Genomic DNA, 70028 nt, shown 5'->3' with positions numbered 1-70028 from the left:
GCTAAACATAAACAGGAGCGCATCCTCAGTGTCACCCATGTGGGGGTCACTGTGCCCTGACCCGCCTCACACATGCAGGGCAGTACGTACGTGCATCCAAACCACTCGCATGTTTGTGTTTGTGGGCCAAATCTCGATCAATCGCGCTATATCAGTTGTTTATACAGACACTTAGCAATCATTGGAGGGTGTGGAGCAGACTGTTTATCAATGAGGATGCGTGTGTGTGTGTGTGTGTGCGTTCCTGTTGGTGATGGGTAATCCGGGGACACCAATAAAAGGGTGCGACCCGACATGCAAGGCAGCCGCATCCGCAACAACCAACAATTAAATATGTTTTCTTTTTCCCTTTTCTTTTCACCATAGCTGTGTAAACCATAATTACATGTGGTTTAAACAGGAAAAAAATTACGTCAAGAGGAGCCCATAATTCACAGGGACAGAGATATGTGACAATAAAGAAACTGTTTCCAAGAAGCATGGCCTGGCCACAACTGAAGCAGAAGCGGGACTCATTTGCCTAAGAATGCTACAGGCAGTTTATCAAACGCAATATGATGAGTATCCCTTTGAAAAGGATTCATTGATATAAAACATTTTCATGTGTGACTTTTTGTGTTTACACTTAGGGGGTCATTTATCAAGGCAGGTGCTAAATAGTGTGTGCACGCTGAAAGATACAGTATGCTATTTTTTTGGCATGTTGCTCTTAATTTAATGTTGCCTATATTACAGTATTAGGGCCCCAAAAATAAGGCAATGCTGCATGCAATGTAAATAATGGACAAATGACTCTGCTGCTGCTGTCCCCCCAGAACAGCTGGTGGAAGTGTGTGTGGATCGGGAAGTTTGGGCATCTCTGCTGAGACTGCTGCCCCCGCGACCCGGCCCCGGATAAAGCGGAAGAAAATGGATGGATGGACTCTGCTGCTGATCCACATTTGCACTCGCTACTTTGCACATGAGCAACCGCTTGGTAAATGACCCCCTAAGTAATATATTGTATATTGCAGTGTTTTTCAACCAATGTGCCGTGGCACACTAGTGTGCCGTGAGATGTTGTCTGGTGTGCCTTGGGAAATTATGCAATTTCACCTAGTTTTTTTTTTTTTTTTTTAAGAAATTCATTATTTTCTGCAAATATTGTAGAGTTTCGAATGTCTGTGCCCTCCAGTGATCGGCAGAGTAACCATGTAATACTCTTCCATATCAGTAAGTGGTCGCAGGTTGCTCATTTGTGATGATCAATGGCATTGTGGCTAGCGAGACTATACGGTGTTCCTACTGAATATACAGTAGGAATTGCATTTTTTTACATGTTCTGCTGGTGGTGTGCCTCGTGATTTGTTTAATGAAAAATATGTGCCTTGGCTCAAAAAAGGTTGAAAAACACTGGTATATTGTATGTATGTGTGGGCTTTATATGCAGTACAACAACTTTTAATGCACACACCAGAAACGTCTTATTCTACATTATATGGCAATGTATAGGTTGCGATCACTTGACATCACAACATTCTAAAGAGCCTAAAGAGAGATAGTTTAAAATTGAGGTGGAGGGCAACTGAATTTTCTATGGCGGTAACTATATGGTAACTGGCGAACTACAGATTTTTTTGTCTTAGTTTTTGTTTAATATCTCAATAACTACTGAAAGAATCCACATGAAACAAAAACTGTATCAAAGTTCACTGTCTCCTCTGTCGGCACATATAAACCAATGTACAATTATTTTCTCTGAAAGGCGTCCTAAAGTGGAGGCAATATTCGGAAACATGAACGTGACCTATTGGCCCATATTGGCGCTCTAGTCACCGTACTGGGGCTCCTTGAGACAAGTAGGCCTTCCTGTGACAGTGACATCCGTCCAATGATCCAAAGGATATCGGTTTATATCCCGCTCGCACTGGTGCATAATGCCGTTGTGTCCTTGGGCAAGACACTTCATCCATGTAGACTGGAGTATGAATGGAGTGTGTTTGTAAATGCAGGACAAACTAGTCCAAGGCTAGTGTGGTGTAGTACAGTAGTATTGGTTATAGAGCTGAACTAAGCTTCTCTCACTGAACTGTGTAAGACTTGGATTTTGGCTCAACAACAATGATCTGGACAGGGCCCATTTGTCTGTTATTTTCTGTGCAGAGCATGCGTTATAATCAAGAAGACAAAAAAGACAAAAAAAATCACAGAATTCTGTTTGCGCTTTGTTGCGTTTAGTGTTAGTCACATTTCTGTAGTCTTCAATAACTGAAGTGAAAGTCACATGCTTTGAGCTCTGTGCACAATGCAGAGCAGTATTTTCTGAGCGTTTAGGAGATGAGGCCAGTGAATTAGTGCAGACGTACTGTTATAATCCATTTTAAGAGTCCCCTTCTCTGCTCTCCTCCTGCTCTTCAGCTGCATATCAGGGACAGATTAGGCCAGATCACTGAGGATTACCCCCACTCCCGACACAGCCGCTACACACTGACCAAAGGCACCCCCAGACCCCAGGAGAGAAGAAGATTTAAAACGGGGCTGTTACAAGGAGTGATGGAGCACATATGCTTCTCAAGATACAATTTTATGCATGAACTCTAGCCTATATTCAACATTCAGTATTTGCTCATAAACAAACACGATGATCATTAGATTTAATGGAGGGCCAGCTTATAAAAAATTGTTCACGCTATTCTTTTTGTTCCTTTATCTCAAAAGTCATTAATATCTTACTGGGGGCGCGTGATACTCTGATACAGTATACCTGATGGTCCATGGGGCTTTCTTCTGAATTCATTGAGAATGTAGGTCAAACCCTACTTTTGCTGTTGTTGTTGTTGTTTCTTGCATTCGATTAATAGATAAAAAGACATGAGGAGTAGAGGTGACTTGTTCATAATCACATTTACAAAATACCCGCAAACATACCTTCACCCCACCTGTCTAGTCCAGAGCATCTAAATGTTACTTGCACTGAAGCCTCATCCAGTGGTGGGACGGCAGTACTACCACATGGAAGCACAAAACAGGCAGGGTGAATAATGAGGCCAAGAGTCTTCCACTTATAAATGTGCACAACTTTCTGCACAACTTTTTGGTGCGTTGTCTTGTCTTTTTCTCCTCACTATTTTTGCCCAGAGAGAATATTTGGCCCTTTTCATTAGAGGAGAGCTTACATAAACAACATCCCTTCTCCTTTGCCGTGACAGCAGTGATCTTGTTTATGATGAATTATATATTAATATTTAATTCATATGCATGTATTTACAGACAAAGTGTTTTTTATTAACTTTTATTAACGCAGTATTATTCATAAAGAGCCCCTTTTGCATGGTCAAAGTCCGTCCACGTCATCAGATTAAAGCCGGCGCTTCCAATGGAGCACAACTTGAGAGTCACTTTTATGGGATTCAAATGAAAGATTGAAACTGTTTAATTGGATTGTTCTTATAAGTCAAAAGGATTTGCTTATGGAAGTGTTTCCAACTTGTAGCTCAGAAGCCATCATCACCAGCTCTTTCCAATCAGTCTTTTGGGACATGTGATTAGCGGAGGCTGCTGGAGGTTGCCATAGTGATGCAAAGGGGCAACTATCAACCGTACAGTGATTGATATAGTGGTATTAGTACGGTGTCGCCCAGGAAGTGACGTAGACGGATTAGAGGGATTTCTTTAACCTCTTACCTCCCGCATTAACTGAGCACATCTTGTCCAGTTCAGCTTTACCCAAATCGAAAGATTTCTCGACGGGAGCTTAGAGCCCATAGGCCAGAGTAACGCCACATTTGAAAGCTACAAAATGTATCTTTTTCCTTGCCTTGCCACATTTTTGTGACATTTTTGTCACTTTTTTAATCCGTTTTTATTGCATTTTCAAAACTTTTTTGTTGCTTTTTTGTCGCTCTATTATTGCTTTTGTCTCACGTTTTTGTCTTTCTTTTTTCTTTCTATTTTGTCCCTTTGTTGTTGCTCTTTTGTGGCATTATGGTCACTTTTGCCATCACTTTTTTGTCACATTTGGATTGCTTTTTTGCTGCTTTTTGTCACATTTGAATCGCTTTTTTGTTCCTTTTTTGTTCCTTTTTTGTCACATTTGAATCACTTTTTTGTTGCTTTTTTGTCACATTTGAATCGCTTTTTTGTTGCTTTTTGTCACATTTGAATCACTTTTTTGTTGCTTTTTTGTCACATTTGAATCACTTTTTTGTTGCTTTTTTGTCACATTTGAATCACTTTTTTGTTGCTTTTTGGTCACATTTGAATCGCTTTTTTGTTGCCTTTTTGTCACATTTGAATCACTTTTTTGTTGCTTTTTGTCACATTTTAATTGCTTGTTTGTTTCTCTTTTGTTTCGTTTTTGTGACTGTTTTTTACGCTTTTCTTCAAGAAGCTTTTAGATTAAGCCACAATGGAACAAATAGTCGGTTCAGGTGGGGGTTAAGAGGTTAAACGTAACAAGTGACTCATACAGTATTCAAAATTGCAAAGTGAGTATTATGTCACCGAATATGGCTAAACCAAAGTGAAAATCTGGCGAGAGATGTTGTGCAGCCCTAGATAATCCAAGAGCGCAGGGAAAGGGAGGAGCGTGCGTGTAGAGCCGCGCAATCACCCCACCTGTTCCAGAGGCTCTTCAGAAAACGCACACTACAAAAGGGCCGGCGGGGCGAGGTGCACGGACGCCAAAACAAAACCCCAAAGTCCCATTGTTCTAGCCGTGTTTCATCTCTCCTCCTTCTCTCCAAATATTTAAAGGAACACTCTGAATAACACGCTGGTGCTGAGAATATTGCCGTGTGTATATTGTTGAAAGGAACTCGGGCAGTCTGAGTTTTTCGCTCTTCAAAGGCGCTCTCTTTGTTTTGTTTGGGTTCTGTTTGCTCCTGTATTTGAATGGTGTGCGCCGTGATTTCGTGGATATCTCATTGTTCTAGGATTTGGGATTGTCGGACAGAGAAACACCCACTGGCTCATTTATTTTCATTGCGTCATGTGACTCATTGTTGAGCGGCGCACACGGGGAGCACAAAGACTAAAATGATGCGGGAAAAATAACAAAGTGGAGCTCCTGTTTCCCACTCCGCTGCCGGGGAGCTGTTTGTCAGAGAAGTTTGGGCCTATTTCATGATTGTGCTTTGAATACGGCTGCTCCTACACAGACAGCATGGCGCACATTTCCATGGCGCAGTCAATACGAAGCCGGTGATTAAAAATACAAGGCGGCAGCTTTTGCATCAGAGTTCAAAAACGCTGGCCTCAAACTGCAGAGCTGCGCTATTAATCATGTGATCAATGGGAGATGAGGGAAGCTTTGCCGACGAAGAGTTACAGCATCGTCTTCCAGGGGCCGTTTGATGGCCCTTTCCTGGGGACCGGGGCCACTGATTGGGCCCTGAGGGTGCCCCGCGGCGTTACCCCGTCTCCAGGGCCTGACTGACAGCTCTAATGAAGGCTGCCACCGTTGGGGTGAGGGAGTGCTCCAGAGCAGGCTCCCAACTTCAATGGGCCTCTGTGACGTCCAGAGAGCTGTGATTCCTCCGCAGTGGTGAGGGGTAAAGGGAGAGCCCGTGGGAGACAGGCAGCCTTTGAATATCACTCCATTTACTGCGTCAGTGATGCCGATGCACAGAAAAGATGCATACAAGGGGTGGCTGCGGTGAATCTTTCATAAGTTACAGACCCTGCTGAGAGTATAGCTTTACATTAACTCATTGTAAAAGCAGGGTGTGAAATCATTATGTTTTAATTTGATCATTTCTGGTACCGTGATATTCCTTTTTGGCAATAGGCTAGACACATTAAATATAGGAATAACAAGAAAAAAAATCTAAAATGGTGAGAATAATAACTTAGGTATGGCCCCACTCTCTCCCACAAAAATTAATCCTGTCGGGTTTGGTGGTTTTGACTGGAAAGTGTTTTTTGGTCATCAAGAAGAAAAGAGAAGAAAAGAGATGATTGTTCCTTTCATAAAATGTCACGAAAACAAAGAAATGTGTCGCTAAAGTGACCCAACAAAAGTTATTCCTCTCAGCATGCAGCCAAAGACTGTTCAAATCCAACAACAAGCAAACTTTTAACAACTAGACCTACCACCATCGACACTGTGGCCAATCGACCGGGAGTGCCACAGGGAACGTCACTCGCACCTCTACTCTTTGCCCTGACATCATAGACTTTACTAATAAATAAAGGCTTCCCTTTTACTAGGGCTGAACCAGATCTACGTCAGTGATGGCAAGTAAGGTGCTTTTATGTTGTGTATGTCCATAAGTCAAAGCGTTACATCATCAGCCAACACATTTGTTTACAATAGTGGGGCAAAAACTGGGACAAGGCTTTCGAAAACCATAGCAGTTACAGTTGTCTATGTATAGCCCTCTGACCATACAGAAATGTAAAATGATAAATAAAGCACTTTCATACTTGTACTATTATCATTTCATCAAACAACAACATCCCATTAACATTTTATACATATATATATATAAAAAGGTTTAGTTTAGAGTACAATTTAATTTAGTGATGCTGAATAGAGAAGTTGTGTGCATATCCTCTTCTAGCTGCAATGGAGGGAAGTTGAAGAGCAGGGGAACCTCTGAAGACCGGTCCACACTTTGTTCTATAATTCACATCTCGGGCTTCAGAACTCACCAGGATCTCCATGGGGCAACACACACTCTCTCTCTCTCCTGATGGAAAGACTAGTGTGCCACTGACTTTCTGTTTACACCACTGGTCCACTGGAGTATACAAGCGGTCCCCTCACTCCCTTGCTCACATCAGAGCCATGAAAAATAAATCAAAAACACACTGGTGCAGGCCATTTGTTAATCTCATGTTCGTCCAACCACTCAAATAAAAAAGCACAGTTTGGCAGAAGATTGGCACCATCCCCGAAATGAACAACTACAACAACAAAAAAGCATTTCAATCTTGCACGCATATTCTTTCCATTTGTCATAAATCTGTACAGTTGTAATACGACTCTTGGAATGATCATTTGTTTAAGCATAAATAGTTACTTAAAAGATAAAAGCAAACATGTTGGTGTTTTTGTTTGGGTTATTTCTTCTTCTTGTCAACTCCCTGAAGGCGTTTATGAGAGCTTTGGTAATAAGGACAAGAGACGGGTTTAGCTCGCATGAAGAAAGCTTTGATGTGCTCTTAGATTAAGTTGAGTCTTCAGCGATGTCTACAAAAATACATGCAGCTCAAGTAGATGGGCTCCTCTCTGCTGGCCCTTCCTCTCCGGTCCCAAACCGACGGTGCATGAAAGACAAAATGTACTCTCCACGGTAGCAGGAGACTTGTACAGGCCTTGTCAAAGCTTCAGATCAACCATTCCCCTAAGAGATGCAAACTGGGGAGAACTGTGTTTCCCAAACTTGTTTTTCCCCCAAAAAATTCTCTTAACACAAAATCCAAAGTTTTCAACAGAGCAAGTTCAGAGTGGCTTTGATTTTTTTCCATAAGTTTTGCCGCTTAAAAGAGATTTAGCAACTGCTTAGAAGACAAGCACGTCATCACCGGCGTACAGAAGAAAGAAAGATGGAGATTGATTCTTTTTTTTGGTTATTTGACAGTCCAGAGTGAGGGGGTGAAGACAGGGGAGTGACATTCAGCAATTGTTGGAGTTGGGACTCAAACCCACGATGCTGGGATGGGATCAGTGCTGTGTGTACAACTTGACGGCAGCCCCAACTGCTGACTGCACCTTGAAATTGTGCTTTGAACTTAAGACCAGTTGGATGCACTTTATATATTACAAGCACCAAGTAAAATGAATAACTGATAGAGGCTGTAGAATAATAACTAAAATAAGTCTTTAGACAGTATTGTGCCTGGTGTGGTTTGTGTTTGCTTTCAGTGTTAATGAAAGGGTGAATGAATTATTGAACACAAACAAAGCAGCTGATTTCAAATGAAGCGCACAACACTCTTCCGATCCGTTCAATGACAGTAATCTGCTGATGTGAGGCTGACCTCTAGTGGACACATTTGGAAGTTATCTCTATATGTTTATGCGTTCATTTCCCCCACCAAGCTTCTGGCAAGCGATACAAAAGGTAAGGATGGAAAAATAGATATATACATAGATATATATATATATATTTTAATCCCCATTTAACGACCTCTGCTTTTTGTAAGGCATCACAAATCAACCATTCAGATTGTGGTAGGAAATATGTATGCCTGATGGTCTTACTGTCACAATCAGCACATTTCTGTGACTGGAGTGGGCAAAATAAACATATCTCCTATCATCTACAGACTTTTCTCCCTCTTTTTTTTAACCTTTGCTTAGCCAAGAAAGTCCCATTGACATTTCAAATCTCTTTTACAAATGACTCCTGGCCCCAGTAGGGACCACATACTGTATGTATTTCTAAAGGGGAAGCTGTGAGCACTAACCTGCACCGTATGATGCCCATGTAAACAATAAAAGTCGTGGACGTCATTCTGACAAAACAACTCATGTGATACAGATCACAAGCTTGAATAAGATTGCTCAGTCCACAGTAGTTAAACACATAGAGGGTCATTTACAGAGCGTTTGCTCATGAGCAAAGCAAGTAGCAAAAGTGGATCAGCTGCAGACATTTATGCATTTTTTACTTACACACCATTGTCAGATTTGGGGGCATGATGCTGTTATACAGGCAACATCAAAAGGTAAATTAAGTGCAGCATGCCCACAGAAAAGCAGATTTTATTTTTCAGCTTACACCTGCCTTGATAAAAATCTGTAAGTTCAAAAAGTTTAAAGTTTTAGAAATGTAATAGATTGCATATAATTGCAGGCCTGGAACTGCAATTTGATGTGATGGAAGTCATCTTAAATTCCCTGTATCTGATTGCTTTGCTTACAACAATGAAAGCAGGAGCGAGTAAATTAAATTGTTGTGTCCAGCACTTTATTCACTTTCTTACACATTCCTGGCTTCAAACGTCTTCACAGTGAGTTTATAAGGACAGAGATATGTATATGGACCTAGAGTCTGATGAATGATGATGATGAATAATTTATCAATTTGCAGGGTCACTTCTCAGGGTCACTGTCACACAAATGCAAACTAGCCTGTAAGTTCACAACACAGACAAGAATGCTTTATGCAGAGTATTTTTTGTACAAATTACTGAGTTCACAATATACTGACGAAGGACGAAACTAATTTTGTTCCACTAATATTGAAAAATTAATCAAGTAGGCCAAAAATCAATAATCTAGGCCCTTTAACTGATTATATTTGTGTCTATTTTTTCTTTCCTTTGCTGATCTCAGCTAATCTTCAGAACCTGCTGCCATCACTTTGACCAGTCAATCACCTTGTCAGAGGGGAGGAAGCTTGAGTGTGTACTTTTAGTTTTCTCTCCTCTCTCTCTTTCTGTCTCTCTCTCTCTTGCAGTCTTACAGACCATCACTTTAATTATTTAGTACCAAATTATCATTATATTAATAACTTATAGCAATGTGGCCCAGTGGAGACGAGGCCTGGTCAATTACAGGAGAAGGAGAAGTAAGTGAGCAGCAGGGGGTCGGAGGCAGGGCAGGAGCTGATCCAATGTGCTCCTCATCATCATTATCACTTGCTGTCAGACACAATTACCTTAGCTACAGACTCTGAGCACTTCAAACGGCTACTCACATGCATGAGCATATTCTTTTATTCAGATTATGACATCCAATGTAAACCAACAAACACAAAAGAAAGTCAAACAGATACAGAACCAACAGGCTCATGGAGCTCTGTTTGTTTTGCCCTGCATATATATGCCATGCATGCATACACATTTTTCTATGGAATAAACATTGAATAATATCTATAATAATCAATGTTTAATAAAAGTGATTCATTTAAACATTTCACATTATAAATCCACATTGAGAATTAAATCCTCCCCATTAATAATCCTAGGTCACACTTCACACCGATTAGTTAAATAGATGCATGATAGAGGCTGACAAGGAGTTGATGAGGAAAGGTAGGTCCGCTTTCATCACTGCAAAATTCCTCAGAAGTAATAATTGCTAAGCTTTGAAAGCTTTAGCGATTTATGGTTTCTCAAACCAAGTGTTTCAATAATCTAGCCCCTGAGCTGCTTGGGTCATTTATCCAGAGACAAAACAGCAACAGAGTAACCAGAGGCTCCATCAATAAAACTGCACAATTCCTCACTGCAAGGCGGCATTTGGTCAGTCTGCCTTTACTACAAAAGTGCAAGTGTTGTGGAGCTTCTCACAGAACTTAAAACCATATCTGAGTTTAAAATGTTCACTTCTTGAGTTAAGTCTTGGCCGAAATTGAAACAGAACTGTACCCATCTGTAAATAGTGTTCAGAGGTACGTTTTGAGAATGAAATTGAAAATGTACTTCACATGTAATCTTGATGTAGTGTGGAAAGTCCTGACCAGAGACTGGGGTTGAAAATTAGCACTGTATACTCTTTATGCATTGCATCAGCTACAAACTTGTAATTATGTTGAACTGCAATGTCCCTGTAAATAAATAATAAATAATAGATGGTCTGTTGACCTTTGAACAGCATTAAAAAAAATGGCGCTGAATCACAAAATGCAGATCCCAATACAGACAAATCATCACAATATCATATCAAACTCCAGTTTTGTTGTAACACATATGCTACAATCAGTTCACATGCATCTAAGTATTTTTCAGGTACTGTATGTACAACTTGTCTTTTGAGATTGTGCAAAGCTGTTACATGTACACAAGATGGCAGCCTTGTTCCAGATGCAGAAAATGCACGTTGTACATGTTACAGCTATTTTTAATCAGGAGCACCCAGTATAATGGCTAGAGAGTAATAATTTAACATTTTAAATATAATGTTAAATGATCTAGATTCTAAAGTCAATCAAAAACATGCATATGAGATTTCCACAACACTATTAACAGCTTTAAATATTTGTAATTTTAATAACATATTTTTCATTAGACAGTATAAGGTGAAAGGGCGTGAGGAGCAGGGGGAGACATTCAGCAAATTGTCAGTTTCGGTACTTGAACCCATGACGCTGTGGATATTTTACAGCATCCCTAACCAGTCCAGCACCGGCTGTTCCAGACACTCTATTTTCTAAATTAAATTTAGACAAATGTCTCCCTGAGTTGAGACCATTAACTTGACAGCTTTTCTTTAGAACCAGGAGAATATACGCATCAGAGAGGAAAATCTGCAACTTTTGGCCGACAAAACAGCAAGAATGTACAATCTTACCCTCTTGTCCAAAAGTGTATTGATTTTTGCAGCTTTGCTTTGATCCCCTTCCCTCTTCTCTTGGGGAGTATTCATGACTTTCACCATTTTGGCAAAATCCAGTGAAGAGGGAGCTGCGAAATGAGAGACACATTAAACAAATTACCACTTGCATATATAGTAATCTATACAGTTGGTTCATGCTTCCCTTTCTGCATTCTGAGATATTATACTTTTTTTAAATTATGTATATAAAAAAGTCATTTGTATGTTCCAAAATAAAAGCATCATTTTTTCAATGCTATGTTGTTTAAAGAGCTTGCATGGAATGAAAGTGCTTACATCCTGTTAACAGACCTCGGCTTGCCAAGAGAAGCTCATCAAGTGCCTCCTTTAAATATTAATGGAGCGATACACTCAGAATCAGTTGCAAGTTCACTGATATTAATCTCATTTTCATTCTACCCGCTTGGTTCTTAGTCAGCGATGCGTGTTACAAGCAAATACTTAACTCAGCCTATATTGAGAGTTGAATTTGGATTAGAGGAAACGCATGTCACCAATCAATAACAATTAAGTGTGCTCATGCAGCAAATTACATGTTGCATTGTTCACACAGCATGAGCACAATGGCATGCAGGTGCTGTACATATTCATTATATATTGTTTGATAATGACTGCGGACTGCAGACTCACGTCCACATTAGTGCAGGGTACATGGTTGTATGGGAAGGAATGGTGGTGGATATACCACAGTTCCGGTTGTGCAGTCACCGCCGTATGTGGTGCACCATGCAGGGTGCTGGATTAGGTCTACTGTGGTGATGAGAGAGAGGGCCAATTTCCTTCATAGTAAGTAAGACTAAGGGCTGAAACCTGCCAATTTTAGCCCAAAGTAAAGCACCACTTTCTACAAATGCAGTAGAAAGACATTTTGCCATGCTATGGACCATAAACATAAATATATTTAAGTGAAATTTTGTGTGAAAGACACACCATTCCCGGATGGTGTATTTAACTGTACTTTAAAAGATGTTCAAATCAATTATCCTGGACTTTTCTGGTGTGTTCTTGGACTTCATTATGCTGTCTGCTCCCAATAGTCTCAGATGTCTGAGACCATCACAGAGCAGCTGTATTTGAAGTGACATTAGATTACACACAGGTAGACTCTATTTAGTCATTGGGTCAACATGTGATCATTCTGAAATCATCAGTCAACTCCTGAAGGCAACTGGTTTCACTGAAAAGAAAGGGGGGCTGGTACTTAGTGTATGCATGTCACACTTTTCAGTTTTTATTTATAAAAAAAAATCTAAATCATGTACAAATTTCATTTCACTTCATGATTGTGTGTTACTTAGCATGTGTCCTTCACATAAAATTTATATTAAATATATTTATGTTTATGGTCCATAGTATGGCAAAATGTCGAAAAGTTAAAGGGGGGCCCATACTTTTGCATACCACTGTATATATGGCCTAATTGGGTGTTCTGTTTGGAAAGTTTGAAGCAACTGACTTTCTCACATTTAGTACTTAAACTCTAAAAATGTTTTCAATTGTAATATTTCCCAAAATCATCTTGAGGGCCAGAGGTTCTGTTCTGGAGGGCCGGTTTTGGCCCCCTGGCCTGTCTGATCAATAGCTTTGTTAAAGGGGCTAGATGCAAGTTCGTCATTTTATTCTCACTGCTGCCACGTCAGGTCTTATGCGTAACTGCAGCTTCTATATTAAGCTGTGTAGGATTTTAGGCATTTGAGGCAGTTGTGGTGAACAGGTCTGACCTCATTCTACACATTAGTACATGGCTGGAACATGTAGGGGGAGGAAAATACATAATTTTTGACATTTTTAAACTCTGTATAGTCCCTTTAAGGTGAGTTCACGATGACCTGAATTGTCTCATTAGATTTTGAACCTAGGGCCACAAATGGTTCCCTTTAAGTGTAGTCTATGGGTAGTGTTGGGGAAAATACTTTGAAATTGTATTTAGTTACTGAATACTTAAAATATATTTTGTAACATATTCCGTTACTTTGTCTAATCAGAGTACTGTATTCTGAATACTTTGAATACATTTTGAATATTTTCACATTGATTGTCATATATGTGATTGGCGTATAGTTACAAAAATGAAGACTACGAACACTAGTTATAAACTCACTTAGCATTAATGACATTAACTCTTTAACTCTCTTGGCAAATGGAGCAGCAGATACAGCGTCACGTGACACATGTGCAGTGTTTGTATGAACTGTGGCATAACGCGTTTTACATTAAAAGTTCTTTCTTAATAATAATATGCAATATGGAGCTAAAATGTAATGATTGATACTGGAATGCATTCCCTTGATATTTGGAAAGTAACTGTACTCTAAATACTCTCAAAGGAAAGTGTAACTTTACCAGAACACAGTTACTCAAAATGAGTATTCTAAATACATGTATTTAGTTACTCCCCAACATAAGTGCATAAGCCTGCCACTACAATAGTGACAAAGGATTCATGTTCAAAATAAATGTAACTGTTGGCTATTAATTGAATGTTTCTTCTAACTACCAACGTAAATCCCATAAAGGGGCCAAATCTGACCCCAAATTAGAGACACGCGCTCGCAGCAGTAATCTATAAACACGCGTCAAAATAGTAAACTCTGAAACATTGTCAGTCTAATTGTTAGTCCAATGTGCAAAACACCTGACTCTCTGTACAGAATAGTTCTGCATGTCTGGAGTTCTCACCTGACTGGACCCTCACAGATCAGGGAGGAAATTAAAAGCAAACTTTTGCTGCAGAAGCTGCATTTTTACTTCCACTGTACCATAGCACTGTGCACATATCCACTTGCATTGTGTGTGTGTGAGGGCAGTGCTTCGGCCCCTGCTGGAAGGTTTGTGTAGTACATCAACACAGAGGGGAGTTATTAGACAAAAGGCAGCAGCCTGAGCTTAGTCAGTCAGGAGGAAATGGTATGCAGCCCTGCTCCCTGCACCGCCCTCTCTCTGCCCCGGAGCGCATATGTCTCTTCTCCTATTTACAGCCTTCCGCCAGCACTGACTGAACACGGAGCACAGGAGCACATCCCTCCTACAAACCTGCTGTAAAGTAATGCCGCTAACGCCACAGTGATCGGAAAACAGGCAGGACATGGCTTCGTCGCGGATGGTTGGTAAAGTTGCCACGGGACTTCTGGGCGCGCTTCAGTCTTCTCACTCCGTTCTCAAAACTGCCCGTCCGCTCACATTTTTACACAACCAGGTAACTATCTGTCTTTAACTACATATACTGGGTAGACTCTTTCCAAAGTATTTCCTACAGGTTTTGCAAAATGCAGTGATATGTTCGTTGTGTAACTTTTGGCTTGATGCTACGCGCTGCATTGGTATTGTGACATCAGAGATTGAAAGTAGCTTCGCTAAAGCTGACGCCAGGTTATTTAGATCAGCCCATCCCTTTTTTAACAAAAAAGAAAAGAGGGGGGAAACTACTTCACTGTGCTCGGCATGTCGTTGCTTTAGGAATTTTGACTCAAGGAGTATTAGGCCTCTTAAACTTACTCCAACTTATTACTGTGCACCGATGGCAACAGCTTTTCAGAGCAACATAGACTTTGTCTTTACATTCTTGTTTGATCTTTATTACTCAGCAACACTCTGTCCTGACTTAACTTCATTAAAACTATGCGTGAACATCGTTTCCCCCTCTCCATTTTATAGCAGCCTGAGATGCATACCAGCACTATAAGACCAAAGGGGCTGTCTCTGCTGATAGGTCTAAAATGTGCTTGCACAGTGTTTGCTGTTTCTTTGAGCTGTTTTGACAGAGTGCACATGTGGCAGAATAGATGTGCTTTGGACTTACACAGAGAAAAATTCAAATAAATAAACAAGCACATTGATAGCCTACATAAAGCCTCCTGACAAAAATGATTCCTAATTGCAGTGATTATGATACAAAGCTGGCATCAAGCCTTCAGCTTCCTGTTAATTCACATTGTTTGGAAAACATGCATGCTACCGCTTTCACAGTGTAAAATGGTTCCGAGGAAGACGCTAAAGGATTTCAGGAGTTGAACATTGCCCTCTGTGCTCAGCCATGCAGCTCTGGACTGTCCACCACATCCTGCTGCTATCACGTCTTCTTTTATAAGTAGGCCGATATGCTTCTTTTATTGTTATTTCGGTCAAGTGGACAGACATGGCTTGCTGAGCTGGGCTCTATCGGTGCAAAAATATTGTTGAATTCAACCCTTCATAGATTTCCATCTTCAGAGTGATGAAAGAGTAACAGTCTCTACTGTCTGAGCTTGTCTGTGACTCATGACGCTCTCCGGCCGGCGGCATGTACAGTGACTAAGAGAGCGACTTTAAGAATGTGTGTAAAATGGGAACTATAGTGTTGCTATTTTACATCAGTTTCTTACCTTCAAAATATGCAATGTAATGAAGTTTCCTTCATTACATTGCATACAGAATAATATTTTTGCAGATCCCTTGGTTGGGAACCCCCCCCCAAAAAAAAAAAAAACTCATTCATGTGTCTCTGTCTATACATGATGGTCACAACAGCTTTCAGTTCACTGTCGTCATCAAACTGGGCCATCAAACGGCCAGTGTTTCATGGCATGGCAGACATATGTAACAAAAGTATATTTATTGAAATATAATGAGAAATTTAGACTCAATTTACTCAGTCTGTGTGAAACCGGCACTTGTTTTATGAAACATAAAGCTGATTATCTTGTAGGAATGGAATAAAGACAGGTGAAAGACCAGGTGACCAGGTGAAAATGGATCATTTTCCGAGGCACAACTTAATGAACTCTCATGTGGCGGCACACTGTTTGGGCAGGAGTGGGTTAAGTCAACGCTTAAATTGGGTGTTGTAAGACTTAACACACTTGGCAGATGATTCGGGTCAAGTGCATTTGGATAACTGCTTTTGTAAACATACCACTTTGAGTTGTTGCTTTGAAAGTTGAAGTTTTGCTCTTTGTTTTTGCTCTCTGTTGTCGAGTGAAGTAAAACAAGCTTGTATTTCTTTTAGAAAATGAAAAATCAATGCACCTGCTTGAGCTTTACACCCTTACAAACGTGTGCTCACTCAACGTGGTTTTGGGCGAGCTGGACGCTGCACACAGGCTCTCAAATCACATGATGACAGTGGTTCGTCAACTGGTGTCAGGGTCAGGGAACCTTTTTCACTTGGTCGCCTTTCCTGGGGGACATTTCTTTCAATATGTATGATGTAGAAAAGTAAAAAGAACATTCCTAAGTCCATTGAGTGGTTCATGATTTCAGCTTCATAGGATTATTTAATTTTAATTCAACAGTGATTTGTGGAAAAACAGCTGTTTCAGATATAATTAATGTAATGCTTGGATCAGGGCTTGTCATTGTAGGGGGAAGGCGGGCCCCGACGCTATACCACTTGAGAACCACTGCTTTTGGACACACTGGAGTGTCGCCTAAATTCAAGCCAATGCCGTGTGAGTGGGTGTTGGATTACTTTGGTAGCATGCGTTGACTGAGACATTTACTTCAGAGCAAATACATTTATTGCACTACTTGAAACCTGCTCACCCTGTTGTTTAGGCCTATACGAGTATGTTCTGAAATGCATCATTAGTTTTTACTCAAATATGAATGCTCCTGGAAGTGTGTAGAAGGTGCACGGCAAACTGAATCCTGAGTTTAAAACATTAATCGCACATCTATACATAATGACGATATTTGTCAGTTTTTCCAACATGGTGCGGCACATTAAAGACATATAATGAAAGCAGGGCATGGCAAGGTCGTGCTCAATTTTGAGAAAATAAAATATGTTCACTATACAGATAAAAACATGGGTTAGACAATGCTGTTCGAACGTGGAGCGATAAGAGAGACGAATGCTATGGAGAATACTACCCACTGTGCGAGTGTGCGGAATGCAAAATTAGATTTCCCCCCCGAAAAAAAAGTATCTTGTATCTAATTCTCGTGTGGCTCTTTAGAACTCACTGGTCTGATGGTTTCTAATACGATGTGAGGAGATTTGAAATGACTACTGAGCTCTGCCCGTCTGACAGCATAAGCTCCTTATCCATAACCATGAGACAAATGTTTTATTGTAATTTTGCAGTCTTATTATGGTGCTTGTTCACGGCTGTAAATTGAGGAGCCATTCACCGCGGCGATGGAGCTGTCTAACGTGGGATGTTAGCCTTGAGTGCCACTGCAGACACGACCGGGGAGATAAGTTCTGTTGCAGAGACATTTCCGACTTTGGGAGAAAAGGAAAGCTTTTCCTCACAGCTGCATTGGTTTTATATTGTTTTTCGCCAGTTCTCAAAAATAATTCAGCTTCACAACTGTCACATATGGACCGAAACTGGCGTAAACCACGAGCTAAGGACTGCAATGGCAAAGAACATAGATTTTTTTTTTTTTGCCATTAGGATGAGATTTGTGACGTTCAAGATCAAGATTCAGGGAACGGCACATGTTTAAGAAACTTTCAGGAGGATTTGAGAGAAGACTATAAATGCAGAATTAAAATTCCACGCATTTCCAAACATGTTTTCGAGGTAAAAAAAAGAAGCACGGAGACAAGATATTTGTTTGTTTGTAAAGGGTAGGAGCATTGGCAAAATATTGCAATTTGAATTCGATTGCGATTAGCTGTGCAGCAATCTTCTATCATCAAGTCAGTGGTCGTCTTCATGCAGGAAGAATTCTTAATCAGGAGCTGCAAATCGCTGCCCTCTGTTAATTATGAAGTAATTTGTATGCTTTCTCACGCTGTCCATTTATTTTTCTTCACTCAATAATTCAATTAAATCTTATTTTTCTTATGGTTTACTATTTGTTACCATCCCACTGTCTGTGAAAACATTGGAAACTCTCCACATCAATCGTAACGGCACTGTTGAGCAAAATTCCCACCAGCAGATTCTGGTTACTGCCTCTTGCGCTGTTAAAACCTGTGATGCCATCTGCTTTGTGTTGAAATACAGTTTTATTAATAGAACAAAAGCCACATCTACGTATTTGTTTTTGGAATATGTGAACGAAAAACTGCCATTAGCCACGAGAGCCCTGACATTTGTGTGTTGCACTTGGCTGCATTTGCCGTCTGTCACCGGTACTGACATGCCTGACAAGAAGCTTCACTGCTGCCAGTCAACGTGTTTTCTGAATGTCCAGCATTCACAGAACTGCATGGTGTGCCATTTATTGTGCAAATGCTTCCAATTAATGACCCAATGGTAACTGAAAGAACTGATGGAACGGAACGTCCTGACAAAAAAAAAAAATCAAACAACTACTGGCCATAAATGAGCCAAAACTGCAAAATGCTTTAGTAACTGCTTTGATAACTTTTCGGTTTATAAAGTTTGGGATAATTTTTTTTCATTCCATGAATATTAATCACAATTACAATTTAAAAAGTAATTTATTTATGCTGGCTGCACTGAAACGGAGATATTATTATTTCTTTTTCTTTTGTGCCTCAAAACTGATCTTACCTGGCCTTGTAATAGTTTGGTACGTGTTTTTTTTTTTTGCTGTTGTCCAATAAATCTTTGAATGACATGCTGATATGTTGGTGCTGTGTCGATAAAACCATAGTATTTTAGGAAGTACGTTTCATACTGTTGCAGTCTCTTACAGTCAATACAAGAGTGGTTCTGTAAGTGTTCTGTTTTGTGTACTGGTGAGGAACTGATGTCTCCCTTGGTGCCCCAGCACAGGGTAATAAAAGAAATATAGAATTCAATTTCAGAGCCCTTGGCACTATGCCTCGCCACAGTGACCTGACCCATAACGCTCAGAGGAATAAAGGCTAATAACATTGATAACTGTCTATGATGGGATTAAGTAACACGCACGGCTCCCATGAGGCGACTGAGGCCACTGGTAATCATTTTATCCAGCTACGTTTATAATTGTGACGGGGTTCCTTAGATGATGCCAGACCAAATTTACTACCAGTATCCGGAGGGGAAAAATTGTTTTGCTCGACGTTGTATGTAGTTTTAATTTTGTTGATGGTTAATGTAGCATAAATAATTTTGTGTCTGGCAGCGTGGGTGAGTGAGAATAGACCCAAATGCAATATTGTTATGCAGACTTTAATGTGCAGATCCAAAAGGGTAAGAAAACCAAATCACAAGGTCTGGAAATGTACAAAACCGCAGAAACAAAACAAGACCCGAGGAGTCGCTGGCAAAAAGTTACAGAACACTCAAATGAATGTGGACATAGACAATGGATCAACAAGGACAAAGAACAACGCAGGGCTCTAAATGCACTAGGGCTGGATCTGAATCCCTACAGTAATGGCTCCTATGTCCTGATCCTAGCTCCTATCCCCTTGTCACGTGTCAAGGTCAATTGTCAGGTCCCTATGCAGTTATTAACTAGAGCTTCAGCTGCGCTTGAACAATCTGACCGTCCTCACCCAGCAGTTGAAACAACAGGGGAAGTGACATCACCAACAGCTGTTTCACCGTATAGTATTGGACTGCAATAAAATGTACTGCTGGTCACTGACTTTAATTACTCAAACATGAACCACATTAATGATATGAAGCCACACAGAAAACAGCCACAGATGTAAAGCTGTTTCAGACTTGCCTTCCACAGCTACACTCATCACAGAAATAAAAACGCTCTGCTCAAATATTCCACTAAATGCTGTCTTTTGGTTCATGCTCAGAGAAAGATGCCGCATTAACACAGTGAGGGCTGCTCCTTCATGTATGCAAATTAGCCATGTGGCTCTGGCTCCCTCTAAATGAAAGTAAAAGCACAAACTGCCTTCATTTAGGCCATTCACTGAGGCGGCTCTTTAAAACAGTGAGATGTGACTGTGGTGTGGTTACTCTAACATTTATTTAGTCACTTTTATGACATTTTGGCTTGTGCAGTACTTTTTTTTTTATTAAATGTGTGCCTGTCAATCAACAGCATGATTCACTCAAGGGTGGGGTGGGGGGGTTATGCGGCATGGTGGCTTATGGGATGGCACATAGCTCCTAACCACTGGTGAGGAACCTCCAGAGGTCCCTATGCTAAAGGAGATATGATAGGAAGCACATACTCCTTTCCCTCCCTCCTTCCTCACTGACAGCACTATTCGGACACTTCTTATCATGGTGGACGCTGATGGACATCCGATTTTGGCTTAGACCTCTTACCAATTTGCTTGATTCGAATCAAGTGTCAAGTTCATGGCCTCAAGTTACTAGTCCTTAGTAAAAAAGTCCAGTCACTATCACCTAAAAGTGAGTCCAAGTTTGAGTCACAAGTACAGCCCATTTTAAGAAAAGTATTCTTACTATTTTCCAAACGGTGTCCAATCAATCTTATATCTGTAATTTAAAGTCTTGTTCAAAAGTGTATTCAGAGGTTGGTGGTACCATGGGGAAGAGCTAAATCGGTCAAGTAGTCCTGGCCCTGAAGGATCCCCTCTGGAGCCAGGACTACCCTGGAAATGAGATTGTTAATCTCAGATCTTTCGCGATTAAATACAGATACAGAAATAAATGAAAGTTTGGTCCACACGTGTGCATCCTCTAGCCTGAACCTCAAGTCAGAGTCCCAGACTTAGAAAACGAGTTATGAGTCTAGGACTGGAGTACTATATCGTGGCTGCTTGCAGCTTGAATACCAATACCAATTAAGCTGAAATTGTGATGGAAAGATTCACAATTTGTCTGAGTTCTCTCAAATATTTCCCAAAAACAATTAGCTCATATAATCCAGGTTGCGCTTCTGATCAAATTCAGGTTGTTATTCTGTCTTGGATCATTTCCTTGTATATTTGTCCCCCACCTTTAGCTACACTGCATATTAAAATCCAGTCAAAAGCCAAACAACATCCCACTTGATAATGGACTCTCAGTATCAGACAAGTCCATGCTATTGATGAATGGGTTGCTGTGGCTGGATATTTTCTAAATGAATTCGGTACCTGTTGTCACAAGGGTAATGTCCAAAACAGCATGTGCTCCCTCCAGCAAAACAACAATCTATAAAGCCGCATCTATTAGACTGAGAATTGATTGCCGCGAAGGGAAATTAAGCTGGAATGGCCTAGTCAATCCCCGAAAGACGAACATTGCATTTGACAAGATGCCCTCTAGATCCATTCACAAAGGTAGTGTGTTAAAAGTATTGCATGTCTTATCTTGGTGTAGCGCACGACCACACAACCACTCCTCCTTTTGTCCGATCCCACGACATGCTCATTTTTATTTAGACTTAATCGACCTCATTAGTCCACATTTGTGCAGGGTAGTAGACGGCAGTGAGGGGAAATGTGCTGATGGAAGCCCAAAATGTTTAGAGTGAGTCTGTAATAAATAAATGATCCAATTAGTTAGAGAGGGTTTTTTGTGACTCTGCATGGGTGCGGAAAAGTGGAAGGTTGCACAGAACCTTTATTCTTTGACTTAATCAAAAGAAGCAATAGTTAAGTAGCAAGTGTATGAATTCAAAATCATGCTATGTTATTGTGGAATATGTTAACCATAAATTATACTTCTTTTGCCCCCTTCTCTGCCAAGCCCAAGCATATTTTGCTCAGCTCAACCATCTGAAAGAGATAAAAGATGAATTGGCTTTAAGCATTGTAGTTTTGTGAGTTCTGTTTCTCAATAATAAGATCCAGTTCTCACTCCTAGCAACAAAACATTGGCAGAGGTTTTGGGCTAATAGCTGCTATGGGTTCCAAAAAACACAAAAACGGCATCAGCCATGTTAGAATGCGACGTAAAGCATTTACCCCACAATGTATATATCCAGTTTTGTCAGGGCATGATCCTCTAGGCGAGAGAATTGCTTGTTTTCTCGCTTCTGTTATAAGACGTGTGTGGGACAGTTCTGATGGATGTGGTCCCTCTTCACTGCTCTTCCAACAGATGTGCTGCTGTGGAAGTGTACCTCAGGGCTTAGTGCCAGTGTTGGGACAGAGCCATACTGAACTGGGAGCCATCTTGGTGTTGTCATGGGGACGCCTGGGAGGAATTTCAATTGATTTAGAAAAAAAAAAAAGCTCTGTGTGTAAGAATACTGTACACTTTTGCAGCTGCACTTGTAAGGCCTGCTTGAATGAAGCTTCAAATGGACTTATATTTAAGAAATCAATCGGGAGTCACACTCATGTAGCTCAGTGAGAATAAATGTAAACAATACTATATTTTTTTTTGCTACAGGTTGTCCAAAAAGGCAGACCAGGTGTATAAACCTAACATTTGTCTATACAGTATTTGTAAACCACTAGTTGCAGAGGCACTTTGGGACTGGTGCTGATTGCCGGAGAAAGCAGGGAAAAAATACTTCTGAAAGAGGGTGAATTGGACAAGTGACTGGGACGAATTGGACAAAGTGACATCCCCGTAAGGAGACTAGCTGGTGATGTCCTACACCCATGCTATTCTTGGGGTGAAATGTTACATAATGTGGCTTTAATTATCTCAGAACGTGGACTGTCTTCCTTTACTCTACCTTACATTGCAGAAAAATGTGGCTTTAAAAACGCATGGCCTGCAATATTTCTTTTCTTTTTATGCGACTGGTCTTTGCCGTTTATTGCAAGGTAACGTGATTACATATTCCTGCACAGTGAGCCATCAGCTCAAACTGTTTTTGGGTCCATTGAGATCGGTGTGAAACACAAGTGCTGCTCAGTTTCGTGAGTGTAATTGTAGCAATTTACCCAAAAGTCCGACATGGTCCTTGAAATTGAGAATAACTAGAGTCCTGCTCAGCGTAGCAGGCGGCTAGATGGATGATGGCAATCTATTCTCTGTGACGGTGGTTGCCATTTTCTTATGCTGTGTGTTTTAAAAGGGTAGTCTATCCCTAATGGTGTGTTTTAACAAGCAGTTGGTTGTTGCAAAGACGGCGTGACTGGCGCTTTATGCAAACTTAAAGAGTCATTTTCCAGTGTAGTGCGGTAAGATGACAAATGTGATACAAATTATTCAAACCAAAATGATACACATTACAATTGCACGGTTTGGCTTTCTTGAATATTGCAATACGTTTTGTTAAATTTAACCCCCTTTTTTTTTTTTTTTTATTGTGTCAAAACAAGACTCAAAAACGCTTTATTAGCACCAAAACGAGTCCATAATTTAACTAAACTAACTGAAAAAAATGACTAAATGACTAAAAGTGAACTTTTGCTGTAGTAATAAGTAATCACACATTTCTTTATGCTGTATTTAAAGCAGAGCAGGGATTTTGAAACATATTGCATCTCTCAGTTTATATTACAGTGACAGTAATTGGCGATATATTGTGCAGTTTTTTTCATTTTTGTAGCAACACCTACAATTTACAATCCCAACAATACTTCTTACTGCTGCAACTGCTATAAATTTTACAGTTCAAGGTTTTAACACATTTTGCTTCTTGCCTGCAGCAAGAAAAAGTTCAGTTCCCTTCAGTGTAGTCTAGTCGTCACTAATTCACAACAATGTTTTTGCAACAATTGGATCAGGAAGTTGTAAAAGCCTGTCCGTAACATGATATAGTACATTACTTTAGGGTTGCATAGTTAATCTCAATTGAATTAAAAGCCCATTTTCAATGGCTGCAATTAGCAAATCACAACGACTGCAATTATTAAAGATTACAATTACTTGGGGGAAAATATGTCCGCAGGGTCTTTAAACCTGCCAACCCTGTGGATAAGAGCTCTACAAACAAGTTCTGAAATGGATGTAACTTTAATCACAAGCATTTGACTATGTGGTTTGTCCACACTGATATCTGCTGCTATCACTTAATGCACCTGTACATCTGTACACTTTGTGGATGCCCTTTTAGTCTATTGTTTTAAAATTTGTATAGTTTATTATTTATCCAACTTATGTGTTATATGTTATATGTTTCATGTTGCGCGATTGAACTGAAAACAATTCCTAGTTAGAGAACTGGTTCACTAACAATGGCTATAGAAACAATTCTGATTCTTATCTATCGAGAACTCTCTCCTTCATCCACAATCCCTGCACCTGCCCCCAATACAGATAAGATGAGATCTGACTTTATTGATCTCGAAGTGGAGAAGTTCAAGTCTTAATTAATGCTAGTGCAGGCCTCCAAGCCCGGAGACCAAACTCAGTGGATCTGAACTGGTGGGTCAGGACCCAAAGGTGGGTCATGGAACCACTTTTAATGGGTCGTGAACCTGCCCCAGGTGTCCTGTTCAGCTTTTTTCCCTCTTTTTTTTCTTTTTTAAACCACTACAACTACAAACCGTAGCATGTCCTGTGGCGACAGATGAACAATCCTTATGTTGTCTTCCTTCGTTCTTCATCACAGCTTATGGACTTATTGATCACACACCTCTTTGCCTCTCTGCTGCTTGATATGCCACGTGCCTGCAACATGCAAGTCATCTTGGCCTTAATCTCCTGTGCCGTCAGACATGTCATCCCTGATTCAAATCATGACCCTTTTCCACAGCAATAAAGAGGGGGACGCCTATAGGAAGGAGAGTGAGAGGGCGAGCTTTCACTGGGACATAGCTCAACTCTGACAGGGGTCTGTAATGAGTGACCCGCTGGGAGAGGGAGAGAGAGAGAGGGGCTAACCCTGATATTCAGCGCAGAGGAAAAGTAGAGGGAGGAGGACCGTTTGTCACCAGCTTTCACTATCTGTCTTCTCTCCCCCCATTGGCGTAAATAACCAACGAAGAGCTAAAGGGGTAAATACGAGCTCAGATGTTTGCGCTGAGACGACGGCAATGATTCGATGATGAGGAGCAGATGGAGCTGAATTTCCCAGTTGATCCAAGTGTGTGAAGGGCGATGCATAACGGTGACTGCCTGGCTCTGGAATATGGATTAGATGTGAGAATGTATAGGAGAAGAAGGGAACACACTTGCAAATGGTTTAAAAATACGGATAACGCAGTATTTTTTTAACCTTGAGTAGTGGTTTCTTTTCTAGTTTGTTCAGGCTCTTCACGTTGTTTAAAGCAGTACTAAGTAACTTGTTTGCCTTTAATAAATCCTTTCCGTAGTCCCTCTGGGGGCAATACAAGTGTTAATGGGATGAATGGGGGGTCTTTCATCTCCCCCTGGTGTCTCTGGTCAGAAAAACACACTTCCAGCTTTCCCTGCGTCGGGTCAGAGGCCCCAATTCACACAAATAGAATCATGAAGAAGAAGCCAACGGGCAAGGCTAACTGCGGGCAAGCGCCACTTAAACAGTATTTACTGCCAAGTTTGAGTGAAAAAAATTATTTCCATTGTGTAATTTAATGTACAATATCCCTCTCTCCCTTTGTCTTTTCTAGCAGCGTAGTATTTACTCTCACGGACATTTAATGAGTATAAAAACGCAACATGCTACGACACCTGCAGTGGTGCTTATGGTCTCTAGAATTGGGCATGAGTTACTTAGTTCTGCTTTAAACATTAGTAAACAGTGGATCAGTTAAATGAAGCACAGGGTGATTATGAATATCAGTGGATGTAAGTTTATACTAGAGGTCAACCGATATATCAGCCGGACGATATATCGGGCCCATTTGGGGATTTTCCTAAATCGGCCATCGGCCCATCTAGCACCGATTAAAGCCGATATCTCTGGGATGAAAACTGATAGAGATGTGTTTTTGCATTTGAAAGAGCGAAGTCAAGACTTTAAAAAGTGTTCAGGGGTTCAGGGGTAGGCAACGTCAGGCCCGGGGGCCAAGTTCGGCCCTCCAGCACAGAACCTCTGGCCCCCAAGATGATTTAGAGAAATATTATTGTGCAAATAAGAGATCAAATACCTGTTAAAGTAGTCTAAAAATGCGAGAAATTGTGTCAGTATTTTAAAAATGTCAGAACATCCCACTTGGTCATATAATTATAAACAGTGATTCTCTGCTGATGGGTCGGGACCCCAAAAGTGGGTCACGGAACCATTTTCAGTGGGTCTATAGGGAACTTTTATTCAGTATTTCCCATTTGAAACATGAAAACACTAACTGTGTCTGTTGAAATGAATGTTATTGGGTTGTTTTGAACATCATTTCAGTCTTAAAGGGAAATCTACTGCTTGTTCAACAAAAACTTGTGTGGAAAATACAATATTTTATACGATATATGACAAATGACAGTTGGTTCCTCAGGCTTGTCATCTGAGGGTAATGGTGGGTCCCAAAGCCCTGCCACTTGGGAACCACTGATGTAAAACCTCAGTGGCATTTGCAGAAAATCGTTCTTTACTTTAGGCTTCGATGTTGAGGTTCAGCCCAGGTGTTTTGGGAATGATGCAAATCGTCCCTCCACGACGCAAACTTGCCCACCCCTGCTCTAGTTCATACATTTCAATGCTATGCAGTCACTGTGCGGTAATTCAATCAACACTTCCCTCCAAGCTTCTCATTTGCTAGATTTTTTCCATCCACGATTATTATTTAATTTCTGATTTAGGCGAGTGGAGTTATATTTTAGCACAGTGGGTTCATGTTACTGGCCCTGGTTTTGTGAGTATAAAAGACTTGACAATGGACAGTTCTATTCTAGTGAAGGAGGCTCCTCCTCAGCGGGTCGTGTCATGGATGTCTCCAAACACGTGCACGGGTGTGGTTGGCTCTCATTTTCCTGTCTGCCTGGGCATGTTTCAGGTCCCGGCTCACTGTGTCGTAAAAATGTTTTGCCAAGTTCCATATCATACTATAAGTTCCTTGTTTGTTTGTACTTTCAATTGTTTGAGAGTTTAGATACTTTTTTTCTTTTTTTCTTTTTTTTTACCAGGAAGTGGTTGTTTTAAGAGATGAAACATTTCTTAAACAGCCAATACTTTTGAAAACCTTTGAGTAAAATGCCAAAAAAATCCGAATAGGAAGGATTAATAATTTATATGAATTTCTGAAAATGAAGCCCTTATGTTTTCCACAGAACAGGGCATTTTGCGGAGAGTTTGCAGTACAGTAAATCTCATTTGTAAACAAAGCGGTTTCAGTTTTCAGTTTCAGTGCAAGAAATATGACTCCTGTATATTATAGAAAAGCGAATGTTGTCATTTAGAAGTTGGTGTTCGGGGGTTTCAAGTAATGACACTGTTGTTGTGTTTGATGCAGCTTGTTAGGGTCAAGCAGTGAATAACATACCATGAAAGACTGGCCTGCAATGTCCAGATAAATTCACCGCTTTATGGGAATGGATACACTTTGCTGCTAAAAACGGAGACTTCACCTTTTCTAGAATGACCATGTATCATGTATAAATCACTGCAAAAAGCTGACTGTTGCAGTTTTTAATGGGGTCATTTATATGTCCTGCCCCATTGCCCTCAGTCAGTTTTTTTTTTTACTACATGCTTGCTTCCTACGAATTAGCAATCCTTTGTATTTCTGTTTAAACGCGTGTCATAAGCTTTATTTTGTTTTATTTTATTTGCCTTTTTAAAAGAGGGCCTTCTTCACTCTCATTTGGGGGGTATCTGTTGGGGTTGAAAACATGGTAAGCTTGTTCTGTGCAAAACAAATAAATGAGCAGAATGTGGACAGCTGTCTCAGCGCAGAATTGCCATATTTTACCAAACTGTAACCCTACTGTGCCTGCAACGGTTTCCTTATTTTATTCCTTTGAGAAGAAAGCTGGGTCTCACTGATAAAATGTATTGTACGTGTGGTGGCAGAAAACACATAGCTGGCGGATAATCACAAACAACACACTTAACATAGGATGTAAGATACTTCACCGGGGGAGACATATGTGTTTGTGAATTTGAACAATTTTACCGTTATCAGTCCCTTTTAGTGTTTTCCCCGCTGACTTTAAAACTGGCACTATTTCATTTTTATTTTTAATTCGTTTGTTTTTTTTGCTAGCCTGGCACGCCAGACTATTCTCCCCTGTTTATTCTAAACCTTTTTTTTGCTTCACCAGTGCTGCATACGAGGCTGCTGTTTACGGTAGAATATTAATACACATTGTGCCGTGGACTGTAGAGACATGGGGTTATGAATTTGGCTGGAATTACTGCAATTTATCAGAGCTGTTTCTCCGCCACAGTGGCCACGTCGTGTTGATTTAGTGCCTGGGCCAGCGGTGAGCACACAGCATATGAAGTGCCTGCAGTCACTCAGCTGTTAGAGTGGTCACTGATTCTACTACTACTACTACTACTACACACACACACACACACACACTCACACACTTTGATTCATTCAAAGAGACAAACAGCTGATGCCTGTTTTCACATTAGCTTGGTTCCATTGGTCTGAATGTAAAATGTGGCCCAGGTACTGGCTGTAAAGTGCATTTAATGGCATTGTAAATGGGATGTCTTCTTACCTATGCATTGGTTTTGTGTCGCAGTCAGCGTTCAGCAGCCACACCATTTTATATTAATGAAGAACAAAAGTTGGACAGTGTGTAGGGACCTGTGCTGTCAGTATATGCAGCAAGATTATTATTTATTGATTGATTTATTGATTGATAAGTTTCCCAATAGAATTAACTGTTTTCATTTTTAGTAGGTAACGATAAGTATAGCAGATAAACAATGCAGATGTGCAAAGAAAGTTTAACAAAATATAAATTCTTCTTTTGGCTTTGTACATTTTATGCACACTTTTGTGCGAGGGGCCCAAACTATAACTTTATTAAGGGGTGACTGAGAGTTAAGGACATTCTAAAAGTGTTGTCCTATTATTATGCTCTTCTACTGGGAATACTGTGAGACTAGTCAGCTTTGATGAGATCAAAAGCAGCCCACAAAGCGTCATGGTTTGCATAGAAAATTGGGTCAAAAATCATATGAGCATAGGGCTGAGCAATTTTTGCTTGCCTGGCATGGTAGACCATTCTCTTGTTTATGCTAAACTGTTTTATTCTAAACTGGAGATTCTTTCGAATATACAGTATATTGTAAATATAAAGTGAAAGAAGTGAGTATTGCTTCACCGGGCGCGGCACTGCTGTCGCCCACTGCTACTTACGTGTTTCCCAGCGGTATCAAAGGATGGGTCAAATGCAGAGGATGAATTTCCCTATGGGGAAAATAAAATATACAAACAAACAAACAAGAAATTGCATCCCCTACTTTGGTCAATCTCAATTATCGTCATGGGACTTTATAATCGTCAGCTGTACAGCCATTCCTTTGGCAGAAACAGTAGCTTAGAGTTTGGAGGAGACAATGAAAGATTTTTGTTTGTTACGGGAGGAAAGCATTTGTTATTGTGTAACATCGACCTGTCCAGGGACTGTGGGTGGAAATTAGCATTTTTGCTCTAACCTGGCACATGACATCTCTTCTTTTTTAGACTAATGTGCATTGTCCTGATCAAATTAAATTTAAAAAAAATTCTATATAAATTGTTTGAGGTGAGGTTTGTTTAAAAGATGTTTCTATGTTGACGTTCATGAATCAGCTGCAAGTATTCATTTCTATTAGGAAAAAATGAAATAGATCAATATGACTTAAAATTATATATATGTAGTATGTTGTTTGCATATGTGACTAGTTTCTCAATACAGGAGGGGACTTGAAACTTTCAGGATCAACACTGTAATTACATGTTCAACATGTTGTTTTTATAGTTTAACACTATCTGTTATTTGTGTGTATATGGTCTGATGTGTCATGTCAGCCCCTATAGAAACATAGGTCTATTTCCAGAGAATAATGCATGTGTTCAATAGCTCATGACGTGGCTCTAGTGCCACACAAAATTAAATGAAATGTGTAATCAGCATCATGTATTCGAGCAAACCACAGCATGATTTAGTCACAATTAAAAGAGCAGCAGCTGTATGAAATAAATTCATTCATTTGTGAAAGAGCACTTGGCAAGTCCACAGCCCACAGTACTGCACTCAGCTGCAGAAACCTTCTCAAGTGTTTACGCAAATGCCTATTCATAGTTTACCAAGGGAGGGTGTACTTTAACAGCATGGGGACACTGCACCATTATTTGTTTTACTTCTATCCCTTAACTCTCCTTTCAGATTCAGCACAGAAGGACTTTCCCTGGACGGCAACAGGCTTTCTTCTGCAGTACAGCATCTCCCTCTAGTGGTAATGTATTCTTATTGCGTTCAAATTGGACAACTTTGAGACAAGCCCACAGTAACAGGATCCTTCAAAGTGATATTTAGATGTTAGTTTTAATTGATTCTTCGTGTTTTGAGCCTTGTAAAAACCCCAAATTAAAAATATTTTTTAAGCCATAATCATCAAAATTAAAACAAACAAAGGCTTGACATATGTCACTTTGCATGTAATGAGTCTCATACATTAGTTTTATAAGTAAATGCACATTTTCATGATATTGTAATTATATGATGAGCACCTGTATGTAGGCAAGTTCATTGTTGAGGATATTGTTTAGAATCAAAGGTGCTTTGCAGAACAAGAAGGATGCAAAAAGTACATAATAATAATAACCATAATAAATGGTAGATAATTATGTAATGATTTAAAATCAGATTAAAAGTGAAGTGATATTGCAGACAAATATACATTATCCTGCAAGTGTCTTGCATCTATTATACTACTTATTTATACTGTACTAGTTTCTACTCCAGTAAAAGGGAGTTCTTGTTTATGAAAATGAGTTTTTATACAATTCATCCATAAAGCAATTTGCATGGCTACAGATAGAGATATATTAAATGGCACACGTTTCTGCGCCAACCTTATTAGCAAGCAATATTAATCTTAAAATGATCGCATACACAGTAAAAACAGGAATACTGTTGTCTGTAAACGTTTGGTGTAGCTTCACTCATTATCCTTCCCTTTGTTGCAGATGTGACCCTGAAATATAAATATAATCGTCTGGTTCTAGAGGTGCCGCTGCCCTCCAGAAATGAGAAGTGTGTGTTCTTCCTTCGGCCCATGCTGATGAATGTGGGCGACCTGATCACAGATCTGCAAAAGGAGGATCCTGGAGTCATAGCCTCTGTGCTGTCAAAGAGTAGGACACGCACAATCGTATAGCTCCCAAACGCAACCACATCACTCGCATGCTCAGGCTTTACTTTGTCCACGCTTCCAGTTTTACAAGTTGAGCATAATGGGGAAGCTCGAAGCACAGCCTTAAGTATACTAAAACTGGCTCCGTGCCAGCAGAATATGTTACATCATTTCACAAACCATTGACCAGTCGTGGACTTAGTAAATTTATGATGAATACTTTTTACTTCAGTACATTTTATAGCCTGTACTTTCTACATTTTTAAATTAGGTTAAAAGTATTTTATTTTCAAAGTGACCTCTACGTTGAACTGGTTTCGTCCCAGTTTAGACTTGGTTTAGTGGTTTACTCCTTATACATTCTGGTTGCATATTTCATTTATTTGTATTCTTGTTTGCAGGTGGAGAGCGTGTTGCAAACAGCACACTCATAGAAACTTTGCTCGACAAGGGCTTCAAGCTCGTCATCAGTGACACTGTGCATGATGTCTGTTCCCCTGAAAAGGGTACACAATTTCAAGATATTGGAATATTATAAAATTCTACTTTTCATAAACAGCTTTAAGTTGAGGTGTTGCACATGGCCTTTCTTTTGCAGTGGCCATCTCCAGCGAGCATGCTATAGAGGTGGACGACATGAAGCATATGGTTCACCTGCTGCACACTGCCCTGAACCTTCCAGAACATCACCAGCTGAAAGAACGGCATCTGCTGGAGAAACTGGATTCACTCAGACAAGAGCTTTCCCCTCTAGAGAAGGTTAAAACTCTTATTTAGTTACGTGCATCATTAACCTTAGCCAAGAGGAAAAAGGGATATTTAGATTTAGATAAGCTGAGATATTATTGTAAAATAACACATTTTTCAGTAACCCCTCTACTGGTTCTGCTGTAATATTACAGATAACAATATAGACAGTCACTCAGTTTCTTTGTTTCAGATGAAGGCTGAACTGTCCCGTAAAGCAGAGTTCCACTCCTCCAAGGTTCTATGGGGTGGGATGGCCTTTTTGTCCCTTCAGGGTGGGGCTCTGGCCTGGCTTACCTGGTGGGTCTATGCCTGGGACGTCATGGAGCCCATCACATATTTCATCACTTACGCCACCAGTATGGGGGCTTTCGCATACTACGTCCTCACCAAGCAGGCAAGTCTTTGTGCACTCCATATCCATAACTCAACAAAACAATGCAGGTAGACATAGTTCACTTGATTTTTATCTATGCTGATGATGTTTGACACACATCTTCAACCAGTAGCTTGTGAGAAACCAGCAATGTGCCAGCCCTTTCCAACTGGCTCTCCGAAGGGTCACTGACCTGCCGGGGGACTTGTGACTTTCTTTTCATTACAGAAACGTTCTCAATTTGTGTCTTTTTTGTTGTTGTTCAGGATTACATGTATGCAGATGCCAAGGACAGACAGTTCCTGCGCTACTTTTACAAGGGAGCTTCTAAGGCACAATTCAACGTGAGGCAGTATAACCGACTAAAAGAAGAACTGACACAGGTCTGCTAACCTCTTTTTTCCAAGTTGTTCAGCAAGTTTAGTAAGAAATGCTTCATGTGAGATGTGTTTCAACACATCGCTTATATTGTGCAAATAATAAGCAGTGGCTGTGTTTTTTTTTTTAGGTTGAGGATGACCTGAGGCGTCTGAGATATCCAACTCAACTTCAGCTGCCGCTGGAACAGATTCAAATCAAGCCATAAACATGATCACACTATGAAACAGGCAGCAGTATGCCTGCACAAACTTCTTCATTCTGATATGTTTACAGTCCCTATTTGATAATGCAAAAAATATATATTACCTTGTGCTTGTTCTAAAATTGAGTCTGCATACATTGAAAAAAAAAAAAGGAAAATAGTATAACAGCTGCTAGCAAAAGGAATAAAACACTGTCAAAAGTTTAATAAATCTCTTTTGGAAGGAAACTGACTTTTTATGTGGTTATGCGCGAACAGTTCACTGTCTCTTTAAAGGAACAGGCCACCGTTTTTCCTGAGATGTTCTTACCTGAGCTTAGACAAGTTGATACGTACCTGTCTGGTCTTGTGTGTGCTCGTGGAAGAGCTTGGTCGCTTCTAACTTCGCCTCGTTTGGAGCTATAAGAATATGCTGGGTGAGGCTAAATGCTAATGTCTATGGTCGTTTGGCATGACTGAGGGCACGCAAAACGACCAGACAGGTGCGCATGAACTCGTCTAAGCTCAGGTAAGAACATCTCAGTATAAACCGGTGAAAACCGGTGGCCTGTTCCTTTAAGACCCACAATTATTGAGAAGCTATAAAATATGAATGCTATCCCTAAACCCTCTCGCCCTTTATTGCCAGTACTCTTTGTTTATATTTACAGATCACTACTTAAACCTCCAATTACCAGATTCATAAATGGAAAAAAAAAACATTCTGAGCATTTTGAATGACATGTGAAGTTTTATTGTAATTTCAGAGAATGTGTAGGGTATTCCTGAGTCATGAGACACAGCTACAAGTACACTTGAAGATCCAAATCCACTTGAAGTAAACAGCTATATTCCCTGAGGTACTTTCCATAAGATGACATTATTTAAACGGCTTGACATAGTACCATCGCATGTTGCAGCATTAACACAGTACAACATTAATTCCCTTTTTTCTGAATGGCATTATACACAAATGTCTTGATGTAGGACTTTGTAACCTTGCCTTCACCAGATGTTTCTAATAATTTCACCTCAACAAACTTGCAAGTAGATAAAAAAAACAATGACTTCACAGACTCCTAGCACTTTACAAAAGATTTGCACATTATCGCAAAATTTACATTCACTATAATGGTATGGTAGTGGTCACCTGATTCACAGTCACTATCAAAATACAACGTTTACATTGCCAGCATTGTTGCAGTAAACGTCCCCAATGCCAATTGAAACCCAACTCTAGAGTAAAAAACATACGTTCTAGCAAGCATTTGTGCTAAAATCTGGAATGATGAACTCTGACCTTGATTTGCTATGGTGATCTGGAGGTCTGTTTCATTTGTCCGCTGATTTTGGCCTAAAGTACAGTTTTTTAGTGAGCATTGAAGCGAAGCAAGGCACCTGCTTCTTCCCAATGGAATTGCGGTCATTGCTGTTGCCCACACTCCTGATCGAGACCTTTCTGTTGACCAGAGTGAGTAACTCCGTGAATTCAAGAGACTCCCCGTAGTTTTGAAGCAGCTCACAAAGATCTTGAATATACCAAGATCCATTCACGGTCTCACGATGGGAATAATAACCTTCCGAGAGTAGCAGAAGAAAATTAGAACAGTTCAAATGTCTAAATAAAAGAAAGACCAAAACTGGTCTAACCTTCAGCCACAGAGTAGCACATAATGAAGTCAGCTCCAGCAGGCAAGGTGTGCATCGCACTGGCATCGACAACCACTTCATTGATCTTCATCTCACTGTCCACGTCATCACAAGGTTTCACAGGGTTGTCATGTTTGTCTCCACGACACGCCTGCCAACGTAACAAGAAAAATATAAGCTCCATGGGAATTGGAATGGCAACCCAAGATGTGTCATTTGAACCGACCTGTAATATGAAGATTTTAGGTTTTCCTACTAGACTCGGACACTTGTCACCTTTGAACAAAGCAGTGATGTCTTGAATGTTAATCTTGCCATCGTATGCATAAATCTGATCTTGTTCTCCATGGCTTAAAAAGATGAGCATAAAGCAGTCTGCATCCGCATGACTGGACTGTGCAGCTGTTGGAATAAGTTAAACATTTCTTAGAGCAGGTCTGAAATAATGCACAGACGTACTGTATAATGTGTGTATACCTTCACTGAGCACATCCCAGATTTCCATCTGTTTGTAATTCTCATACACCTTGACTTCAAAATTTAAGGCTTTCAGCCTAGTAAAAAAAAATAATAATCAAAAACATACCACAGATTTAGTCTCAGATAAATGATCTTTTTAGGCACTTACCTTCTTTCTAAATTAAAACGGTCGCTATTAGTTCCATATCTTATTGGCATTCCCAGGCGCCAGAAGAAGTGCTCTTGATTAAAAATAATTGCAAGTCCACGTCGTTTACTGTTCATTTTGTATTCTTCAGCAGGATCCAATGGGGAAATTCTGCAAGAAGCCCAAGAATTGCACATAATCACTCACTATCAACCTTCATGAAATTGAATAACACAAAGTTTTACCTGAAAGCAGAGTCCGTCTCTGTTATATTCTTTGTGCATGCTTTAAAAAAACACATTGAAATAAATTAAACAGCTATTGGTACTATAGGCATTCACTTATAAAATATAAACAAAAGATTATTCTGTGTAACACAGCACTGTAGAGCACCATAGAATTAGCTATCAGGGCTTTTTTGTTGCTCTTGTGCTTTTTGTTTAGCATTACAACCATGGTGCATGAATTGCTGGTATGGGGTCAAGCAGCCTTTGTCTCAACAGCTTAGAGTCCTCATGGCATTCAAAAGCCAGTTGACAGCTGGAGAAAGATGGCAAAGGCTGCGAAAAGAAGGGCAATACCTGCTTGCCACACCCAGCTGATAATGCATGATAGGGGCATTCAAAGGCAGAGCTGTTCTGTGGGGAATCATGACAACTAGTTCAGAGTCAAAGCTCACACGTCTTGTATAAATTATGAAGTTGTTGGTAAAGCTGGTAAAGAAGCCTATTGTTTGAAGGTTTTGTTGGAAGATCCCCTTTATAACCATGAATAGACCTGTCACAATAACAAAATCTGAAGTCTGATATACCAAGGTAGGAAAATAAAGTACACAATTATTGAAGAACTATTTATGCCAAAGAAACAAAAAAAAAATGAAAAAATAAAAAAATGACTTAATCATATCTTAGAATACCACACATGTAGCCTAATAAATATGAAATACAATGAAACACAATGATGCGAGTAAAAAAAAGAAAGAAAAAAAAATGTACAGAGCCCACAAAAACTATCTGTTAATATGTTTGTAGTATTTTATGGAGCAATGGGAGTCTTTGAGTCTATGGCAGCAGCATTGACCAGGACTCCGGAGTAGGACAATAAACTTTTACAGGTGCTAAAGACCAGTCCTATCAAACATCCCAATCAGATCTGGCAAACTCTCCGTTGTGCTCAGAGTGGGATAGGTTTCATTTTCACTTCGACATTCCCTTCACTTGTATATAGTTACACAAGTCTTTAAACAATTAACAACATGCTAGCATTAGACAAAACACTCATCTATGCTACACACTTACCAGCACTGTCCGCAAGAGTCGTGCTGTCCATGGCAACACCTCCTGAAAACAAAGAATCACAATTAGCGCTGAAACATCATCGGCTACAGCTGGCACAATTAAAATGTAGCTTATGTGAGAAATAAACACATAGGTATCGGAGATAACCTTCTGGAGTACATTATAGGCTACTGTGTGTAGTAAGTTCCGTCACTCATCTCATAATCACACGATAACATAAAATTAAAAATGTTAAAACATGTATATTACCTCTTTTCCTACTGTCTTTTTCAATCAAGTCGGACATCGCCACCGAAACCTTTTCACTACAGAGTCAGTGATTAAAAACAAAGTTGCTTCGTCAAAAACTAACGAGGGTGCCACACTCATGTCCCGCCCTGCAACTGGATTGGACGCGCACTTTCATCGCAACACGTGATTGGGTGAAATGCATGTCAATAATAAGCAACAATTGCCAGAGGGCTTCCGTGTTTGCTCACTGCTTTACTTTACTACCGTGGAATGCTTCATATTATACTGACCTTTGATAATACCACCTTCACTTCAGATTAAACATTTATAGTACATTTAATAATGCTAGTTATATATATCAACAAAGTGAAAAAATACCCTCATGGTTCCATTTCAAAGAGTCAGATTTGAAAACCTATTTGGAGCTCTCTTGAGAAAATGAATGTAAAATGTAAAAAAAAATAAGAAAAAAAAATACCTAAGTCCATTAACTGTCTTGAATAATACAATCTTACTATTTTGAATTAGCAGATCCATGTTTTTGTTGTTTCGTGTTTACTGATTGTATAATACATGAGCATATTGCATATACGTGCATGATTTTGCACTGACATTTAATAGTCAATTACCAAAAAAACAAACCTACTGTGGAATGCCGTGGAGTTACTGCCATGAATGTATTATATTCATTTACAACATACTATCACTTATGAGTAGGCCATCAATATATTTTGCAAACACAGTGAAACAATTTTACACCACACTGTTACACAATTCATTTTTATTTAGTTTGACTATCCATAAATACACCATTTGTTTTACATAATACAAACTATTTAGTTTAAAATGAACTCAAAAGTGTTTCCTTTAAGAAGGCATAAGTTCACTAACAGTGTTCTGGGTCCTGAGATATTAGTTAGTTAGTAGAAAGTAGAGCCGTTTTTGTTTTACAGCTCCTTCTTCATTTCATAATGACACACACAGGACTCTCGTTGGCTGTCGAGGTATGGCTTACAGCCCAAGTGCATGACAGCGTCAAAGAGTAAAGTCACAGCTGACTCACAAGCTGAGGAGAAAGAGAAAGACATTAATAACGCATTGATAAGTAGATAACACTGCAGATCGTGTCTTCCAACTTTTTCGTTTCCAGAGTACAGATTGTGAAACACACATAGAACATATGAATGTTTTTATATTGTGGAAAAAAATGTGTGAACTAATTTCAAATCACCATAAGAAAATAAAATACCAAAATGACTCTGTTGTATTGGCCCTTTTAGCATCAATTACAGCTTGGAGTCTTTTGTGGTAGTTGTGGAGAAGGTTTCCCTATATAATTTAATGGTAAAGCGGCCCATTCTTCTTGTCAAAAAGCCTCCAGTTCCTGTAAGTTCCTGGGCTGTTTTGCATGTGTCAGAGCCACCTCCATATTTCACAGTAGGTATGGTGCACTTTTCATCACAGTCCATCATGAAAAGTGCACCATACCTGCTGTGAAATATGGAGGTGGTTCACTGATGCCACTGGCTCCAATAGAATAAAGTGTAGGTCCCATTAGTGGCCATCTCAGTCCCCTGACCTCAATGTCATTGTGCCAGACAGCCCAGAAATGTACAGGAACTGGAGGCTTTTTGCCAAGAAGAATGGGCCGCTTTGCCATTAGATTATATACAGAACCTTCTCCACAACTGACGGAGGCTGCAAATTAGCCGATGGCTAGACGGTAGACGCCTTATGTACATAACATCGATCGAGTTGGCAGTGTTTGCTTGTAATGTCCCTGTCAAATAAACAAATAAACAAAATAAAAAAACTACCACTAAAGACTCCAAGGTGTCGCTAAAGGGGGAAATACACAGTATTCGGAACTGGAGTGTGTAAACTTTTCAAAAGAGTAATTTTGGTATTTTATTAGTCTGTACAATAAGACTGTAAAGTAACATGTGCAATAACCCCCCTTGCAAAACTACATGCAATAATCTCTGTACCAGCATCACTTATTGACAACCTGTACCAGGACAGTAACTTTACACCCTGATATTCTACTTATATAACCTGTTTTTTTATCCTATTGCTATTTATTATTATTCCCTTATTGTTATAACTCTGCCCCCAAAGATTTTTGCTTTACTTATTGTACATAAGATACCTCGTTTTTTACTATTTACATTTACTGTATTTTTGCACACTCTGAGTGATCTTATTGCCGATTGTGTGAATTTCTCCGTTGTGAGATCAATAAAGGATTATCTTATCTTATAAGTGCAAACACATTTTTTTTTGTTTTTACAATAAATGGTTTCACAACATCACTGACCATGAGTGGTGTTTTCATTCATATTCTTTGAGAAATGGCCAAAAAAAAAATACAAAAAAATCCATAAGGGTGTGTAAAGTTATTGGCACAACTGTATCTTTCGCCAACCTGCAATTGACACATTTCATGTCAAACATGTTACATGTTCTTTCCTGTCATGTAAATCTTGAATAAAATCCAATCTATATTTCCATCTATGTCTTCAAATGACTGAGTTTGATGTTGTATATATATGAAGAATGTCATAATTGCTGAGGAAGGGAAGACAAATTCTGAATAAAAGCCCTGGCCCTCTTGTGGGCATAGCGTAACATTACAACTGCCATTTATACACCATGCAATGGATCTCAATCAGCCAATAGAGAGACAATAAAACCTATAGATGATGCATGAGATCTCGGCTTGCTGCAAGATTTATTTTGTGTGTTGTTTTCCTGAGAATTGCATTACCTTGAACACTCTGGGCTAGTCCAAGAGTTCGTTGCACATTTCTGCAGATGGTCTCAAGACAATCTTGAAACTGCTCATCACAGTCTCGCTTCTCCTGACCACAGGTGTCATAGCAGCGATCATGCTGGTTGCAACATTTAGTCATGGATGGGATCCCAATGTCAAACTAAAGGGGAGAAATGTGAAGCAATTCTGTTTGAGGCCCAAACTGTAACATAGTTGCACTATGATAAAAATGTAGCAAATCAAAGTGGATTTGAGTTTACCTGGAATCCAAACAGAGGGGACCCACATCCATTGGGGGGTGGCTGCTTGTAACCAGGGCGAGGCTCTGGCTTGTACCCTGTGAGAGAGGAGCAAAGGTGGTGAGGTCTTTATGTTTTCTACCGTTATCTTGTGCTCAGATAACACTGAATAGAACATCTATGCCACTTTGGCCATGGTAATGGTTCATTTTAGAGAGATGTTTTTAAAATATCTAAAACAAGGCATGGAGAGAACATAATGTGTTCACCATCTTGGCATAAACATCTAGTCTAAACAAAGTCTTACCATCACTACACCTGTAGTGGCACAAGCCGTCATCGCCCCCAAACAGATCCAGGGCAGCGTTTAAGACCGAGTCAATCTTGTGTATGCCGTTGCGGATAGTTTTTAGAGTCATTCTCCAGTCTGGAGTCTCTGGTTCTTGTTTGAAAGCAGACGCATACTGTGCACACGCGATGACAAACAAGCCCTGAACCAAAACACAAATATACTTGCGGTAGAGCATAGTCTTGTTGACGTGGAAGTATCACACGCTTCCCAGAGAAAGGTGAATTAAATGGTCCGCTTAAATGCCTCTGAAGGCATCTCAGCTGTTAATTCATCTGTGTCTCATTTGTTTCCACAATACACCAACGCAGCGCGAGCCAAAGCTTTTACCCATTTACCTGGCGACGTATGAGCAGGATTTCATTTCCGGGATTCAAGCTGTCATGTGATCGTTGACGTTGACAAATCAAAAAGAAGCAAACGAAAGACTAATAAATTATTTCTCAGTGTTGTGACGCTTGTGCTTGCTACAAATAATAACAAAACGGCTTGTTATTGTAAATATTACTTTATTTAAATAATTATTCAAGCATTGATTAAAATGTTCCTTCGTTGATATTAAAATAACTCCATGACATTGCAAGAACATTCGGAAATATAAACAATTTCAACATATTCAAAAGTCCAGTGTACACTTAACACATTTTAAAGTGGACATAAAATGTCTTCATTCACGAGGAAGCTACAGATCATTCAAGTTAGTGCCAGGGGGACTGATATGGAAAGTCCACCTTAATATAAATATATCTGTTAGACCTATACGGTGTGTACTTTCTGATCAATTTAAAGTGTTTGAGGCATTAGGAATAACCTCAAATTAGGCAAAGATTTACACAATCCTTAACTTCCCATTGGTTGATGCACATTCGATAATCCTCTTGTTCATATTTTCAGGAATGCGATGAGGGTGGTAAAATATAAATGAAAATAAAGTTAAAGTACAAAAAAAGTCTACAGTAAATAGTTTCAATAAGATTGAATTAATAATGTCATGTTCTGATGGAAGAATCAATAAAGACAAGTATAAAAAAAATGTCCTTAGGACTACATAAGTTAATTATGTTTCTGCTCCTAAACATAATAAAAACATCTATTTATATACAATTAAATTATTCCGCCGAGTCCAGCTCATCCACCTCTAAAAAGACTATTTAATCTGTCCAGCTCCTTGCAGTTATCCATTGTCATAAGCTCCGCTTTCTTGCGCATTCGATCATCCCTGTAGACCTTAGCAGCATAGAGCAGATCCGTTTCTGATACACATAAAACAAAACAACAGTTTATATATGTTAAGGTATTGCAAGTATTAATGTGAAGGCAATCAAGGGAACTGACTTGTTTGTCGCTCCTTCCAACAATTATTTCTAACATTTGATACATAGTCGTCTTCAACGTTTTTCTCTATTTGATGAAGCGCAGAGCCCTTATATTCAGACTTGAAATCTTTAGTGACATAATAGTCGACGTGTAGGTTTTCCGTGTGCCGCTTTATGGTCTGACCTGTGGACCTGAGAATAGATGCAAAGATGGAAGAGTGTGGTTAGAACAATAACTGTATACATTTATACTCATAACAATGCGTAATAATTAGTACACAAGAATTGAAAATCATTATAGTGCGAAGAAAAAGATCAGTCTTCCTGGTAGAAACCATAGTTTCCCAGGCACTTTACTATGCCTTTTTTACTCACTCACGAATAAAAAATTCAGTAAAAACAATAATAGCAGACCTGTCATTGCCTGGTGGAACTTGACCAAAAATAGCATTATTTCGAACACTACTGTATATACTCACGGTCTAGAGTAGAGACTGTACGGTGGAGGAGAAACCATCATCTGGCTCAGTACCGACACTAAAATTAGAACAAGAATGGGCAGCAGCTGGATGAACATAGAGAAACCACCCTGAGGAAGAAAAACAAGGCATGAAAAAGTTTACTCCAAGCTCTTGTTAGTCATCTAATTTTATGCAAAAGTCCATGCTAACGAGATACTTTCGTACACACATCTGTTTTTTGCAACTGTGACATCAGATCAGACAGAATAGCCCAAATCATTTCAATTAATCACATACACCCACAATGAAATATGGAAGCATGTTTGTTATGTGTTATTTTTTGGTTTTAGCTGCGCATGGGACGCACTTGGACTTTCCAACATGACAACAATCCAAAGCACAAGGCCATGTCGGCCTCTCATTGGCTACAGCAGAATAAAGTGAAGGTTCTGGAGTGACCATCTCAGTCTCAAGGTCTCTGACCTCAATATCATTGAGCCACTCTTGGGAGTGCAGTCCATGCAAGACAGCCCAAGAATTTACAGGAACTGGAGGCTTTTTTCCAAATAAGAATGGTAAGTTTTACCATCCGAGGAAATAAAGAGGCCCATCCACAACTAACACAAAAGAATCCAAACGGTCATTGATGTTTGTTTATTCTCTAACAATGTTAAAGGGGGCAATACACAGTACTAGAACTGGGGCATTTTGGTTTCTTTTGTGATAATGATTTAAAAAGAGTAAACTCAGTTGTTGGCTTTGCACAACCGCTAACTATGAGTGAAAAGAAAAAGAAAAATCTCTGAAAATACCTCCAAATTAAAAAAAAAAAAAATCTATCAGGGTATGTAAACTTTTGAGCACAACTGTATAACAGCTGTACTATGACAAAAAAAAAACACCCAATGGCTGACTGTGTTACATATTGATTCAATACTTTAGATAATTTCCCTAGTATTAAAAGGTGTGTTATTCTTAAAAAATAAAGTGAAAGTAGCACTATATATACTTACATCTCCTCTATCGTTTGTTCTTTCTTGCCCATCTGTGTGCTGACTGTAATTAGATCTGCCATTGGTGAAAGTATGTGGGCTTGCTGTGAACAGAAATCATCAAGTCAATGTTACACTGAGGAGCTCAGACAGAGTTTTGGCAATAAACAGCTGGTTACTAACAAGAAGGGAAGCCGCCACCAAAGAACATATTAAAGAGGTCCTCAGGGGTGATGTCTGCCTCGAAGCCTCTGTGAAAGTCAAAGCCTCCTCCTTGTGAGTGAGTTGGGCTGCTAGGCTCCTCCCCTCCTGACAGGTCATACTGCCGCCGTTTGTCCACATTACTGAGGACTGCATATGCATTACCGATCTCTAAAGAAGCAAAATTATAAGTCAGAATTTGGCAAAAAATATTACATTTGAAGTTTAAAATAATTCATATGTCATTTACTCTTGAAGGCCTCAGTTGCTCCTGGAGCATGGTTTTTGTCCGGATGAAACTTGAGGGCCAGTTTTCTGTAAGCTTTCTTTAACTCATCTTCACTGGCATCTTTACCAACACCCAGAACATCATAGTAGTCTTTACATCTTTTTATTCTGAAACAATTAAAGAACATAACTTTAAATTAATCAGTAATGTCTGTATTAATCTTCAACAAGACTTTTATGATGCAATTTTCTGCTTGAACACCAAAAACCTCATGGGAAAAGAGCGTTATGTTTACTTACAACCAAACAACATGCTGTAATTTCTGGACAAAGTGCGGGTAATTTGTAGATTTTTATGGTCATACTAAATATTGTGCCATGTTATCAACAACAATGCACCTGGGTCCAGAAACACTTGGCTATTTCAAATGACAGAACAGTGAAGTGAGAAAGACGCAATAACCCAAGTTGTGCGTGTGGAGACGATGGAGAGTTCACGCGCTTTTTTTCCCCCGACGTACTATCGCTGTCTTCTGGGGATGAGTCGCTGAACACATGTGGGTTTAAAAAATAATCTAATTATAAGTTCTTAACACAGTTTTCTAAAAGTACCTGGACCTGTAGGCCACTGTTCTCTTGGAATACTTAACAGCGCATAGAGGGAAAAGTCCAGTATTTCCAGTGCTGATGGCGCGCTCAACTGCGCTTTGTAACAACGTGGACACTTGCGGCTTATATAACATTTTTCTTTCCTTTACAAATTGAGTTAGTGCGGCTTATATTCAGGTGTGCTCAAAAGTCTGAAAATGATGGTACATGACAGTGGCGGAGCAGTTAGCGCTCATGCTTCACAGCTAGAAGATCCCAGGTTTGTGTTTGCATGTTCTCCCCGTGTCGGCGTTGGTTTCCTTCTGGTACCCCGGTTTCCCCTATGTATAGGCCAGGGTGAATGAGAATGTTTGAGAGTGTGAGTGTGGGACAACGGATGCAATTTCCCTATATATTTTTTTATACAGAGGGGGATCAGTCTGGACACTCCGCCCCCTTTGGCGGCATCAGAAAAGTAATAACAGCCCGTACAATCAGATTTGTTTTTGTGACACGTGTTGTTCACGAGCAGCATTACTCACGGGACGCGGAAGTCCCTCAACGCCAAACTATGAACAGTAAATGTCCAAAATTACATCAACAGTAGGCGAGTTTTGTGATTCATAAGCCTGCGCGTATATTAACGCAAAACTGCTAATAACAACGCATCAACGGCAGAGCGCCCGCCCTTCACTGATTGGTTTACCTGTTTGCTTGCGTATCTACCGCTGTGGGAAATGAAATTGACGCTGCGGTGACCAGACTCACTTGCTGCTACAGCGGTGAGTCTAGTTCCCAGGCTACATGTTTGTAGCACGCGGTGTAAGAAATGAATTCCCAGTAAGCCTTTGAATTAACTCAGCACATTGTTATTGCTCACCTTTGAACACCCTCCACTTGGTCTTTAGTGAAGCCTTTTGACTCTGGTTCCTGACCTTGTCCTTCTGGCTGTGCACCAGTGCTTTGTGAATGTTCTGTTGGTCTCCTGCGATAAGCACCATTTCCTGCAGCGCTCCCATTTTTTGTCAATGCATCCAACAATGCTGTAAAAGAGGAGGGGGGGTTATCCTAGATTGAACTACACCTCTTTTTCTTTTTTTCTCCTTTTTTTTTTTAACAAAAATGTAAAAGGCGACCAGGAAGCCTGCTCCTCATGGTCATGGTTCACCCTACAGCAGGATTATGGTCCAAAACACAAGTCCGAGCTGTGCCAGAAATATCTTCAGGAAAAAAATGATGGTATGGCTGAAAACATGGAGAGGCCAGAACCAAAGGTTAACCCGATCAAGCTGGTTTGGGATGAAGTGGACAGAAGAGTGAAAGCAAAGCAACAGACAAGTGAAACACATTTATGGGAACTTATGCAACAGATTTGGGAAGAATATTTGATTTCCATTGTAGAAAGAATGCCTCGAGCGTGTTCAACTGTTAAGACAGAATATGCCAAAGGTGCTTATTCAATAATAAGAGAAAAGTGGCGAAACTACAGTATTTTACATTAAACACTCCCTAATCTATCTCATATATATTGACCAGTACATACCACAAATAGAGTTGGATCATCTGTCCTACAGTGGCAATCCTCAAAATATTTTCTCAGACTATTTCTACTACATGTAACGGGGATGAGCCTGTCCTGTCCTGATTGGCACAGTACCCCAGAGTCAACACTCCCATCATCAGAACAGGTTTCACTCTTAAACACCAATACCGCGTCTGTAAACAACTAAGCATTATGTTGCTTGTTCATGTGTCTTTCAGCAAATAACGTACACAGAGCATTAACAAATCGTTATTACACTAAAAAGACAACCTTAAACTCGGGATGGCAACGTCAAAGACAGGTGGATTTAAGCACGATGATGCAAGGCCAATTTCGACCTAGAAGAATGAGTTAAGTTTGAGCGAACTAGATCTTTAAACATCTTTATCTTTTGTGCTTCGGACAACACGCCAGTTTCCCCTTAAATCACAGCATTTAAAACAGTGCCAAGTTGTTATTACTGCTCGAGTTTTTGTTTCAGTTTCAGACCTGACAGGATCTGACATCGACAGGATGCTAGGTTAGCTTGATATTACAGTAGGATTCAACTGGTTAGCATTAACCCGGCTAAAACCTGTGTATCAACAACCAGCATACATCTTACCCTTGGCTCTCTCAGTCGGATACAGCTTATCTGCTTTATTGAGGAACTTCAAGGCTTTCTCTTTGTCGCCTGCTTCGAGCGCAGTCGTCGCTATTTTAATACATTTTTCGGCTTCGTCTCTGTTGCTTTCCATCTTCTCTCTGTAGTCCTCCTCCGTCCTCCCCCTCCTCCTCCTCCTCCTTCTTCTTCTTCGTCGTCATGAATTTCCGGTAGACCTAACACCTGAAAGCGCGCTGCTGCCCCCTTTCAATTAACTTGAGTATTACATCTCAAGTCAATATTATACTGTATTTTTAAATATAACAAGCCAGTTTCTAATCGAAACCTTACGTTTCGAAATTCAACAAAGATGAAGCTCAGAATAGGTCATAATAAAGAAAAGTCTGGCTTTGTGATCTCTTTTTGATTTTTCTGGGTTTATAGTACAAATAAAGAGTAACGTTACTTTGAAATAATTTTACTCCAATACAAGTTAAAATGAAACAAAATAATCATAAAATCACAATTTCCAAAAAAAATATAAAAATGTATTTTAAAATATATTTCTGAAGAAAAAGGGTTCGGAAACAGGAACTACATATATATTAGGTCGACATGTATCTTTTGTAACTTTAAAATTTACTCACATTGGCACAAGTTTTTTTTTTTTTTACTGAAGGGTTAAGATAGTCCATTACAATATTATTCAAGTAGAAGTAAAAAGTACCAAATGACAACTACTCTAAAAAGTACAGTTTCTCCAAAATGTTACTCAAGTACTTGTACTTAAGTAAATGTAACCGAGTACTAACCACCTCTGAATAAAACACTTGTATTGACAAAAAACATCCATATTTAATATATCAGTAGATTCCTTAGGTCTACATACAGTATTTCCAACAGCACATGTCGAAATGTTTCTGTTCGCAAAGATGTTTGGTTTCCTCCATAGATTTAATACATTTTCTCTCATCAGAATCAGCTGATCTCACGTGGTCAGCAAACGTCAAAGTAATCACAGATGCCGATTCAGAAAGTGTTTCATCTGACATGGATTTCGAAATGTGACTTTCTACATTATTAAAAATCAAATCACCGGGTTTTAGAATGAACATGGAAGTTTGTCAAAATTGTTTGCCTTTTTTATTCCAAAAAGTAGTGTCAGCTGGATTTTCACGCACACACACACACACACACACACACACACACAATATAAAATGTCATGATTACACAAGCTTTACACTTTTTCTACAAAAGTTTTATTTTTTTTGATTTTACATATTTTTTTAAGGTTGCACACAACTCGTTATGCATACATGATATCATTTAAACGCAATGTGATCCTTTACACAGCTCAAACTCAAGCTGGGGTACGTGAAGGAGGAAGTTTGGCCGTAAACGTGCCCATTGTGTTGAGCGCAGCATGGATGCGGAAGTGTAACCTTGACTCCATGTTGTAATCTTTGTAATTCGTCCTGTGCAATTGAGCAGGCAGTAATAATGTCAACATACAATAAATGTTCACATTTATTTTTATGATGATTTAAAGGCACTTACTTGACATTTTGCATGATCTCAATAGCTTTGTCAAAGTCTCCTCGTTGCTTGTATAATAGGCCCAGTTCATACATGGTATATGGCACGAGGTAGTTGTTGAACTTTATATCACTTTCACTGCAATAAACAAAATTTGACTAATTAAATTTACTGTTAATAATGCTGTGCTATTCTTTAAATAGGTGAATAATTAGAAATGGAGCCCATGACTAACCTTGATATGACCTGATTGAAGCACTGCTCAGCCTGGGCCAGGAGGCCCAGTTCTCTGAGGCACAAACCTTTCAACAGCTGCACCACACACTGGTCATCCAAGTGGTGCTCTGTTGGAGCTAGACACACAAAACAGCACATGTTAGTAGCCAGTCAAACTATTCAAGCATAGGGCATCTTGTTGCTCTTACTTTCAGAGTCTTTCAGCTTTTGCTCTGCTGTGTTCAAGGTGGTCAGGATGCTTTCAGTGAGCTCTGGTCTTTTCCCCACTACTGTAAATCCATTCCAAACATACATCATTTCCTGTGTAGAATGTTTAAATTCAGATTAAATTATCATCATTGGCGTAAATGTTAATGATTTTTTGGTCATGTTTTTCCTCACCAAAGCAGGGACAACTAGTTCCATGGGGCTAGAAGCGTTGTATCGATCTGCTTTCTTTGCTGCAAACTTCTCTGTTGGAATGGACTTGCCGGCAATTCTCAACCGGAGTCCGTCCACCTGCCTACAAAGCACATCCACATTAGCAGTGTTCTCATTAATCACCACTTTCCCTTTAGCTCTGTATACCTGAATAATTCCACCACATTTTCTCCCATTTTAGTTACTTCCTCCTCTGGGAGCATACTCAAGATGGCCGCTTTCTGAAATGTATAGATAGCCTACAAGCAAAGGCAACATGATTTAAGTCAAACTGATTCAAATTATACGGAAACAAACAAACAAACAAACAAATACCTGAGACCATTTGCTCTCTTTACATAACAGATCAGCATAACGGTACGCCTCCATCCAGTTCTGCTCAAAGCAGTAGGCCCACATAAGCTCCCAGTAACACAGGTGATGGATCTGACGCCACTCCTCTTGAGCAGCTATACAGGCCAAAAACTTCTCCTGGGCCTGAATGAGAAACCAGGGTTGTCACTCTAGTAACTCTTGCAAAAAACACATTCGATATACAGAATAAGCAATACTTACAAGAGTGAAATCTCCTTTGAGCAATGCAATTCTTGCCTTGTAGAAAAGTATGAGTGCCCCCTGTCGGTTACATTACAGTGATTACACACATTTCACCCATAACACTGCTCAAATGTCTTTTTGTTTTGTGATTGCAGCACCATGAGGGATCATTGGTCCAAAACATTTTTACCACCAGTGTAATTTGCAGGACAAAATTCAATATCAGTGGGTGTGTGTGTGTTTGTGTCATTGATTTCTCAGTATACAATCACAATGTTTTGGAAATGGTTGCCTTTAATAGCTTACATTAGGGAATTTCTTGGCATAAGGTTCAAGCAAAGATTCCGATTCTGTGAGGTTGCCTTCACCAGTCCCTGTATAAAAAACACATTCTTTGAGCTAGTTTTAAGAAATGTTTTTCAATATCATTAATATACGTCACTGTGCATCACGGTCTTACCAAGAATGACAGTGATGTACAAGTGAAACATCATCAGAGTGAGGGTGCAGAGGATGGAGCGCAGGCTGTTGCTGGCCGCCCCCTCCCTCAGTTCGGACAGACCAAGCTCCTGCATAAAGACGACAAACTTAGTAACATTTAGCCATAACTATCAGTGTTCAAACACACTCATGGCACCGACCCGGTCGCCTGAGAAGCCCAGAAACTCCATCAGTCTGAGGACTCGAGATGGAAGTAAGGACAGCATCTGAGAAAAGACATTTGCAAAGGACTGGGCATGTAGGCTTTGCATTTAGAAGTAATTATCATTTCAACTTACCAGATTGAATGATCCTATCCCCATACTGACGCCACTCTTGAAATGAACGTGTGTACTCTCCAGCTTTTCCATGTCTTTTCTCGCGCTTATCATGGCCTGACAGTCTCTGCAAAGAAGAGCAAAATAGATGGCTATTTTTAATACCCTGTAGATACGGGAATGCGATTGTCAAAACAAGAGGGAGACAACACGCACTTATAAATCTGATAACTGTTTCGTATCCTCATTCCTCCTTTGATGAAGCTGATTAAACTCTCGTCCAAAAATGTCAGCGATGCCTTCTGGAGCAGAACCTCAGCATAGCACAATTCTGCATGCAACTCTTCTGTGAAAGGAGGTGGATGGTTAAAACGGAAACTCGGAACAGAGAACACATTCACACCACCATTATTTGCGTAACATGGTCAGAGGATATTAGATGATTAGACAGGCTGTTTCAAATAATGGTGGCGTGAAGACAGGTATGATTAAATTTAAAGGTTCGACATTATAAACTTGCCTTCTGTCAAGTTGTCAGATGGTTGTCTGTACCAAAAGTTTGTGAAAGTCTCAACTAATCCGGTTTTCTTCCGGAAACTAAACCAAAACGCAATTAAATTAAGAGATTGTCCAACATTTAAAACAATTTGTGCAGGAAATATTCTGTGGATGTGAAGGTATGTGACGTACCGCTGACATGTCTGCAAGGCTTCTCTCAAAGATGTCATAGCAATGTCCATATCTTTAGCTTCAAAGGTCATGCCTGCCTGCATCACCAGGATACTGCTATAGCCCATGGCATGATACATGCTCTGTTCCTTCCTGTGAGAAAACATTCATTAAAATGTGCACAAACCCAACCATGTCAGTGTATAATGGTACTTGCCATGGTTTTAAAAGAGCCAAAGCATCAGCAAAGCGATTGTTGAGAAAGAATTCCAGAGCATTGGAGCATTCCTTCAAAGCCGTCACCAGGTCCATTTGCGTTTTTCTACATAAACAAGGGACAATATAAAAATAATAATAATAATTTAAAAAAAAAACAGACATAAAAGGGCTGAGGACTGATGGCTTTGGCAAATAGAAATAAGCCGTCTTTGATGACCTCAAGTCTGTATTTCACATTTTACAGCAATATTGTCATATAGAACTAGTAGCCTAATACTCACTTTCCATTTTCAGAATTTGTAAGGTCCACCTGAAAAGCAAAAGTGCAAAATTAATGGTCTTCATTCTTTTATATATCATTTTAAGAGGAACTTCAACTGCAAAATAACAACACACACATCCTACCTGCTCTAATGATGAATCCACTTTGGTCTCCATTTATGGCTCAGGTCTAATAATAATAATAATAGTAACAATATCTAAAAAAAATAATGATAATAAATAACAGAAGAATCAATCAGTGTCTTCCAGACTCCAAAGCCCTAGCTGGTTCCAGTCAGGAGAGGACAGGCATTGAGATTGTACCAACATTTATAAGGTGAAATCTTGGGAGTGGCCAAATGCTCATCAGCCAGCCCTCAGACAGATCCCTTTCAATACAGGGCTTCATTGTTTTCCTTGACTTGGACTGTCATTTTGCTGAACAACCGCTGTGTCTAATATTTAAGCCTACTTAGGTAACACTCCTAAATGGAGGTTTTGTTAAGCAATTTGCTATGCACATTTGTCACCTTGAGTGGAAAAACTCAAAATAATGTAGGCTACTTTAATTAATAACTCTAACTTACCAGTGCCCCCATGTAAAGCGCTTTGTGACGCACTCCCGTGGCTGAGAGACACTTAATTACGATCAGCTGGGTCGTTATGATATTTGTCACGTTTAGCGACATCTAGCGGTAAATAGATGTAACGGCGCTCAATGAATCCCAAAAAGCCTAAATAAATGTTTAAACACTAATTATTTAAATAGTATATAAAAAGTAATGCTATATAATGTATAGCGTAGGCCAGATTGCAATAAAATTTAAAAAATGTCATTTTCTTTCTTTCTTTTAAACATTGTATCATCTCGCGTGCTTGTTTGATCGCGCCGTAGGCTACCCTCATGGATGCTACCCTCCTTTACACTGGTGGCAGTAGCGCGCAAATTCAGGTGAAAAACGCAAACGAGGGACTTCCAAAGAAACAACAACAATGGCGGCGTCTGACTCCAAAACAAACAACCCTGAATACGAATCCATAGATGTCAACACCAAGCCATTTCACATCGAGGCTTTTAGGACAGAGTGGCTCAGGAGACTCCATCCCAGCCAGTATTCCTATGAACAGCCAGAGGAGGACGAGTTTGAGGTGACTTTTGCGAAAGAGATGGCTATTGACGAAGACACAATGAGTGAACTAAAGTCAATCTGCAGGTATTTGTTCAGTTTTTGTTGACTATTTTAATTGTTCCATTTGCCCCACGGACGATGGTCCAAGAGATTGCATTAGATCGTGAGTCGTTTCCTCTCCCATGCTTTGGTGACGTGCCTCAGCCTTTCATCTATAAATGTCACAATTCAACAACACACTACTAGACTGTTCTAGTGATTTTTTCTGCATTGTGGTGCAGAGGACATGCGTTCTCTTGCCTCTTGACGCTATTTGTTAATTACCACAAACTAGTTGTCATAAAATGATTCTCAAAATGCCACAGGACATTGATAATGAACTATTTGATTCTCTGAAGCGTCACATTTATAAAGGCGGTTATGAATAAAGTTTTATTGTATCTATTCTGTATTTTCACTTTTATTTTCCTTTGCAGTATTGATTCACTTCGTTGCCATCCCAAGGACGAGCAGCCTGACACAGACCTTGTGCCCGAGGATCCAGTGCTCAGAACCTTAATGTTGAGCATCCTTTACTTCAGCAGTGGCATTTATAATATAATTCAACAGTAAACAACCTAATTGTCCTTATTTTGCCAACAGACAACGGAAACAGAAACAAGATCACAAAGCCTCTCAAAAAAGTGTCAAGAACAGACATGACCTCTATGCCGATGAACTAGTGAGTAATCACTTTCATGTGTACGAAACAAACCATAACATTGGACCTTGGTCGCTTCAATAACTCACTCTAAATCTTAAGTTGTTGAACATTATCTTTGTAAATCTTAGGAACGAGTAACAGTTGAAAGAAAACCAGAGGCAGTGGAAAACCTGATCCCTGAAGGAGATGTTCTTCTGACCATCAATGTTTACTACCCAGCAGTTTTTGATAAAGTGAGTATCTTTTTACAGGTATCATTTTATGTATCTGTAAAATTATGTGCATATCTTTTTATTTTGTGTTGTCTTGCAGTTTAACTACACCAGGCCTCATATGACACTTCTAATGACCGGCTCGCACACACTGGCAGAGCTCAGGGATGCCATATGCTGTGTCAGCGACGTGCAAGTTTGTGGAGAGTTTAGTAACAACCCTGACATGGTTCCAGATTTAGTTAGCAAAGTGAGTAATTGTACATTGTACGGACTTAAATGCAGAGCTGGGGTAATGGTATCAAATTGAATACATGTACTTCAGTGACACCATGCATAATGAGGCTGCAGTGCTCCACTGCTATCACAATAAATAGTGGTCAAAAGCACTACGCCGGCTAATCAGCTCTGTTCTAACACAGGTATCTCCAACCAGTAGCTCGCCAAAGACTTTGTACATCTCTACACGCTTGATAACTCAAGTTTTAGATGCATTTTCTGTTTGTTCTGAACATGCTGAATCCAATCTGTGGTTCAATATAGTAAAGTATAAGAACTAAACTCAAGTCACTTTCTTTGAAAGACCACCTTGGCAAGTAATTTTTCTAGGTGAACCTAAGTTGCATTTTTCACAAGTGTTTTTGAACATAAGTAGCTCTCCGATGTTCATATTATGTAAAAGTAGCTCGTTGGGTAAAAAAGGTTGGAGACCCCTCTTCTAACTCATGGACATAATGCACAAGGTTAAATTGATAATACTTTTTTCCAATTCAGTGTTTTCTTTCTTCGTAAAAAAAAATCCACGCAATGGTCGGTATTTGGCACATATTCGATTAGCAGGTGTTGTGCTTTTAAACTTTGAATATATACATTATTGGAAAATCGATAAAATAAAATAAAATAAATGGGATATTGGACCCAGATACGCGTCCGGAAGTGGGTGAGACTGTTGAGCTCTATTGAGTCAGTGTTAATCTCATAGTATGTTGAAATTTCAGGACCAATGTGGCAAAAGCGTATTCCTGTCTCAGTACATTGATGTGGTCATACCGCCTTTGCGATGCCCAATCCCGTCAGCGAATGTAATGAGTGAGTGGTTGGTGGTGGTCGGAGGGGCCGATGGCGCAGACTAGTTGCCTCGCTTCCGTCAGTCTACCCCAGGGCAGCTGTGGCTACAATAGTAGCTTACTACCACCAAGTATGGAGTGAATGAATAATGCAATGTAAAGCGTCTTTGAGTGTCTAGAAAAGCGCTATATAAAACCGATGCATTATTATTATTATTATTATTTCAAATTCTTACTGTCTCTTTTATAGGATCATTACAAGTCAGCATTCTTTTATTTTGAAGGGATTTTCTATAATGACATGAGGTTCCCTGACTGCCGGGATATAAGCATGTAAGTTGTTTGTTTTACTGTTAATTGTTTGAAATTAGATATTTGTGGTCATTCTTTTTTAACCGCAGTAGACCTACAGGGCAAGTCCTATGACACGTACAAAATAACTGGATGACCAAATAATGCGTTATGTGCAGTGGTGATATTTAATGATTTGTTTATTTGTTTTGCTTAGCACAACTATTGAGTGGGCAAAAACTAGAAACTTTCCACCGTTCAGTCAAGGAAAGATGGAGGATACGCGGTTTGTGGACCTGAAAGTGAAAGTGGGCTTCCCGTACCTCTACTGTCACCAAGGAGACTGTGAGCACCTGGTCATCATCACAGACATCAGGCCAGTACTACACGTTCTGTCATCCTGTGACACATTAGTGAGGACGGGATTGACTCAAGTAAATGCAATTCCGTTTCCAATTGCATAATGACAATAAAGTTCGTTCGTTCGTTCATTCAGGTACTGTATGTACTCGAATAACCTTTAAACCTCTTACAGTAGCTTTACCCCATGGTACTTTTTACTTCTACTTGAGAAATATTATAACGATGTATCTGTATTTGAGTTTTAAAAAAGAATAGTTGCAGTGAGTAAATCTGAGGCAAGTGGCAAACGCTTCATGTTGACACATAAACCCCATGTAGTTTCATGTACTTAATTAAATATTTCTGAATATTTTTCTGGCACTACTGAATCGTAAATTAGACTTCAGTCACATTTATAGAGCGCTTTTCTACTTATATGAGGAACTCAAAGCACTTTACATCAAGGAACCACTCACCCCTTCACACTCATTCATACACCACTGTTAAGACTCTGGGGGCAAAGTGGGTGAAGTGTCTTTGCCCAAGGACACAACGACAGTGTGCACCTTGTGCTTGGTGCATAACATACTGGTATTATTTGTGCTGCATAGATGTACTTCCTCACTTGGGGGGGAATAAAACTACTCAGTACACAGTGGTTTGTCACAAGATGTAATTTTACCATCACTATCGTGCAGTGATGCCTCCTCTAAAGAAAGCTTCCTGTTGTCAAAGTGAGGTTGACGTTTCTCACAAGACAAGTGAAATGAGTGCATTCATAATGTTTGTTTTATTGCGTTAATAAATGCGTAAATGTCTGAGCTGTATCGGTGTAAGCAGAGCAACCACACACGAAATTACAATTTGCACCACAAATGTGAGACTAATGTACGTACATTATGCCCAAAGAGAATCTTTCATTTATTTTCTCCTATTGCCTAACACTGCAGGCTGATGCACAGGAGTGACTGTCTGGATAAAAAAAACTATCCACTGCTGATCCACAAGGACCGGATTGACACACAGAAATGTGCTGTTTGTCACGTCTACATCGCCAGGTTTGTACAAACTGATAACACATACTCAAAAGTATTTTAATATGTAAACTGTTTCTTTTTTCTAGGTGGCATACTACCAATGACCAATTGGCTCCTAGTGACCCCTGTCTCTTCTGTGACAAGTGTTTCCGAATGCTTCACTATGATACAGAAGGCAACAAGCTTGGTCATTTCCTGGCCTATCCTTATGTAGACAAAGGTGCATTTAACTAGTATTTACAAATGTGTTGTTTTATTTTATACTTTGCAAAAATGTTGCTTTTCATTTCTTTGATGTAAGCGCAATAGTTTTTTTCAATGCAGCGTCCCACTGATGTAAATCTAAGCAAATATTTGATCCTGACACAACTATATATATAACAATAAAATGTATATAATGAAGACACTTGATTGTTAGACTTCTTTATTTATGGATATTTGAACAAGCTAGACAGAAAAAAATACTCTTATTTACAACTACACTTAAAAGACAAACCTAAACTCTTTCACATGGTTGAACCTTTGGCAAATAACAGGGTCGCTGGTTAGGAGTATAACATGAGTAAAAGTAACACCAATAAGGCAACATGACATTTAATCATGTGACTTCTTGGAGAATATCTCGTCAAAAGATTTACAGTCATGATGAACCAAGTTTTGCGCAGCCATATCAAAGACCGATACACTGAGCAATCTTGGTCTCACGCAGGCTTTCACGGTACTGAAGTAGAGTCCTCCTGTGTTTTTGAGGCACTGCATATAAAAAGGAAGCATTAGAAATCGACGAGCACAAGACCTAAAATAATCAGTCATCTTTAAGTAAAGGGTTGTCATTGTATTTAACAAGTAATCTACAAATTCATACTCTTGTACCTATTCGACTCTGCTGCCGGAGTATCCTCATTTGTGTCCTTTACTGCTTCCTTCTTCTCTTCAGGGCTCATTTCATTGTTCACTGTCTTGTCTACGCAAAGACAGAGTCTCAGTCAGACAGCACTACTGCACTAACTAACTACCCATGAGATTTACAGGAGCATGTGATAACACATGCCTAGCTCCAGACCTTAGTGAAATAATTAGGATTTTCCATCTATTTGCCATGGCAACATCCTAAAAGAAGACCTTTTCAGAGGCAGTGGGTTGGTGTAGATGCAGTGCGTACAGGACAAGAGAGCTGACGGAGCAGGATATGGTCTCATGGCACGAGTTTTAATCAGAATGTCAACCTTCAGCATATCGAAGAATACAGAGGACCCAATGACGAACTTTCAACTCCAATTTTTGTTCTTATGTAAGTCAATTAGTTAACCAAGCAATTTCTGACTGGTGGTACAATTATAAAATAAACATGGGTTACATTTTATGCACAAAAGTCTTCATAATCAACGTGGGTCTTATTTAGTGAAAAAAGGCTCTCAGTTTTGCTTTGTTGGTGCATGTATGTAGTGCATGGTCCAACAAACCTCAAATATTAACTTCAAATGCCCATTCTGGCTTATCTGGATCAGTTGTCATATTTCCACTGTCTTACCAATCAAATGATGAGAGTTAAGTGGAACAAACCTGCATTTTCTTTGGCTTGTTCAGCTTTTTTCAGAGCACCTTTCTTGGCTTCTTCGTGCTGCCTCTGTTCTGCCAAAGACTTATTGAGAACTTGGCTGAGCACACAGTCTCCTTCTCCGACAAGAAACATGCTCTTAAATTTGTTGTACAACATGGTGGCCTTATCCATGATGTCTTGGCTGGCTTTGAACCTTCGAATCTGAAATAAAACAAAAACGTGTCTCAAATTTTGAGTCGACACAGGCAGATTCCTCTATTAAATAAAGTAAATTTGATGCAAAGAGCACCTTTTTAAGTGTTGCAATGAGTTCACTGTGTTTCTGCAGGTGCTGAGTGGTGACCTGAAGGGCACTCATCTCATCCAGGGCATCCAAGCACTTCTTCACATCCTAGAGAATAAAAAAAAAAAAGAGCAATTGAGTACATACATTGTTCATCTAAAACTTGGGTTGCATGATGATATCAAATCTGACCCCGTCACGATTTTACAAATTGAAAAGATTGCCATATTGTGATCCAGGGTTTAAACACGGACACACTCCCCCTACTGGTCAGCCTCCAACATCTGGCAGGTACATTTAAAAAATAAATAGATAATAAATGTTTCTCGAATCGCCCGCCCCAGTTGACTTACACACCGTACATGAAAATTGATGTCATTTGTCTGCCACATCACCCAGTCCACATTATTCTTGTTAATAATGGGCTTCTTGTTTGAGCCATGCCTAATTTGGTTAGTCCATAAACAAAACCAACACCCCGAAACAAAGGTCTCCCACACAAAAACAGAATTCTGTGAAAAGCCCTCGGGCAAGTCGCCTTGTTCTGTGATAGGCCCCATAACATTTAAATTGATTTGAAAATGACACTGTCCATAATAGGGTTGTTGTATTCGAGCCATTGGTCTCTGTATGCAGAGGTGGGTAGAGTAGCCAAAATATTCACTCAAGTAAGAATAACGTTACTTTTAAATAATTTCACTCAAGTACAAGTAAAAAGTAGTGACCCAAACAATTACTCAAGTAAGAGCAAAAAAGCACTCGGCAAAAATGTTACTTGAGTACTGTGAGTTGATACTTCGCTTTACTCCGCTTCCTGTTTGCTAGTGAATGTACCACTGTGGAAATGTAGTTGATGCCACTGTCACCAGACTCAATCGCTGGTACAGTGGTGAATCTGGTGTCCAGGCAACATAATAACACCCCATGGACACAGATTCTAATGTTGATCGGAAAGGACATTATACTACTGAAGTCTAGTCAAATAACATCCTTCATCTCGCAATGTCAAATCACCTGACACTCTGGTCTTACTATCTAATCTTGTGCGATGTATAATAAACAGAAAAGATAAGCAGTTCCTATTAAAATCCATTATAAATGCAGCATTCAAGGACAGCATTGTCAAAAAGAATAGACTCATTCACAAGATCTGTACTCACTGGGTTGTCTATTTTCAAGGAAATCCTAATTTCACTGTGCAGTTTCTGGAGTTTCAGGTCAGTTGACAATTCTGAAATTGAAAGCAAACGCAGCAGGATCTGAATAAGCACATTATATCAAATAGTTTAAGAAGAATATTGGAAAAACCTCTCAATCACACACTCAATTTTACTTTTTCACGAGAACACGTACCCTTTTTCTTTGCTCCAGTCTTATCATCCTTTTTTCTGCAAGGGCAAAAAAAGACCATTACGTTACGTTGAATTTTCCAACTTTATACTTAAAGGAACAGGCCACCATTTTTCCATACAGAGACATGTTCTTACCTGAGCTTAGACGAGTTGATGAGTACCTGTCTGGTCTTTGTGGGTGCCCTCAGTCATGTACAACAACCAATGATGATTATCAATGATTATTAACATTTGGCCTCTCCCAATGTATTCCTATAGCTCCAAACAGGGGTGAAGTTGGAAGCTGCCATGCTCTTCCACGGGCACGCACAAAGACCAGACAGGTACGTATCAACTCGTCTAATCTCCGGTACAAACATATCTCAGTATGGAAAAACGGTGGCCTGTTCCCTTAATCAACTTTGAATAATCTTTATAATTTGTTAGACTTACATTTCTTCCCCTGTCCGTCGTTTTACATCTTTGTCCATGTCTGCGTTCTTTCTTTTGCCTCGGTTTTTCTGTAAGCAACAGTAGTAGTATTTAGCTATAGTTTCGAGAAGAACAACTCAAACACGAGACGAGAAAACGGGCACCTCTTCGTCTTCAGAGGCCGACGAGTGACCATCTTTGGTCTGCTTCCTCTTCTTGGTCTCAGGCTCCTTGACCTCTCCATCTCCCTTTTTACCCTCGTCTTTCTTCTTCCTCTTCTCATCTTCTCCACCTTTCGACTTGTCTTCTGTTGCACGCTTTCTTTTTCTGTCCGAATCAGTCTCCCTAAACACAAGGATAATCTTACCAACTAAGGATAAGAACATTATTGAAGGTAAAAGGTATGTGTAGTTACATTTCATTCCCCGATCCTTGACTCTCCTGAAGGGGCCGCAGCTTTTCATTTTTAGGCTTTCTTCCTCTGCGTTTCTGAGTTTCTCCAGCTTGAGCCAAATCAAAACAGGCAAAATGCAATTACAAATAAAGTTTTTATGTTATTATATATATTATCTCAAAGTGAAGCTGCCCACCGGAATTAACAGGACTAGCAGGGGCATCATCCTTTTCATTTTCAATCCCATCATTCTGTAATCAGTCAACTCAACAATCAGAAAACAAACAATTAAATAACTAAGAAAAGATCTACAATTATTACCTTTTTCTTTCGTCCTTTCCTATTTTTAGAATCTAGATCTTTCTGGGAAGCACCCTGAAATCAAAACAGTTGAAACAAATACAATCATCAAAAGAGTTTCAACATGCTTTATAGAAACTGCATTGAAAATGGACATTAGTTTGGGAGTCAAACTTGATCAGATGCGAGGACGACTGAAACTGAATTCTAAGCAGCAGTGCCATCTAGTGCACCACTGTGGTAATGCCGATTAGACCTTATGGTTGTCAAATTCGGGATCTGAATGGTTTGTTATTGCCCGTGAAAGGGGTTCACAAAGGAGTACTTTTCTTTTTTGTAATGCAAACATAAAACATAAATGAACTATAATGATAAAATTATAAAAGCACAAAAATAACGATAATAATATAGAATAAAACAAAATATTCTAAGATACTAAATAAAACTAAATGTGTAAATAATAATAATAAATTAAGAAAGTAAAGAAAAAATATAATTGAAAAAACAGAAAACAAAACTCTAAACCTTTTATCAACAAAGAGAAGGGAATCTCTTTCAGAATCACATAATTTAGATAAAGCAGTTAATCATGGAAGCTTTAGCACAATGAATACATAATGCGACACACAAACCTACCTTCATCCAAAGCAGATAGAAAGCCATGCAAAGATATTATGTCAATGTAAATGCGGTTAGTGCACTGTACGGCCAGAAAAAGAGATGCACTACAAAATGATAACATATGCCTTCTCTTACCGTAAAACAAACCAAGCTGCTTTAAACGATTGTTTTCCCCCAAATTAAAACAAAACAAAATTAAATAAAAAATCTGAAATCAAAGACCCAACCACAAATCCACCAAGTGTCCATGCCGACCACAAAAGCCCCAAACCATCACCGCCCCAACTTAAGATATCCCAACAATCATTGCAAAGTACATACATCCTTACTGAGAGGACCCTGCTCAGACATCACTGAACTTTCCTCCACCTCCACATTCTCATTCTCCTGCTCAGCCTCACTTCCTGGGACCTGAATGCACCCAAGACACAGCAAAGTGGCAACAGTCAACCAGTCTTAAGAAAAGAGAGAAATGAAGCATATTCCACTGTTCTCAATATGGCTCATAATAGGCTGAAGATACTGCATGTGTTAGTTCGGGGGTAACATGGTATTTGTATGAAGTTGACAAGCAATGTAGACAGGAGAAGCAAAGCATAGAGCTGGGCATGACGCATACAAACCAATAGCACATAAAGAGGCAGTGGAACCAGTTTGCAACAAGATGATTGACCTTAGATTTTGTATCCTTGGGGTCGTCGTCTTCTTCTTCCGTACCGCTGTCTTTTCCGGTCAGAGTATTAGGAGGGACTGGCTTTGAAACAGAAAGCAAGAGAAATGTCAATATTATTATCCATGACAACAATAATAATATTATTAATACTTAGAACCCCTTAGACAAAAATAAAAAGCTTTTTTATTTTGATACTATTTAGACAGAAACATAATTACCGGACATAGAGCAATACCTTAGGAGCTGTGAGCTCAACCTTGGGGTTATTTTCGATCTCCCACAATCCCTCATTGAAGCCTTTCCTCTTGTTGGGCTTGGCATACTTCTCTTTGTTTGGTACATACGGAAATACGTCTTTTGGACCAAGAAAAGCTCTGTGAAGGAAAGACGTGTTTCCCAGAATAAGGTACAACACCCGAAGAATGATCAAATAATATTTGGTTTGTATATTACGTTTCATGAGTGCCAAAGAAAAAGATGGGAAACTTCATGTTGGATGGCTTCACTGCACCGTCAGGAACTTCGTCAATCTACACAATATTAGGGGCATATTAACAGAATGATATAATATACACACATTCAGTTTAAACTGTTAATGATGGACGGGCGTGACTGGAAGTGACCAGGGGCGGACTGGGACTGAAAAACAGCCCTGGACTCTGACCAGCCTGGCCCAAATTAGCGTAATTGTGCACTTCCCACAAATCCATATTTTACCCTCTTACCCCCCGCCTTAACATTAACGAGTGCATTTTCCCCAGTTCGGCTTTTTATTATTATTTTTTTGATTGGTATCATCAGCAAAAAGAACGGGAAAGGTGGTCGTAGAAACAGAAGCAAACTCATTAATATAAATAATAAATAATAATGGTCCCAAAATTTAACCTTGTGGTACACCATACTCCACGGAATTCCTTTTAGATTCATGTTTTTTTTAATACTGGGCTTTACCCAAATCTAAAAGCTTCTCGACTGGAGAGCTTCTCGTCACGTCGCCACATTTTTGTCATATTTTTGTTGTTTTTTAAATTATTTTTTCTATCATTTTTTTTTCCCCTCACGTTTTTGTAGGGTTTTTTTGTCTGTGTTTTTCTCATGTTTTTGTTGATTTTTCATCCACTTTTTCTCGCTTTTAGATTTGGGCAAAGCTCGGATGAGGCGGGACTGGTGGCCCTAGAGCCAGTGGCCCTTCTGTGCTCTTCCAGAATGGACATTTGGCCAGTCCGCCCCTGGAAGTGACTGCTCAACTTGAAAGGTGACATAAGAACTTACTCTTGCAGGCCAGTGGGGGTATCCCTTCATCTTGGCAAAGATTAAGTCACCAGGTTTCCAGTCTCGAGCCATGTGTACTGAGAGGTGAAAGGAGAATTATGTATTTCCCCCGTGCACAACACATTGATCAATATGGTGATCTTGTACGGGGGATTTTAACAAACACATTTAACACCACTTTCCCTCCAACTTAACAACAACAAGACAATATTCATCCGCTCAAATAAGTCAATTTCAACGTGAGTATAGCGCGAGATAGAAGGACAACTACACCTGTTATTTCATCTTAACATGTAAACAAACACGCTATTAGCTCCTGGCTTTACCGCAGTGCTGAAACAACAGATCCGTACACCACTAACCACTTTTATCACTTCACAGTATTGAGACGGTCACATTGTTACCTTGATGCGTGTGGAAACTGTGTTATTTTAGGGCAAACACGGCGCTGCCTCCCCACCTCCTCAGTTTGATGCACGTTTTCCGCTCCCGCGCAGGACGTCGCCGGACTGTACCATCACGCCGCGGTACGGGGGGGACTTGCTTTTCTCTACTTAAAGTTGCGAGGTAAATAGAAACTGATTCGCAACTTTATCAATACAAAATGGATAAAGGCCATTTAAGAATGTTATCTTAGGCGATGAAGGTCAAAGAAATCCAAAGAATAATTGTTTGTCCATTTCGCTAACATGGAGCAGTCTGAAAAAAAAAAGTGGCTGTAAACTTCCTCGCATTGTGTCTTTGCTTCTCCAATAAATTCTTTTGAGAGATCTTATGTAAGTATTAATACATTCATGTCATTTTCACTGACGATCACTTTATTTACACAGCGACATACCAAACTGGTGATGGTGACGCATAAAAAACACAACAGAAACTCGAGATTTACTGACCTCTAATGGTAACAAGTTAATAACACACTTACCCGGGTATGGATGATGAACCCTAAACACGTGGGACACTTTTTGAATGAAAGCTACTTCGATCTCATCCAGGATGTATTGACTCACATCATACAAACTCAAATGACAGTTACTAGGCCTATTAATCAATGGCCACTTTTAATAAAACTACAATAATAGATGACAGTGTTGTAGGCAGAAAGATTTGACACAGCTTGGCCCTGTAAGTGTGAATGTGTGTCAAGGTCAAAGTTTATTTATATAGCACATTTAAACGTTTCAGATAAGAAAATCGACAATATCCAAGGCACACGCTATATACATGAAGAAGCTAAAAATGAGAGCAAGAGTAATGTATAAAGGAGAGTTAAAGCTGTCAATGAATGTGTGTGTATGTAGGCATCAATCAAAACTGCCAAGCATATAGACATTACCTTCTTGGCTGGCCTGTTTCTAAACTCAAGGCCTTAGTAACCTTTTTTTTTTTATTATTGCCACACTCTTTAAAAGTCACCCCAAGTGCTTTACTGCAGATGGCTGAAGTAGTGTAGCCTACTGTATATATGAAGGTGACCTTGTACAGGCTATCCTCCACGCACACCACGCCAGAACCTTATCCATGCTATAAGCACGCAGGTCTGTGCATGAGCTTAAAAAACAATGGAAGACACTGATGGTTGAAGGACAGCCTCATCAGCCACAGGGTCCCACACAGGGGCTTCAGGGAGCGACACGGGCCAGAGCGGAGGAGGCGAAAGGAGAGGGGTACATCCAGGAATAACTCGGAGAGGAGCAGCCCGGCCCCCTGCCCAGCCTGCCGGGTGAGAGACCTCGGCGTTGGAGCCCTGCCAGCTTCACGGGGTTCCTGCGCAGGCACCGCTACCAGGAGCCGGGGAGGCTGCTGCTGCACAGGGTCGACCCCGCCAGACGAAGCGTTGGCAGTACGTCCCAACTCACTCTGTCTCCCAGGGCCACTCTCCTGCTATCCTTCTCCTCACTCATTTGTTAAGTCTTGTCTTTGTGTCCTGCACCCATGCTGAGAGAGGCTACTTTATGTACGATCAGTGCCATTCACATCACCTCCCCGCCTCAACATGGCCTTCATGATGGGGACGCATAAACTTTTAGGTAAAATGGTTTGGGAAGATTCCAAATTGTTACGGGAAACTGGGTCACACTGAAAGCTTTAGGATTATCAATCAAAATGGCAATTTACTATTATTAAATCACACAGGTGTAATTATATAGGGAATATAATGCCCCCAGACAGTAAACAAAGTCTTCTGTCTCCATGAGGTCTTCTTAAATTTAAAACCTGCTAACTCGTTCAGACTTCTACAAACAAGTTATTTCTCAGAATTATTTTGCAATCACCGGTGGATATTTTGCAACTGTGCAGTCCTGCTTTTGGAGATAATACTCTTAAGAGTGCACTACTGGAATGAAAATATAAGTATTTGTGCTATCAATGTTGTGCTTTTCCTAGATGAGGAAACAACAACGATTAAAAGTCAAAAGCCACTGCAAAGTTGTTATTTTCTTTGACATGGATGTGAAGGGCACCTTCCTGGGCCTGAATGAGCGATGGTGTCCTTGAGCCTGTGCCTTCTTATGTGTGTGTCATACAGTGTGCGGGATTGGCATCTTTCCTCTTACTCCTGGCAACACTTCAGCGTGTTGGAGGGATGGACGGCCAAGCCACTGGAGAATGATAAAGTGCTACCAAGACAGGTCAGTGCCTTCATTAACACCAGAGAAATATGCTCATAATGTGCCTTCATTTGCCAAGAAATGGGACGCTGAAGATGGTGTACTGTCATTTATCACTTACCATGTAGTTTATTTACTTTCTGTGTTTATTTGGGGTTGACAGTGTACATTAATGAGCGTGCAGTGCAGTAACTTTGTGTAAATGCCAGATTTAGCCATGAGTTAAATATTTAAACATACATAGTAATATTTATGTTTGCTTTTTATTTTTTAGTGTTTACAGTAACAGTTACAGTATCTTACCCCACTTGTCATTTCAGGACAGCTTGACTTCTGTGATGTGTGCTCACCCTGACACAACCGAGTGGTAAGAGTTGATTTCCTTACAACTCACATATTTATTTATTTTTTAGCGTTTTTAATGTTATTTTACTAGTGTGTTTTGTAGTTGTCCCGGGTCCTTGTTTTGGGACCTATTGTAATAAAGGTATAGCTAGAAATTGAAGTAAACTACTGTAATGTAAAGATGCATGTAGCCCCTTCAAAGCAGGCCATTGTGCATTGTGTGTCCATGTGCGTCCAGAGTGTAGTGCGGGTTCAGAGGCCCGGCAGGTGAGAGCGAGAGCAGGGCATGACAGATGCCTCTGTCAGCGTTCCAACAGTGGACACCCTCCTCCTCCCTGTCAACAGGCCTGATGTGGGATAACAAGACAGGAGCAGTCCTCCCAGCAGCGGAGTGACCACACTGCCCCACACAGGCAGGGAGCGGTCAGGAATGGGGGGGTCTGGCGTTATAAATGTACAGGTCAGAACTGAGGACAGGAGAAGGGCTCTCTCTCTGGGCTGTGGGTGCCAGCTGAGGCGCGGGGTCTGTGGCCGTCCTGCCTGGGAGGAAAGCAGATGTTTTCACTCGGGGGCATGCCAAGTTTGGAGAGCAACCTTCAGCTGCTTGGAGGTCAGCTCTTTTATAAGGGGCTGGACGTGGGACATTTCAGAGGCAAATGCTTCAACTTTGATACAACAACATATTAATTATGCCGCTAGACCATAGGGCAGAGGGTTGTAGCGGAACATCCCACCCCAATGGTTTGGATCCTGCATGAGGCTGGCACTTGCCAAGGCGTCCTGGCACACTTACTGCTGTCCCAGCACTCGTTTTAACACACACCTCAGCATTGCACCAGCAGTACTTTGGACTGCTTTAACCACAACTGACAAAACCCTTACACTCAAATAATTACTTTTATGAGTAACCATGAGAATTATTTACCAGGCTGTTTAAAACATACATGTTTTAAACAGCCATAGGACAATTATATAAAAACAAACACACAAACATGCCGCTTTGCTTTATTTATTTATTTTGACCTTTATTTTGTTTTCAGAGGAAAGACCGAATACAATCATAGCAACTTTAGAGCACAAGCATTGTGCATACAAACAGTACTTTCTATTCCATGAAATACATTCTTGAACTACTTAAAGAAAAAGTTGCTTTCCCCTCTGCAAATCTTAAAGCTTCATCGTCATACAGTATATGAAGAAAATCTATAGTTTATACCTTATCTTAAGAATTACTTCTTTTACCAATTTTCATGCTGTAGTCAGTATATTGTTTGGATAACTCTCCACATTATTTAATATTTGTTATTGACCTTAACAGTCAGTTCTTTGGTTGTATCGCCAAATACACTTCTCTTGCTTGAATAAATAAGTCGATCTACCCACCACTGTTCAAGTCTTATAACACTTTATAAACATTAGAAATATCCATCTTTGTCTTACTGTAAGTTCTCGGTGGAAAATGGGCCACTCTATAAAAAGGAAACTCTGCGTTCTCATTCATTGACCTGGTGCTCCTCCTCTGACCACAGCCCCTCAGCAGTTGCATTAAGAGCCATGTTACTGTCCATCAAGCATGAAGCCAGGTCCGGCCTCTCCTGTGAGGTGACAGCGTGGATGCAGGTGACCAGTGGGTGGCCCCGGTCAGATCTGGTGCAGAGGTCGTGCGGTCGCTTGTCCCGACGAGGCTGCCCTGCCGAGGGTCACCTGCCGCCCGCCTCCCCACTCGTTATTTATCTCGTCCTGACAGTCCATTCCTCTTCCTGTCAAAGCCCCGTCCCCTCCCACCTCCCTGACTTTGGCACGGTGCTCCCCATCCTCCGGCCAATAGCAGCTACCCCAGTCAAGGCATGTGGCGTTGACCCTCGGCTTCAAGCCCTGTTCTGGTCCAAGATGTCCTTCATCGCACAGTTTTCATGAGAGTTATCATATGCAAACCGTATATATATTTTTATATATTTATATTTTTAAGTCAAATTTCCAGCTCTGGCCTGTGCGTATATGGTTGTAGAGCAAGATTCTCCAACCAGTAGCTCGCTTGCCCTTTCCAAGTAGCTCGCCAAAGGCTTTTCGCATTTCTACATTTGCTTGAGTCACATTTAAACATGTTTTCTTTTTGTTCTGAGCATATTGAACACAGCCGACAAACATTGAGGTAAATACAGTAAAAAAAAAAAAAAACACTGATTAAGGCTGCATTATAAGATGTTTTGTTCAAACGGGTGCAAAGAGAGATGCTTAACATTAAAGTAATATTGTGTGATGCAACTAAAACTGAAGGGGCATTCATAAAAAAAAAAAACGTACCCTTACACCTTTGTAGATTGATGTCTGTGTGAATTGAGAGGGTGATTCTGCGATTTGTAATGGTTGAAGAATGGTAGCCATATTTCTATTGGGCAGCAAAGTGGCGCTTGTAGATCCTGGGTCCTATCCCTGGCCGGACAGGGCCTTTCTGTGTGGAGATCTCCTCGTGTCTGAACTCCGGTACTCCGGTTTCCCCTACCACTCTAACCGTGTACAGTAGGCCGGGTTGCGTGTGAATGTGTTGGAGAGCGTGAGTGTGGGAAATTACAAGCGTGTTTACAAGCTTGCATGTTCATTAAAGGGATATTTCAGGATTTTTGACATAGGGCCTCATTTCCTAGTTATCCAGAGAGTTGCTGATTTCTGTAGATTTTTTTTGTATTTAATTCATGCAGTCCTTATGTCTGAAGAGTTTAGTGGGGCTAGGCTAGTGCTAGGCTTTTACTTTCTAACATTGATTAAAGCAGTGTTTCTCAACCTTTTTTTAGTCGCCAGTCGTGATCCCCATTTTATTAAGCGCTGGTGTTCTGCGATCCCCAGGTTGAGAATCTGAAATGAATGAAAGGAAAAGTGGTAAATTGTCCATTCAAATAGATTAATACTTTTTGGTTTTAATTCAAGCCTTCTATTTGGGCAATACGGCAGCACTCTTATATTGGTTTTGTTGTGTGACAGTTTAAACAGCTGTTTTCGTGGCTCTTAGCGGTGGTTTAAGTTCTTAGCTAAATTGTAAAAATATCTGCACAGCACAATTCCTTGTAACATCCTGCTTAAGCCTTATACCTATAACAATGTGGGACAATGTTACCTGGTGCTCCAAACAGCACACTGGCGGGGCTCCTCTCACCGGTCCACCAGAGGGGTAATTACCTCCCCAAGTTGGACCTGTACCAGGACTTCTTGCCCCCTGAAGTCTCTCTGGACCAGGCCGGGACACAGCGGCTCCTTTCATTAGGGCTGCAGGCTTTTTTACAACTGCTCCAAGTGAAGGCCCTGCTTTGGCGGGTGATAAATTGGCGGTGCTCGCGGACAGGGGGTGGAGAATGACACTCAGAGGACGCGGAGGGGAATGAGCGAGTCACAAATATGCTGTAGAGGTGGGATTTCAGAGGTAAAAATATCTGCTGGTCTGGTTTCAGGGACGGGGCGCTGGAGTTCTTTTTGTGTCTTTTTGTGTCGCACTATGAGAAAGTGAGGGATTTTCTTTACTCCTAAATAAGCATTTTTTTTTGTGGGCATTTTGGGAAGACCAGTGGAAGTTGTGCTTTACTTTCTCAACGTAAAACCATGGTCTGAGAAGGTTCCACGACAAATTCCTAGTTTATGTTTCAGTCATGGAATCCTTGATTTAGTTTTGCGTTGGTTCAGACAGTCCTCACATTCACAGCTTCATGAACCTTTTTCGTCCCTCGGAAAGCGTAATCAGGATCAATGACAGCCTCTACAAGCCGGTGGGTGGGCATTCACATCAATGCGTACACTTCTAATCAGAGGAAAGTAATTGCTATCATCTCCACTCTGTCATTTAGCCATCCCCAAAGCCTGCAGGTTTGCTACCTTCCAACGGCCTTTCCAGTGATCAGAGCGCCTACAAAGTGACATGATCCCAGAATGAAAAGCGGCGAACATGTAATTAGCCGGCATGCTCTTTGATTTATAATTCAGCAACGCGAGAACCCCTGCTACACCCAAAGGCTAGCGCTGCTCTGAATTAGCCGGGCGACTGGGAGCGGCTGCAGAACCTGACTAATGTTAGCGCCGTTTGAGGTGGGTTTTCAGACGGAGAGGCGACGTGAGGTCCATACTGTGGAACAAATTAAGTATTTCTAGGGCTGAGCGATGAACTAAAAAAAAAAAAAAAAGATCACACTTCTTTTCCTCATATTGAGTGATCTAATTTTTTTAATTTTACTTCAATATCAAAGGAATAAGGTATGATATAGATACAGATGGCATCTCTGGAATTGCCCATGTATGGTCGTGTTTGAAGCAGTTGAGGAGGAAAACAAAGAAGAGAAAAATCTGAACTTTCTATAATTACTCTAAAACTACTTTGAGTACTTGACCCCCGCCTTTAAAGTGGACATTTTATCCAGGATTACACAAATCTAAAAGCTTCTTGAGAAAAGTAGCAAAATAAGAAAGATGAAGACGCAACAATGATCTGTCAAAAAAGCGACAAAAAAGTCATGAAAGAGAAAAAAGTGAAGGAAAGGCCACAAAAGAGTGACAAAAACACAACAAAAAAGTGACAAAAAAACAACAAAGAAGCAACAAAAGAGCGCCAAAAACGTGCCAGAAAAGCAGCAATAACACAACACAAAAGTGACAAAAATGCGACAAAAACACGGCATCAATGCAAGGGATAGGATCACTTTTGTAGGCCTTAGCGTTCAAATGAGCCATTACACTGTTGCTCTCCAGGCGAGAAGCTTTTAGATTTGGGTCAAGCCAAAATGGAGAAAATGTAGTTGGTTAAGGCAGGGGTCAAGAGGTTAAAAAAATGCTGAATACTAAATAAAGATATAAAGACATGGAGAGGAGCAAAGTAGTTCAACAATCCATTAATTAATATCTATAATAAAAAACGCAATATGCTCCA

The 70028-nt window shown here is 40.0% G+C and overlaps 7 protein-coding genes across 7 annotated transcripts; 2 read left to right on the top strand and 5 right to left on the bottom strand.

Moving 5' to 3' along the window:
- The first annotated feature begins 14129 nt into the window (after positions 1-14129).
- On the top strand, positions 14130-33055 carry LOC306961322 (calcium uniporter protein, mitochondrial-like). Its single transcript, XM_079554016.1, has 8 exons — positions 14130-14465; positions 30166-30235; positions 30969-31136; positions 31537-31641; positions 31734-31894; positions 32076-32279; positions 32525-32641; positions 32767-33055. The coding sequence occupies exons 1-8, from the start codon at positions 14355-14357 to the stop codon at positions 32842-32844; spliced, it is 1014 nt and encodes a 337-aa protein (XP_079410142.1). The 5' UTR covers positions 14130-14354; the 3' UTR covers positions 32845-33055.
- Positions 33056-33570: 515 nt separating this feature from the next.
- LOC306961187 (caspase-6-like) lies at positions 33571-36745 on the bottom strand. The gene is made up of 8 exons (XM_079553819.1): positions 36625-36745; positions 36376-36417; positions 35323-35362; positions 35099-35248; positions 34948-35024; positions 34697-34872; positions 34471-34621; positions 33571-34397 (listed from the first exon to the last, which is right to left on the bottom strand). Exons 1-8 carry the CDS (start codon positions 36659-36661, stop codon positions 34153-34155), a joined length of 918 nt encoding a protein of 305 aa, XP_079409945.1. The 5' UTR covers positions 36662-36745; the 3' UTR covers positions 33571-34152.
- Positions 36746-37529: 784 nt separating this feature from the next.
- On the bottom strand, positions 37530-40292 carry pla2g12a (phospholipase A2, group XIIA). Its single transcript, XM_079553820.1, has 4 exons — positions 39926-40292; positions 39640-39716; positions 39374-39539; positions 37530-37672 (listed from the first exon to the last, which is right to left on the bottom strand). Exons 1-4 carry the CDS (start codon positions 40143-40145, stop codon positions 37554-37556), a joined length of 582 nt encoding a protein of 193 aa, XP_079409946.1. The 5' UTR covers positions 40146-40292; the 3' UTR covers positions 37530-37553.
- Positions 40293-40496: 204 nt separating this feature from the next.
- dnajb14 (DnaJ heat shock protein family (Hsp40) member B14) lies at positions 40497-46086 on the bottom strand. Its single transcript, XM_079554451.1, has 8 exons — positions 45901-46086; positions 44634-44796; positions 43188-43333; positions 42920-43108; positions 42758-42840; positions 41763-41872; positions 41303-41475; positions 40497-41220 (listed from the first exon to the last, which is right to left on the bottom strand). Exons 1-8 carry the CDS (start codon positions 46031-46033, stop codon positions 41096-41098), a joined length of 1122 nt encoding a protein of 373 aa, XP_079410577.1. The 5' UTR covers positions 46034-46086; the 3' UTR covers positions 40497-41095.
- Positions 46087-47216: 1130 nt separating this feature from the next.
- LOC306960684 (tetratricopeptide repeat protein 39B-like) lies at positions 47217-50348 on the bottom strand (the record flags this gene model as incomplete). The annotated part of the gene is made up of 16 exons (XM_079553160.1): positions 47217-47354; positions 47437-47553; positions 47651-47768; positions 47841-47952; positions 48034-48154; positions 48220-48311; positions 48388-48549; positions 48628-48687; positions 48916-48983; positions 49070-49178; positions 49251-49316; positions 49389-49494; positions 49584-49713; positions 49888-49964; positions 50058-50185; positions 50250-50348. The coding sequence occupies 16 exons, from the start codon at positions 50346-50348 to the stop codon at positions 47240-47242; spliced, it is 1680 nt and encodes a 559-aa protein (XP_079409286.1). The 3' UTR covers positions 47217-47239.
- Positions 50349-51452: 1104 nt separating this feature from the next.
- Positions 51453-55621, top strand: snapc3 (small nuclear RNA activating complex, polypeptide 3). The gene is made up of 9 exons (XM_079554236.1): positions 51453-51730; positions 52123-52206; positions 52289-52367; positions 52478-52582; positions 52662-52811; positions 53879-53961; positions 54137-54295; positions 55212-55319; positions 55385-55621. Exons 1-9 carry the CDS (start codon positions 51510-51512, stop codon positions 55530-55532), a joined length of 1137 nt encoding a protein of 378 aa, XP_079410362.1. The 5' UTR covers positions 51453-51509; the 3' UTR covers positions 55533-55621.
- A 317-nt stretch (positions 55622-55938) lies between these two features.
- On the bottom strand, positions 55939-62667 carry psip1a (PC4 and SFRS1 interacting protein 1a). The gene is made up of 17 exons (XM_079554270.1): positions 62570-62667; positions 62166-62242; positions 61347-61423; positions 61129-61267; positions 60894-60974; positions 60542-60631; positions 59621-59674; positions 59496-59550; positions 59321-59408; positions 59070-59250; positions 58927-58994; positions 58496-58530; positions 58303-58373; positions 57149-57250; positions 56862-57060; positions 56172-56262; positions 55939-56051 (listed from the first exon to the last, which is right to left on the bottom strand). Exons 2-17 carry the CDS (start codon positions 62235-62237, stop codon positions 56012-56014), a joined length of 1443 nt encoding a protein of 480 aa, XP_079410396.1. The 5' UTR covers positions 62238-62242; positions 62570-62667; the 3' UTR covers positions 55939-56011.
- Positions 62668-70028: the final 7361 nt, after the last annotated feature.

Source organism: Gobius niger (assembly GCF_951799975.1).
Source record: "Gobius niger genome assembly, chromosome: 3".
Lineage (NCBI taxonomy): Eukaryota > Metazoa > Chordata > Actinopteri > Gobiiformes > Gobiidae > Gobius > Gobius niger.
This window is presented reverse-complemented; position numbering and strand designations above follow the sequence as displayed.

Bases quoted from the DNA above. Each gene is read 5' to 3' on its own strand.
- LOC306961322 (XM_079554016.1), top strand. From the start codon at position 14,355: ATGGCTTCGTCGCGGATGGTTGGTAAAGTTGCCACGGGACTTCTGGGC. The intron at 31,137-31,536 runs GTAGGACACGCA...TCTTGTTTGCAG, and splicing joins AGCCTCTGTGCTGTCAAAGA to GTGGAGAGCGTGTTGCAAAC. The intron at 31,642-31,733 runs GTACACAATTTC...TTTCTTTTGCAG, and splicing joins TGTCTGTTCCCCTGAAAAGG to TGGCCATCTCCAGCGAGCAT.
- LOC306961187 (XM_079553819.1), bottom strand. From the start codon at position 36,661: ATGTCCGACTTGATTGAAAAAGACAGTAGGAAAAGAG. The intron at 36,418-36,624 runs GTAATATACATG...CTTTGTTTTCAG, and splicing joins AAAAGACAGTAGGAAAAGAG to GAGGTGTTGCCATGGACAGC. The intron at 35,249-35,322 runs GTAAAACTTTGT...GGCTTCTTGCAG, and splicing joins GAGACGGACTCTGCTTTCAG to AATTTCCCCATTGGATCCTG.
- pla2g12a (XM_079553820.1), bottom strand. From the start codon at position 40,145: ATGCTCTACCGCAAGTATATTTGTGTTTTGGTTCAGGGCTTGTTTGTC. The intron at 39,540-39,639 runs GTAAACTCAAAT...TCTCCCCTTTAG, and splicing joins CCCCTCTGTTTGGATTCCAG to TTTGACATTGGGATCCCATC. The intron at 37,673-39,373 runs GTAATGCAATTC...CTTTCTCCTCAG, and splicing joins ACTAGCCCAGAGTGTTCAAG to CTTGTGAGTCAGCTGTGACT.
- dnajb14 (XM_079554451.1), bottom strand. From the start codon at position 46,033: ATGGAAAGCAACAGAGACGAAGCCGAAAAATGTATTAAAATAGCGACG. The intron at 44,797-45,900 runs GTAAGATGTATG...CCTCTTTTACAG, and splicing joins TCCGACTGAGAGAGCCAAGG to CATTGTTGGATGCATTGACA. The intron at 41,476-41,762 runs GTGAGTATATAC...ATCTATTCTCAG, and splicing joins TACAGTCTCTACTCTAGACC to GTCCACAGGTCAGACCATAA.
- snapc3 (XM_079554236.1), top strand. From the start codon at position 51,510: ATGGCGGCGTCTGACTCCAAAACAAACAACCCTGAATACGAATCCATA. The intron at 53,962-54,136 runs GTAAGTTGTTTG...TGTTTTGCTTAG, and splicing joins GACTGCCGGGATATAAGCAT to CACAACTATTGAGTGGGCAA. The intron at 54,296-55,211 runs GCCAGTACTACA...CTAACACTGCAG, and splicing joins GTCATCATCACAGACATCAG to GCTGATGCACAGGAGTGACT.
- psip1a (XM_079554270.1), bottom strand. From the start codon at position 62,237: ATGGCTCGAGACTGGAAACCTGGTGACTTAATCTTTGCCAAGATGAAG. The intron at 58,995-59,069 runs GTGCCCGTTTTC...TGTTGCTTACAG, and splicing joins CGGCCTCTGAAGACGAAGAG to AAAAACCGAGGCAAAAGAAA. The intron at 57,061-57,148 runs GTGCTCTTTGCA...GTTTTATTTCAG, and splicing joins TCATTGCAACACTTAAAAAG to ATTCGAAGGTTCAAAGCCAG.